At 40.0% G+C, this 72,089-nt stretch overlaps 1 protein-coding gene across 1 annotated transcript; it reads right to left on the bottom strand.

Annotated features, from left to right (window-relative positions):
* Window positions 1-22,874: 22,874 nt before the first annotated feature.
* On the bottom strand, window positions 22,875-34,630 carry Gja1 (gap junction protein alpha 1). Its single transcript, XM_070015345.1, has 2 exons — window positions 34,395-34,630; window positions 22,875-25,834 (listed from the first exon to the last, which is right to left on the bottom strand). Exon 2 carries the CDS (start codon window positions 25,816-25,818, stop codon window positions 24,670-24,672), a length of 1,149 nt encoding a protein of 382 aa, XP_069871446.1. The 5' UTR covers window positions 25,819-25,834; window positions 34,395-34,630; the 3' UTR covers window positions 22,875-24,669.
* Between the last annotated feature and the right edge of the window lie 37,459 nt (window positions 34,631-72,089).

The following is a 72,089-nucleotide window of genomic DNA, read 5'->3' as shown; positions in this document are numbered from 1 at the left end:
GGATCTGAGGCTTGAACTAGAGGCCTGCGTGTCGTCCTTGACCTTTTTTGTTTAAGGCTAGTGCCCTACCGCTTGAGCTGCAGCTCCACTTCCACAGTTTGTCTTTTCTGTTTTTTGTTTGTTTGTTTTTTGTTTTTGTTGGGCTTAACTGGAGAGAGAGTATAGTAGACTTTCCTGCTTACTCTGGCTTCAAACTATGGTCTTCAGATCTTGGCCTCCTGAATTAATAGGATTTCAGACATGAGTCACCTTATACCTGATGTATAAGGTTCTTGTTTTCTTATTCAACTTTCCTCCAATTTAGGCTTTGTCCTAAGTATTTCAGGTGAAATACCATAGTACAGTGGGGAAATAACAGTGGATCTTCAGTGAGAATGGTGAATGTTTTATTTATTTAGTCCCTTTTATTTATTTAGTGGCTTTTGAAGATTATTTAATCACTCAGCATCTCAGTTTTTTACTACATAAAAATATACTATTTGCCAAGAGTAGTGATGCACAACTCTAATCCCAGCACTTGGGAGGTAGAAGTAAGTGGATCACCTTTGAGGTCAGCCTTAGCTACATAGTGAGAGCTTGTTATATGTACACACGCGTGCGCGCACACACACACACACACACATACACACACATACACACATACACACATATATACACACAAAAGAGAGAGAGAAAAAGAGAAAGTTGGACAACATGAGTATGGTTTTAAGTCTGTTTTGTTGTTAATAACTGATCATTCTGTGATACGAGCTCATGATCAAAATTCTTTGAAACTTTAGAATCAGGGCATCAACTCCTGGAGCTAATAGTTAAATCACTTTCCTGTGTTACTGTAATGTTTTATAGCATTGGAAAGCATTTATCTATTGTCAAAGGCACATAGCATCCCTGCAGATTGCTAGGAGACAGTAAATGTTTTTACAAGCAAAAAGTCTTCACTTTTTCCTACTGCTATCTACTGGGGGATGGGGTAGGGAGGTTTCTATAGCCACTGGTCCAAAATGTAAGTCTTTTAGTGACTCAGGCCAATGGTAGACTTATGGAGAAAAGGAAAGGCTGCTTATCATCTAAACTCCCTCACTCAGAAAGGAGGGAGAGTGATTGTGTAGGCAAATCTCAAAATGAGAGAATGTCTGAGGCTGGGTGTGGTGGCTCATGCCTGTTATCCTGGCACTTAGAAGCTAAGGCAGGAGGATTGGGAGTTTCAGGACAACTCAGGCTACAGAGCAAGTTCCATGACACCTTGCTCTACATAGGGAGATCCTTTCTGAAAAGAAACAAGAATATCATTGAAGAGCTGCCAAAAGCAGTTTTTTGGTTGATTCCAATCTTCCAAACACAATGAGCTTTAAAAAGCAGGAAGAGAAAACTCTCTTCCAAGACAAGACCACACCTGAATACACCCACTCACTCTGAGGGATTTAAGTGCCTACCTCATTTTAAAAAAAAAAAAAAAAAGATTGCTTTATGCAAACTAAACAGCCAGATTGTCTCAGAGTTAATTCATATAATTAACACCTTCTCAATAGATTTACTTATCTCCTCCAACTGCCTTTTCCCCCTAGGCATCTGTAATCATAGCTCATAGCTTCTGCAAAGCCCCAAATCTATCTTACCCTTATTCCCACATTAGTTTCCAAGCTGAAATTATTCTGTTGCAAAAGCTAAAGAATGAGCCAGACAAAACTGTATCCTGGACAGAGAACTGGACAATCACTCTGATACCAGGAAAATACTTCTGAAGTTTATCAAGTTGCTATCTTGGGGGAAGAAAACTACTAAAACCCATTCTTTTGCTTGAGTTAAAAAGAAAGCAATTGGGGTTGGGAAGGTGGCTCAGTGGTAGAGTGCTTGCCTTGCATGCATGAGGCCCTGGGTTCGATTCCTCAGCACCACATAAGCAAAAAGAAAAAAGCCAGAAGTGGCGCTGTGGCTCAAGTGGTAGAGCGCTAGCCTTGAGCTGCAGAGCTGAGGGACAGTGCCTAGGCCCAGAGTTCAGGCCCCACAACCGGACCCAAAAAAAAAAAAAGGAAGCAATTGAAGAAAGAAAAGAGAGTTGAAGATAAAAATGTGTCAAAGTATTCAGCAATTTGCAATAGCTACTCTGCATATGATTTTTTACTAAAAGTAGCAGAATATACATATATATCCCAATGATTAGGTTCATAAAATCGACTATATATAAAAGTTGAATAAATAAATAATGTCTAAGGATACGGTTTTAAAACTAATAGAAAAATGCATTAATAAACATTTACGAGCCAGGCACTGGTGACTTATGCCTGAAATACTAGCTACTCAGGAGGCTGATCTGAGGATCATGGTTCAAAGCTATCCTGGTCAGGAAAGTCCATGACACTCTTCTCCAGTTAAGCACCAGAAAATTGAAAGTAGTCCTGGGATTCAACAGGATAAAGCCCTAGCCCTGAGCAAAAGATTTCCAGGATAGCACCCAGCCCCTGAGTTCAAGCCCTACAACCAACAACAACGACAACAGAATTAATTAATTAAAATATTTATAACTATTGCTCACATAAAGGAAAAGTTGTCTGCGTACTGGTGGCTCACACTTATAATCCTAGTTGCTCAGCAGGCTGAGATCTGAGGATTGTGGTTCAAAGCCAGCCCACACAGGAAAAGTCCATGGGACTCTTATCTCCTTAATCACCTGAAAACCAGAAGTGGCTCTGTGGCTCCAAGTAGTAGAGTGCTAGCCTTGAACAAAAGAGCTGAGGGAAAACACCCAAGCCCTGAGTCCAAGGTCCACAACCAACAAAAACAAAACAAAACAAAAGACAAAGGAACACTGCCTTCCTGTCAAATATGACAGAAATTTCATCTTTAGCAACAACATACTCTTCTTCTTGTTGATTAGTGGAGATAACTTCTAAAGCAAGATTATAAGAATTGTACACATGACCAATAGAAATAGAGTATAAAAATAATAAACACAGGAATGGTTTTGATATGAAGGTCATAGAAGCAGAAAAAAAATTAAGGAGTAAATCAAAATTTCAGCTTTCAGACCTTGGGAAATCAGTGATGAGAAATGTAAGATTAACTATGGATAGGAGTCACATAAGAGCTAAAGCAGAGGCTGTGTCTGACATTGTATGTTGGGTTTTTTTTTCTCATACTGTAATTCCTGTAGAATGATGAAATGACATAAAGTCACCATGCTAATTCACAGTGGTGGGGTAAAAAGACCTGGCATTATTTCCCTATGATACATAACAAATGCCAACTGTTTAAATATAGTTACTCCTAGTAACTATAGTTACTACTAGTGCCAGACACTAGTGGTTATAATCCTAGCTACTCAGGAGGCTGAGATCTGAGGATTAGTTTGATGCCAGACCAGGAAGACAAATGCAAGAGATTCCCATCTCCAATTAACCAGCCAAAAGCTGGAAACAGAGTCATCATCAAGTGGTAGAGTGCCAGCTGTAAGAAAAACAAAAACTGCAGTTAGAGCTTGAGACACTGAGTTCAAGCCCTCCTAGAATTAACAGAAATAATAGCAATACTAATAATAATAATGTAACATTTACTTGCAAACGTTTATTTCTAGGGCTGGGAAGGTAGCTCAGCGGTAGAGTGCATGCCTTGCAAACGTTTATTTCTAGAGTTGCCAACAAAATACTAGAAAAAAGGTTTATTGATTTTACAACCATGAGGATTTCTCAAATAAAAGGGGTCTTTCTATAAGAGGTTAGTGTTACCTCAATTACAGTTTTTATCATCTTTAAGTAGTTGTACAATGGAGATGACATTTAACAAAGTAATTTGTGAATACCATATATACTGATCTATGTTACCCCTTTCAACATTTTCACCCATCTCTCCCCTACCTACCCTTCCCCTCTTCTTAATTTTGTAGGATATAATTTGGATTCTTGAGGCTCAAGTGGTAAGATCACTAGCCTGGAGCAAATAAACTCAGGGACAAGTGGCCCAGGCTCTGAGTTCAAGCCCCAGGATGGGCACAAGAAGAATGTTTTTGGAAAAGTTACGTGTGTGTGTGTGTGTGTGTGTGTCTATGTCTGTGTGTGTGTGTGTCTATGTCTGTGTTTCTGTGTCTCTGTGTGTGTTTCTGTGTCTGTGTGTGTCTGTGTCTGTGTCTGTGTGTGCCATCTTGAAACTTGAACTCAGAGCCTGTAGCTCAAGGCTAGTGCTCTACCACTTGAGCCACCACTCCACTTCCAGTTGTTTGGTGGTTAATTGGAGATAAAAATCTCAGACTTTCTTGACCTCTCCTACCCAGCCTGGCATTGAGCCATGATCCTCAAATCTCAGCCTCCTGAATTGCTAGATTATAGGTGAGAGCCACAGGCACCCAGCCGCAATCACACTTTCATGTTCTAGCCTTCCTCTAGATATCAGAGAATTTAAAACTGAGAATGCTTAAATGACTGTATTCAGCCAACTCAAAAGACTGAGGTACACAACTTCAGTGCCAATCAATTTGTATACTTACTTTTTTTTGGAATCCATAAGGTCATGTAGACTTGTGCCCTTGGAAAGAAAACTCATAGCAGACTGCTGAATATAAAAGAGGAGTCAGTTGCGTATTAAAAATATTTAATAACACTGAATCCCAAGAGTCTGAGACCTGTATTTGGAGCTAAGGGATGAGTATGTACTCCAGACTTCCAAAGAGTCACATGTTTTTGACCCACAGCAATTTTGTTTTCTGTTTTGTACCTGAATCTTGCTTTTCAGTTTCTTTTAGCTCTACACTTTATAGTGGATTAGATGTTTTAGTTTACCAAACATTTCAATGAGATACTCAAAATGTTTTGTATTGCATTTTCTAATGTCCTGTCAGTCATGGGGCTTGAACTCAGGGCTTAGGCACTGTTTCTGAGCTCTTTTTACTCAACGCTAGTGCATTACCACTTTGAACCACAGCACCATTTCTAGTTTTCTGGTGGTTAATTGGAGATACAAGTCTTAAGGACTTTCCTACCTGGGTTGGCTTTGAACTGTGACCCTTCTGAGTAGCTAAGATTACAGGCTTGAGCCACCAGCACCTGACTAACAATTCTTTTTTTTTTTTTTTTTTTGGCCGTGGGGCCTGGGTGCTGTCCCTCAGCTCTTCAGCTCAAGGCTAGCACTCTACCACTTGAGCCACAGCGCCACTTCTGGCCTTTTCTGCTTATGTGGTGCTGAGGAATCGAACCCAGGGCCTCATGCATGCAAGGCAAGCACTCTACCACTGAGCCACCTTCCCAGCCCCTGACTAACAATTCTTATTCAAGATTGTGGATTTTATTAGTTTTATTCTCAATAGCTGGTTTTTTTTTGGTTTGTTTTTTAGTCTGAAAGATTATTTATTTATTTTTGCCAGTTGTGGGGCCTGAACTCTGAGCCTGGGCGCTGTCCCTCAGCTTTCAGTTCAAAGCTAGCACTCTACCACTTGAGCCACAGTGCCACTTCCAGCTTTTTCTGCTTATGTGGTGCTGAGGAATCAAACCCAGGGCCTCATCCATGCAAGGCAAGCCCTCTACCATTGAGCCACCTCCCAGCCCAATCTGAAAGATTTTATCTGAAGGAAATGTGGAAGACAATAGAAATAAGCTTTTGATTTTAATGGTGGAACAAAATCCATTAAAAAATATTTTCAAGTAGTTGTACAAAGGGGTTTCAGTTGAATGTCTCATTTTCTGAGTACAGACTATGGATTGATGGAGCTTGATCAGCGCTGTCCCTTCCCCTCAATGACTACCATAACTTCCTTAATAATCATGTGTTTGGCACAGCATCCATTCCTTCCAGGCATGACTTATAAACTTTATTTTTATGCCTGCAACAACCTCTCAAAGGGAATTTCATGAAAAAAATTATAAATGTTCTTTCATTTTAATCAGTAGAAATACACACTTTTGTATCCCCATACAATGCATGGTAAAATCATGACTTATTTTTTGAGACATGGTTTTACTATGTGGTTCTCACCAGTCTTGAACTTATGATCCTCTTGCTACTGCTACCTAATCAGATCTAGTTTTACAGGCCTGAATCAACAATACTCGGCATGAAAATCTAAGTAGTAAGTGCTAAAGTATACTCAACCTTTAGCTAGAAAGTGGTATCATTTATGAACTACAGAAATAGAGTTGGAGGAACCATGACTAGTTTGAAGTTTTGCTTCCTATAAGATATCCAAGTATTTTTCCAAGGGACAGTGCTGGCACAAAGGAGACAAGTGTTTATAATAACATGTGCTTCCTAAGGATAAAGTAAGCGGGGGGGGGGGGGGGGGGAAATTGTCCTTTAATAATCGCCCCTGACAGATTATGTGTGCGTGGTGCCCATGATGAGAAACAACTACCCTGTGGCAGGGGTACAGGTACCAGTGGCAGGGGTAGTTAGGTATGGTTAAACTGACCATACAGAACATTCTAGAAGTTTAGCTGTCAGCAGAAGGAAAGAGCCAATTTTGTTACGTGGCTGAAGCTGTGTTTTTAGTTTAGAGGCCTGGGCATGAAAAGAGCATAAAGAAAAGCAGTGGAAGTTGCGCATTGTGCTGTAAGCCTAGCATCCCAGGTACGAGAGAGGTTACCATTAGGAGGATTGTAGTTCCACGCCAAGTGAGGCACAAATATTCATGGGACCCCCCAACTCAACTGAAAAAAGCTGGGCCTGGTGCTCTGTGCTTGTTGTCCAGCTATGGTGAGAATCATGAACATGAGAATAGGGTCTAGGTTGGCCCAAGCAAAAAGCAAGAGCTTTAGTCAAAAATAAGCGGTCATTTGGCCTAGAAGTGTGGCTCAAGCAATACAACATCAGCTTAGTAAGTATGAGTTCCTGTGTTCAAGCTCTAGTATTGCCAAAAAGGAAAAAGAAAAAAGTTGATGATACTGTAGATATTGGGTGAAAATGTTAATATCATAAAGTAAATTGATATCTTGTGTGCATTGTCTGAATCTAAAACAAAATTATGTTTTCCTTGTCTTTTCATAATCAACAAGTCTAGAGGGAGACAGATTATAAAACAAAACAATACAAAACACAGCAAAGCAAAACAAAGGCAGAGCGGTGGGGCTGATAAACTTGCAATCAGGATGGAGGGTTTCTGTGGATGTTTCTGGAACCTGTAGGCTCAGGATGTTGGGGCCTGGCATTCAGGCAGGAAAATCAATTTATTTACCCAACTGCTGCCCCACTGTGCTTGGTGGAGAAGCATATTGGTCAAAGGGGTAACTCACACCCAGGCCAAGACTTATTTGATTGTTTGTGTAGGGTATATTAAATAGGTAGGCTTCACTAGGTAGCCCATGAGGAGAACAGCTGCATTTTCCTTTCAGTTTGACAAATGGGACAAGAGGGTTTCTCTCTACGCTGGGTAATTAATTACCCCAAATAGTGTTGGATATTCTAAACATAAAACAAAAACAAACAAACACACACACACGTCAAACTACTACTCTATTTTAAGCTCTAAGTTCAGACATCTGAAGCTGTTTATAGAGAACAGAACTCAAGAAGAACAAACTCCAAGTTAGATCATAATTTTACAAAGAGTAAGCATGCAAGAATTTTAAAAAGAAAAAGTTATTTTTTTAAAGAGAGACTTAATAATGCTCAGAACCTGAAAAGCCTTTGCTGAGCTTATAACTTTGGTTTTGTTATGTTTTTGTTTTTGAGACTGAATCTTACTACGTAACTCAGGCTGTCCTTCGCCTTAAAATACTCCAGGCTGTCCTTCGCCTTAAGATACTCCTTTATCTACTCCCAGATGCTAGGATTACAGGCATATATTACCATGCTTGGTGTGTGCGTGCATGCATGCGTGCATGCGTGCATGCGTGCGTGCGTGTGTGTGTGTGTGTGTGTGTGTGTGTGTGTGTGTGTGTGTGTGTGTTTGTGTGCTGGGCCTGGGGGCTGTCCCTGAGCTTCTTGGGCTCAAGGCTAGTGCTGTAGTGCTTTACTTGGGCCATAGCACCACTTCTAGCTTTTTCTTAGTTTATTGCAGATAAAAGTCACATAGACTTTTCTGCCCAGCTGGTTTTGAACCAGGACCCTCAGATCTCAGTCTCTTGAGTAGCTAAGATTATAGCCTAGGATTAAATTATAGATTATTAGATTATAGATTATAGCCTAGGATTGAGCCACCAGTGCCCTGCTTACTTTTTTTTAACTGTTAATTGTACTTGTTAATGGGACCCAATGTGTGATATTTTATACATACATAGCATATGCACTGATTAAATTCAGTTGCCTTTGTCCAGTCTTACCCTTTGGGTCTAATCTAATGATTGAAATCTAATTCAATGATTGAATTTCAGAATATGACAAGTGAATCTAGTTTATTACAAATGCCAGAAATAATGATTCTGTAGGAAGGAAGAAACAAAAAGAAGCTGACCCAAGTAATTCTGGAAAACAGTATTGTAAAGGGAGACAGCAAGACTGAATTCAAGAGTAGCCTGGTTCATACATAGGCTTCTCACTTCTGTGCAGTTTCAGAGTATGGAAAAGGTCTTACATCTATGTAAGGGATTAAGAAATGAGCTAAGAAAAGGTTGGTAGTGGAGGTCTCAGTTCTCACTTCACAAGAATTACAATCAAGTGGGGGAAGTCTACAAAGGATGACTGGCAGGTAAATAGAAATGTTAATGAACCCAAGCCTGTTTACTTGCTTGGGTTCATTAGTTAGGAAAGGGGCCCAAAAAAATCTAGGACAAGTTGTTGGGGAAAGAAAAAAAGTTTTATTCAGAAAGCCAGAAAATCGAGATGATGGCATGCTAGCACCTTAAAAAAAAAAATCTAAATTCAGTGTAAGTTTCAGGATGCTTTTATCTTTAAGCAAAGAGAAAGTCAGGAGTTGGGGAGGGAGATCTTAAATTAGGGAAAGAATAATTGGAAATATCTTTTCCCTTTTTCTGTCTAAATTTATTGTAAGTTTCAGGATTCTTTTATCTTTAGGCAAAGAGAGTCAGGGGTGAGGGAGAGATCTTAAATTAGGAAAAAAAAATAGTTGAAAAGATCCTTTTCCCTTTACTGCTTTTTTTCTTTTCCCCCTCTCTTTCTTGATCCCTTCCTTCCTTCCTTCCTTCCTTCCTTCCTTCCTTCCTTCCTTTCTTTCTTTTCCTCCTGTCCTTGCTTATTTGTTTTTGAGGCAGAATCTCCACACTTGCATTTGACTTAAACTGGCATGCCCATCAACCCCCTCAAAAAAGATAGACGATAAGGCAAAAATCACTGCTCCTGTGAAGTCCTCTGCAGAGTAGTTGAATCTCAAATGAAGCTATGTTGTAGGACATGAATGAGAAAAATCGCCACTTTCCTTCCTATATTTACTTCCTATACTGTTCCTCCTTGATGAGGCTTGCTAAACCAATACAAATATTTTACCTCTTACTTTAGTTTCATAGGCATTTTTAAAATATGTAAGTGGGCTTGATCTCAGGACCTGGGAGCTGACTCAGCTTTGTTTTTGCTCAAGGCTGGCATTTTGTTCCTTGAACTACAGCTCTACTTCTGGCTTTTTGGTGGTTAGTTGGAAATAAGAGTCTTAGAGTTGGGTGCTGGTGGCTCATGTCTGTAATCTTAGCTACTCAGGGGGTTGAGATTTCAGAATTGTAGTTCAAAGCCAGCCTGCGCAGGAAAATCTGTGAGACTCTGCCAAGAAAACCAGAAATGGAGCTGTGGCTCAAAGTGGTAGAACACTAGCCTTGAGCAGAAGAGCAGAGGTACAGCTCCTTGGCTCTGAGTTCAAGCCCCACGACCAAGAAAAAATAATTCTCACAGACTTTTCTGTTCCAGATGGTGTTGAACCATCATCCTCAGATCTCAGTCTCCTGAATAATTAGGATTACAGTCATGAGACACTAGTGCCTGCCTTTCATAAGCATTTTTACCTCTAGTTTTTCATTGTGTCACTTTCCCCCCTGACTCAGAAGCCAGAACAGAATAATTTCTTGACTACTATTCAATTCACAGGCACACCTCCTTTCCTGACTCTATGTCCAGGAGGTCCATTCACAAATACCCACTGACTTTGAATTAATTTAATGAAGGTACTGATTCTATTAGTTTTCTAGGTTTGTTTTCAGAAGGTTTTTTATACAGAGAAAGCTTGAAATGCATGACTAGAAGTCATTTCGTTTACCTATGTTTTCTTTTTAATGTCTGGTGGGAGCCAGACATTCAACCTTTGGATTTTGAAATAGCATTTTTCCCTCTTAACAGTTAAAGAGGAAAAGTAGCAGCAGGGGAAATAAATAAGAACATTTAGTAAAAATAGATTTTAAGAGAATAGATCGGGCTCTAAAATGTTCTTCTAGATAATAAAAGCCTATTCTGAAAACAAAAATGACTTTTATGAAGCCATTATACTACAATACCAGATACAGCCCAATAACATATATTTGATGGACTAGAACTGACTCTACATATGCAAATTATAATATAGGAACATCACAAGTCACTGAGAAACTGATAGAAGAAAGACAATGTCCAAGACAGGGTGGGAGAAAGTTGTATGGGCTAGGAGGAACAGAAGAAACAACATATGACTTTCATTTGGCTTGAGACACAAACAAGCCAAATTTAAGAAAACATCTCAAGCTAGCAGGAAAGTCTGAATACAGAACATTATTCCATATGAAGAAATTATTGTTAATTTTATGAGATTAGAAAACATGATAATTTTTTAAAGATATCTTTATCTGGAAATTCTGGGAAAAAAATAAAAGAGCTAGGCTCTGATGACTTACACTATATTCATAGCTACTCAGAAGGCTGAGATCTGAGAATCATGGTTCAAAGCTAGCCTGGGTAGGAAAGCCCATGAGATTCTTATCTCCATTAACCACCAAAAAGCCAGAAGCATAGCTATGGCTCGAGTGGTAGAGGGTTAGCTTAGAGCAAAAATGTTCTGGGACGGTGTTAAGGCTCCATTCAAGTTCTAGTACTGGCACTTGCTCATTCTCTCTCTCTCTCTCTCCTCTCTCTCTCTCTCTTTCTCTCTCTCTCTCTCTCCCCCCCCATTTCTCTCACACACTCATAAAGAATGGAGAGAAAGAAAGAAAGAAATGATCATTGGTAACATATTATTCTTGTTATTTTTTTTGGGGGGGGGGTTCAGTCGTGGGGCCTGAACTCTGGGCCTGGGCGCTGTCCCACAGCTCTTCAGCTCAAGGCTAGTGCTCTACCACTTGAGCCACAGCGCCACTTCCCGCTTTTTTTTTCTGCTTATGTGGTGCTGAGGAATGGAACCCAGGGCCTCAAGCATGCAAGGCAAGCACTCTACCACTGAGCCACCTTCTCAGCCCATTATTCTTGTTATTCTTGTTACTGTTTCATTCTTTTGAAAATTTTTGTAATGTTATTTTTCAAACAATAGACTAGCTAGGTGATGGTGGCTTCCACCTGTAATTCTACCTATTTAAGAGGCTGAGATCAAGTTTTCATCCGGTGGAAAAAAGGTGAGCGAACTAAACTTTGATTTTTCATTCTTCCCCAGGAAAGCTGGTACAGTATAGGGAGAATGACTTGCAAAGATTTTCCACCTCCTCCCCGGGCTGACCATTTTTCCATATACTATAAGGGTACACAAGTACTCACTGCCTGGAGCCCTTCACACCTCCCCATGAGGGATCTTCCTCTCACCTACCTTCTCTCCCTTCCTCCCTCCCTCTCCACTGACTTTATCCTTGTCTTTAGTCTTTGGTGCCTGATTACTTGGTAAACATGTTTGACAAATTGGCTTCATATGTGGAATATTTACATCTGCAGACACAGTCATTGTATCTGATAGATATTTGGGTTAAAGAATTTTGGGGGTTCCCCCTTCTTATTTTTCTTCATTTTTAAATTTGTTTCAAATCTTCATTCCTCTTATAATCTTGTAGGGGAATTTCATTACTCTTACAATGTTGTAGAATTTTATTTAGGGTGGAAGGCATAGTTCAGTGTCGAGCCTTTGCTTAGCACACTTGAAGTCATAGGTAGATAACCAACCAACCAAATAAATGAGTAGATAAATAAAGTATTTGGAAAAGAAGCTTGGCACTAGTGGCTTATGCCTAGAATTCTAGCTACTCAGGAGACAAGATCTGAGAGGATCATGGCTTCAAGCCATCCCTAGAAGAAACTCTATCTCCATGCATTTTTATTTCCAATAAACCAGCAAAATGCTAAACTGGCAGCATGACTCAAATGGCAGAGTGCCATCCATGAGCTAAAAAGCCAAGCAAAGCATGAAGCTCTGAGTTCAAGACCCAGTACTCTCCCCCCCCCCCCCCCACACACACACATGCTGTTACGTCTGCCTGGGGAAAAAGGCTCCTTCCTTTTGTTCTCTACTCATGTATTACTACACCAGGCCCTCCCCGAAGTCCCCACCCAGCACCTGTAACCTAAGTAACTGGTGGGGGGCTGGCAGCTGGAGGTCCCCAGGCTCTGAGGTCACTTCTGGATTTGCTGGGGCAATACCTCCTCCCTGCTCTCTCCCTGTATACCTCAATTCCCTCCATAAGTGTCATCCTTGTCCCCCATCCAGTCCCCACCTCTATCTCCTGGGGGCCGGTAGATCCATTCTGCTAATAAACTCTCTTCTGCCTGAACAACCACATGGAGGTCTTCTTTCTCCAACCTTTACACACACAAAAGGAAAGATAAATGTTCTACAGTGTGAACCACTAAGCCATATTAGGAAATAATGGTATGGGAGTTAAGCAATCTGGGCTATCCCTTCATCTTTATGCTGATACAACTTGTCCTGATGATGTTTATCTTTTCTTTTAATTATAGCCTTTTGTGTCACACAGCCAGCTAGGCAGAAAGTGAAAAGCAATTACTGATTAGAGCTGGATTAGAAGTCCCTGAAGATGCGTTTGATCCTCCCACTGTAGAGTTCTTGGAGATTATGAAAGATTAGCCTTCATATTACTCTGATCCACGAGTTGACACTCAAAATCTGATAGCTCTTAGTGGATTAGGACTTTTTCTATCTTGATCAAGTTTTTTTCTATCATAAGCCAAAGAGACCATCAATCATCTGAAATAACCCATGTTGTATGTGGAGCACATAAGTGAAATACATCCCATAGGGAAAGAGGCATTCAACTAACTAATGATCCTTTTTCAAAGTTTAAATGCTTTTCTAGGATAGTGGGTAGATATTTCAGTATTATTTGTAATAAATACACACTGGATAAAAAGTGAAATATCAGACAATAGAGGAATAACTCATGCAACAGTATATTCACTGTGTAGAATATTATGTAGCCATTACAATGAATTAAGTTCAAATATTTTGGCATAGAAGCCTATTATAAAGAGTTAACAGAGGCTAGTGGTATAGCTCAGTGGTAGAGCTCTTGGTCAGTAAAGTACAGGGCCCATAGGTTCAATTCCCAGCACTGAAGGGAAAAAAAAGGAAAAGGAAAGAGGAAATTGGAAACCATAGGTGATGACTCGTGCCTGTAATACTAGCACTTGAGGAGAATCTTAAGTGTGAGGACAGCTTGAGTTACAAAGAGCTAACCTGTTTCAACAAAATAAAACACAAAATATTTACCTAGCCTGACTATGTATAGTTTGGCTATGAAAAGGTGAGGAATAAAAGGTGTCTTAGCTGTAAAAATGTGTACACACACACACACACACACACACACACTTCTGCTTCTGTTTACATTTATGTAAAATCATTGCTTTTATGACTAAAAAGTAAAAGAAAATAGAAGAGGGAAGAAAGAAGAGGGAAGAAAAGGAAAAGTAAGGGAAGAGGAGGAGGAAGGAAAGCAGATTAAGAGAAGGAAGAAAAGAGGGAGAAACAAAGAAAGGGATAGAGGGAGAGAAGAAGGAAGGAAAGAAGGAAGGAAGGAAGAAAGGAAGGAAGGAAGGAAGGAAGGAAGGAAGGAAGGAAGGAAGGAAGGAAGGAAGGAAAGAAGGTAAGAAGGAAGGAAGGAAGGTAAGAAGGAAGGAAGGAGCCATGGCTGCTATATAGATAAGTGGTGATTTCGTAGAGTTGGTGACCTTCCTTGAGTATTCAACTTAAAAAAATCCCCTAGGACTATAAATGAAAGAGCAAAATTCTTAGAGAGACTCTCAACAAATAAAAATAGGAAAAAAATGAGGAAAAGGATTCTAGTTCTCAAACTTATAGCTTACAAGCAACAAAAGATGCAAACCTAATCATTGATGGAAAATACATGTTACCTGATATAATTGGCAATGTATGGTAAAAATAAAAGGAAGTCCACAAACCCATCCACACAGTGGTGCTCAGACATAGGATTGTGCTTATGATTTGGGAAGGAGATGCTAAAAATAGCAAGAAAATACACAAGATTGTTTGAAGTACAGTCTTCTAGAACTTAGTATGTCTAAGGACAAACATGAAAAAGTCTTATTTCATGTAACAATTTTTTTCAGTCACCCTTTGCCTGTAATTTTCTCTTCAATCTTGACTGGTACCATTTTTCACTTGAAATATCCTTTACCATAGTGTATATTCTATCAATTATCATAGTTTTAGGAATACTTTTGAAGAAGTAGCAGAGTTGATGTCTACAAATGTTAGAAATTCCCCTCAGGGAAGGGGAAAAACAAATCGTTTAAATAGGGATACAGGTGGACCCATTGCAACAATGAGAAGTACAAGTCATTATGTCGAAAACGAACTTTACAACTTTGGTGGGGGGGCAGGGAGGATTGGGGGGAGGGGGGGAAGGAAGAATTGGGGGGGGCGGGGGGGGGAGAATGGGAATGGATGGGAAGGGGAAACAAAGGAGGAGGCTACAATGTTTGATAAGAAATGTACTCATTATCTTGCCCATGTAATTGTAACCCCTCTGTACAGTATTTTCACAATAAAAAAAATTAAAATTAAAAAAGAAAAATTCCCCTCAGAAGTTCACTCTGCTGCTGCGGCTGCTGCTGATGATGATTTGGTATAACCTGAAGACATTCATGCTTTAATTCTTGACAAGCTTCTTAATGTAATGTGCCTTTTAATATAAAGCATGTGTTTTTCTTATAGGTCATCTTATATTTAGTCCCAAATTGAGAGAGTTGTTAATCTTTTTCTTATTTTCTCTACTTAGGTTTAAACTCAGGTCTCTGTACAGGCAGGCACTCTGTCACTTTAGCTATTACCCCAGTTTTGGTTTTTTTGTTTTTGTCCATCTGGCCAGCTCACTGTCCCTGAGCTTTTTCTTTTGCTCAAGGCTAGCACTCTACCACTTAGCCACAGAACCACTTCCAGCTTTTTCTGTTTTTGTAGAACTGAGGAATCAAACCCAAGGCTTCATGCATGCTAGGCGAGCACTCTGACACTAAGCCACATTCCCAGCCCATTCCCAGTCATAATCTTTTAAAGAAGACACTTACTAAAAAGTTGAAGTAATCACTATATTTCTTGTATTATAGATGTAGCACTGTGTAAAACTAATTCATAATAAATTCTCTTTCTCTCTCTTCCCCTTATTCTTTTCCTTCCTTTCTCCTTCCTTCCCTTTTTTGTATTGTAAGGGAGTTGAACTCAAGACTTAGAGCTAGCTCTCTTCAACTTGAACTAGGTTTTTTTCTTGTTTTGTTTTGCTTTTGATGGAGTCTTGTGGACTTTTGTGATGAGGGTGGCTTTGAACCATGATCTTCCCGATCTTAGCTTCCTAAGTAGCTAGAATTACAGGTATGAGCCTTTGGCACTTAGCCCTTCCTTCCTTGCTTCCTTCCTTCCCTTTTTTCCTCCTTCCCTCCTTTCTCTTTTTCCTTCTGTCTCTTGTTCCTTCCTTCTATTTTTCCCCTTTCTTTTTCTCCTTCTTTCTGTGGTGCTGCACTGAACTAAACTCTAAATCATTTTCCTTTCACTCACTGATTTGTTTCTAAGACAAAACTGGGCTACTGGCAAAACAAAGAAATATTTTTTTCTGATTTGATAACCAGCTAATTATATGTTTTAACATCAAATTTTCTTCAATCACTTTACAAGTTTAGAATACTTTTGTATGAACAAATTACTATAGTGAAATACTTCTCTATTTCAGTTTCTTTCTTTCACTTTTTTTTAAAAAAGATTTTTGTTGTGAAAATACTATACAGAAGGGTTTCAGTTACATGAGTAAGGTAATGAGTACATTTCCTAAAGGAGAGGGTAACAATGCTTTTTTTCTTTCTTTCTTTCTTTCTTTTTTTGCCAGTCCTGACACTTGAACTCAGGGCCTGGGCCTGCCCTTGAGCCTCTTTGTGTTCAAGGCTAGTGCTCTACCACTTGAATCATAACACCACTCCCAGCTTTTTTTCAAGTAGTTTATTAAGAGATAAGAGTCTCACAGACTTTCTTGTCCGGGCTGGCTTTGAACTGCAATCCTCAGATCTCAGCCTCCTGAGTAAGTAGGATTACAGGTGTGAGCCATCAGTGTCAGGCTCAGTTTTTAAGAATATGTTGTGCTTCACACTTGGTATCTAATTCTCATGAGAATTATCAGTTCAAAGGCAGAGCATCACCATATGACTGAGGAGAAATCACTGGTCCTATGCCAAGTGGCACCCTTGCTCCCACATTTGCTATGGCTGCAGCTTTAGATAACTATCACCTACAGTTCTCAGACTCTTTAATTATAAAACATTGCAAGTTCTCCAGACAAGTGAGGACCTGAATAAAGATCAAAATTAAACAAAATTTAATGGCTTCCAATGACACTCCTTAATTACAAAGGCTAAACATCTACTAGACAATTTCAAAGATAGTATGGAACCATTTTGTTTGGTACTCATTTGTTAAGAGGAAAATATTGCTGGGCACTGGTGGTTCACACCTGTAATCCTAACTACTTAGGAGGCTGAGATCTGAGGATCACAGTTTGAAGCCCAGCCTGGGCAAGAAAGTCAGTGAAACTCTTATCTCCAAATAATCACCAAAAAGCTGGATGACAGTGTCCAGACCCTGAATTTAAGCTCCAGTACTGGCATACACACACAAAGTACTAAATATTTAAGGGCCTAAGATGTTAAGGATTGAAACTTATGTATGGAACAAAGTGTTTGATAGTGGAAAGGAACAAAGTAGAGAATTCAACAACAACAAAAAAGTATTCCAGTGGTAAGCACAAAACTATTCTATGCCTGTAATCCTAGCTACTCAGGAGGCGATCTGAGGATCACTGTTCAAAGACAGCCTGAGCAGGAAAGGCCGTGAGACATCTCCAATTAACCACCAGAAAACCGGGAGTGGCGCTATGGCTCAAGTGGTAGAGCGCTCGCTTTGAGCTGAAGAGCTGAGGGATAGCGCCCAGGCCCAGAGTTCAAGCCCCACGATCAACAAGAAAACCCTGGAAACAACAAACACAAAACAAAACAACAACAAAAAACAATTCTAAACTATTCTAAAAAGACAATAAAGGTAGGTGGGACAAAGTTGGAAATGTGAAAGCTTTATTTCATCTGTACTACTTCTTAATTCCAGGTAGGGAACTAGTTATAGAAGAAAGTGTGAAAATATGAGCAACAGCCAGGAAATTTTAGTGTGGTTGTACTTAAGAAACTTGTGAAGATAATGATTGAAAGGTTGAAACTGAAAAAAGATCATGTCAATCATGTTTTAATTATTCATCTATTGTCATCGTATTTTATGTTATGAAAGTATATGTTATGAAATATTTCAAATATACAGAACAGGTCAATCTCATATATATGTATATATACATATGTATACACGAGTGTGTGTGTATATTGGGACTTGAACTTTGAGCCTTGTGCTCTTACTTGGCTCTTTTTGCTTCTACCACTTGAGCCATAGCTTTACTTTTCTGCCAGGTCTGGCTTCCAACTGAGATCCTTGGATCTCAGCATCCTAGAAGCTAGAATTACAGGCTTAAGCCACCAGGGCCAAGCAATCTCTTATAATTTTAATTTCCATTGAATTATAGATTACAAAATGCTGGATTTGTTTTAATGTCCAAAGTCTTTCTGAAATGTGACACTCCAAGCTTTTTTATATGACTTGTCTCCCAAAAGGAAGCCATTGATGAGCATAGTCAAATATATAAAATTCAATTATAAATTGAAATTGTCACTACCTTTAGTTTTTCAATAGGGCCTATCTTTAAGTAGACTTTTTTTTTTTTTTTGGGTCCGGTCGTGGGGCCTGAACTCTGGGCCTGGCACTGTCCCTCAGCTCTTCAGCTCAAGGCTTGAGCCACAGCGCTACTTCCGGCTTTTTTCTTTATGTGGTGCTGAGGAATCAAACCCAGGGCCTCATGCATGTAAGGCAAGCGCTTTATCACTGAGCCACCTTCCCAGCTTAAGTAGACTTTCTTGGGGGGAGTCAGTCATGGGGCTTGAACTCTGGGCCTGGGCACTGTTCCTGAGCTCTTCATTTCAAGATGAGCGCTCTACCACTTGAGCCACAGAGCCGCTTTCGGTTTTCTGGTGGGTAATTGGACTTTCTTGCCTGGGCTGGCTTTGAACTGTAATCCTCAGATCTCAGCCTCCTGAGTAGCTAGGATTACAGGCATGAGCCACCAGCGCTGGGCTTTAAGTAGATTTTTGTACAGTGAGAAATTTGAATGGTTAGAAGTACTAAAGTCAATTAATTCTACTTGTGCTACAAACTATATTAAAAAAAATTGTTCAAATGCCAGGGGCTGGTGGCTCACCTCTGTAATCCAATCTACTCAGGAGGCTGAGATCTGAAGATCGCGGTTCAAAGCCAGCTCAGGCATGAAAGTCCACCAGACTCTTATCTCCAAGTAATCATCAGAAACCCGGAAGTGGTAAACGCTAGTCCCAACCCCTGAATTCAAGCCTACAACTTACAAAAAATAAAAAAATTAAATAAAAATGTTCAAGGCAATGGCCATTCAGGCTTTGTGACTCTGGCTGGAGTTGAGATTTGAAGTCTCCTTGAATGGCCATTCAGGCTCTTTGACTGGCTGGAGTTGAGATTTGAAGTCTCCTTGAAAAAACCTGTCCTGGCGCTGGTGGCTCACGCCCTTAATCCTATTCAAGAGGCTCTGAGGATAGCCGTTCCAAGACAGCATAGCAGGAAAGTCTGTAACACTCATTTCCAATTAACCATCAAAATGTTAGGAGTGTGCCGGGCGCTGGTGGCTCAGTCTGTAATCCTAGCTACTTAGGAGGCTGAAATCTCAGAATCGCGGTGCGAAGCTAGTTCGGGCAGCAAAGTCCAGGAGACGCTTATCTCCAATTAGCCACTTCAAACCACAAGTGGAGCTGTGGCTCAAAGTGGTAGAGCGCTAGCCTTGAGCAAAAGAGCTCAGGCACAGTGCCCAGGTCTTGAGTTCAAGCCCTATGGCTGAAAACAAAACAAAACGAAAGTCAGAAGTGGAGATATGGCCTCAAGTGAGAGGAAGAAGTGTGGAATTCAAGCTCCAGTATGAGAACAAAAAAAGATCCTGAATTAAAAACAAACAGGCAAAAAATGCATGAAAGACAGAGCGGGCACTGTTTCCCGCATTCTGCACCGGGGCAGGTGGCTTAGAGTACTAAATTAACCTCGGACTTCCGGTTTGTCTTCTAAAGTGGGTGCCTCTCACAACAGGAAAGTGTGTGGGCATTGAAAATTGCACTCCACGTCACCGTCACAGCCCAAATTAGCATGTAGTCATCTGCAAGACACATCTGGGAAACAGACAAAATAACCCAACCTAAACCTTCAACACTTTTGAAGACCAGGATAAAAATGTTATTATTATTTTCTTAACCTCCTAAATCAGCTCTTTTCTACGCGATACGCTTCTAGTGCTGTTGAGGCAGGTTTCTTAGGTTTTTGTTCCATGAGTTGGAGTACTGGCAATTGCTAGGGGCAAATTCTGATTTAAGAGCTCAGCTCTGTTTGCCCCACCAAGAAAAGGTAAAAACAGAGCTGCTGAGCCCATAAAGATTATAAACATGCTTCTTACACTATTGCTGTGCTGCTGTTTATAGAGAGAACTCACTTTAAGACTTTAACAAGCCTCCAAACTTCATTATTTTGCTCTCTCCCTCCTAGAACAAAGCACAGCTGTTCTGGCATGTTGGGTTATGAAAATTTTTAGAAGCAGCAAAGTATGGGCAGGGAACAAGAACCTTAGGTAGGTGAAGTGGTTCTTCAATGTTCACAAAAGAAGGTAAAAAAATAGCTATAGATTTTTGAGTTTAATCAAAATTTCCCAGGGCTATGGTGAGAATAAACTAGAGCACTAGTTAGTGATACTGTGTCTCAATAAAAAAAATTTGTATGGAATTCTTTCTTTCTTTTGTGCCAGTCCTAGGGCTTGAACTCAGGGCCTTGGCACTGTCCCTGAGTTTTTCTGTTCATGACTAGAGCTCTACTATGTAAGTCACAGTTCCAGTTCCAGCTTTTTGGTGGTTAATTGGAAACAAGAGTCTAATGGACTTTCTTGTCCAGGCTAGTTTTAAACTATGATCCTCAGACTCTCAGATTTCCATATACATTTATATATATATATATGTATATATAAATATATATATATATGTATATATAAAATTATATATGTGTGTATATATAATATATATATATAATATATATATATATTACTTCTTATAGCAGTACTAGTACAACCTAGTCTGTAATTCTAGCACTTGGGATACTGAAGACTCATAACCTGAAGGCCAATATGGACTATGTAATATAGTAAGACGTTGTCTGGGTGAAAACAAGAAAAAATTAGCTGGGCAATGGTGGCTCATACCTGTAATCCTAGGGGATCTTAGTTTGAAGCCAGCCCCATCAAGGTCTTTGACTTCATTTCGTTTATTTTTTTTAATTGTAAAGATGATGTACAGAAGGGTTACAGTTACATGAGTAAGGCAATGAGGCCATTTCTTGTCAAGCACTGTTAGCCCCACCCTTGTTCACCCACTCTTAAGACTTTATTTCTAACCAGCAAAATTCTGGTCTGGGACGGTGGGTCAAGTTGTAGAGCACCAATCTTAAGAAGTCAAATGTGAGAGAAAAGCCTTGAATTCAAGTTCAGGGTGGGGGGAGATGGGTGGGGAGAGAGAGAAGATAGTTGAAAGATGCTCATGTAATGAATAGCAGAATCTAGTCCTTTTGGGGGGGAGGGGGTCAGTCATGAGCCAGAACTCAAGGCCTGGGCACTGTCCCTCTTTTGCTCAAGGCTAGCACTCTACCACTTTGAACCACTTGTCATCATGGGGCTTGAATTCTGGGCCTGGGTGCTGTCCCTGAGTTCTTTAGCTCAAGGCAAACGCTCTACCTCTTGAGCCACAGCACCACTTCTGGTTTTCTGGTGGTTAATTGGCAATAAGAGTTTCAAGGACTTTCCTGCCTGGGCTGGCTTTGAACTGCAACCCTCAGCTCTCCAGCCTCCTGAGTAGCTAGGATAACAGGCATGAGCCACCAGTGCCTTGCTTAATAGCAGGATTTTGACAAAACTATTTCTTTAGGGGTAAAGGATAAAAGGGGGAACAATCTTACTGTTTAGTTTCACTATTCTTTTCATCTTATTTTTAGTAGCTTTGTTTTTGAAATGATTTTCCTTAACTTTTTGCACTTCCTGGCAGAGAACTGATCCTCTTATCTGTCTCCTGCCTTGTATCTGAGTTTACAGACATATGCATCATACCTAATCTGCTGTGCTAATGCTGGTGATCTAACTCGTGCATGCTGATAAGTACACAATCACGATGGCACTGAGCTGTGTCCCAGTCCACAAACATCTATACACCTTCATAGACATATAGACATACTTCTGCAATATTGTGAGAACCTTGGGAAAGATTGAAAAATGTTTAGGTTGGTTCCTATGGCTTTCTAAAAGTTGAATTTACTCCCTTATGCAGACATTTGATAACCTCTTCCTTTCATTTTATTAAGTAATCACAATTTATGGTTTGTTATGATTCATACTTAAATCACCTTTCCATTCGAGATGTATACAGATACATAGAGTAGGAAAGAGAGACACTAATCTGTCCAAGAATAGACTGTAACACTACTCATTGTTCATTTAAAATTAAGAAGCAGCCAATTACCTGTGGCTCAAAGGAGCAGATATTGGGAGAATTTGGGTTTGAAGCCAACATAGCCAAGTTTTCAAGACCCAGTCTCAACTAATACCTGGGTGCATAGTACTTGTCTCAGTATAAAATATAAGCATAACTCTCCAAGCCAGCCTGGGCCAAAACCAAAACCAAAACAAGCACAAAAGGGCTAGAGTTTTATGTTAAGGTGGCAAAGTGCAGCAAGCACGAAGCCCTATGTTAAAACCTCATTATTGCCATGCATGTGACCTACACTAAACTACTTTGGAATTTCTTTAATATTTCTAATAACTGAACAGGTCTACATAGCACAAGCTGGTCTTGAACTCACAGTCATCTTGTTTCATTCTAAACGCTGGGTTGCAGAAGTGAGAAATATCTCAAGTGATTGAAATGATGACAATTTTAAACAATTGCCTAGAATTATTGTATTGATTGTTGGATCTTTTCCTTGAATGCTAAAATTTTTTAAATTACTGAGCCAGGCTTTGTGACACATGGTTGAAATGCCAGTATTTGGAATGTTTACAATGCTCCACAGAACATTATAAGAATCTCTTTTTTTTTTTTTGCCGGGGGCGGTCACAACTGTGTGACACTATCCCTGAGCTTTTTTGCTCAAGGCTAGTCTTTACCACTTGGAGCCAAGCTCCACTTCCAGTTTTCTGTGGTTAAGTGTCACAGATCTTCCTGCCTGAACCCCGGTCCTCAGATCTCAGCCTCCTGACTAGCTAGGATTATAGGTGGGAGCCACCAAGACCCCGGCAAAGAATCCTTTTAAAATCCCTGAAATTGTGAATCTTACTTGCACAAATTATTGTAGCCATGAGAAATAATCTGACAATTTTGAATAGATGTACCTAACAAAAAAAATAAGAATACAATATATATTTATACTAAATTAAAACTTTATTGAATAAAGAACACTCTCCAGAACACATGATCTGATGGACTAAGTCTACATTACATGCAATGAAGCTGAACCTGACAGTAGTTTAACATGGAATGTCAAACAAATTAGTATTTTTCATTGTACAAAACCATTTATGTAGCTGACGTGAAACGTATGATACTCAGCATTCCCCCAATCACCTGTGATGAGTTTTTAAAAAGGCATTTGAAGATCAACTAGATGTCTTTTAGCTCAGAGTTGAAATAAATTAGTTACATGTGTATGACTGAAATCTCTTTCAACCTCTCTTGCATTCCAAATAAAACCTTAGTGCAAACATCAAAGCTGCTGGTCATTCCAAACACCTGTCAAATCCAAATATGATTTCTGAATTAATGTGTATTAAGTAAGAAAAGAAAAAACAAAACCAAGAACATCAGTTACTGCAAAACTCATTTAGGAAAACTCTACAGTCCACACTACGCATTTCTCCTAAATCTCTCACATTAATGACTAAAGCCTGTTTACAGTACTAAAATTCTATCATTCAAGCATCAATGATTATATTTCAGAAGAGAAAAATCATTTGTTTCAGTAATAGCATTACTGCTACATTCTAAAAAAAAAAAAAAAGGAAAAAAACCATAATGAACAAACCCAGTACCCACAATAGGATACATGGAAGAAATCATTTTAAGGAAAAAAAAATGTGCTCTACTTGCACAGCAGGAATTATATAATGTAAACACCATATTGGCCCACACCACAAAATCCATGAGAAAGGCTTGACTTTGAACATTGTGTGTGCATTACTTTCAAATTTGTATTTGTGAGTTTATATTGCATTTCCTTGTACCAATACCTTGACAAATAGAAACACACTCTTTCTCATACAGACACATGCAAGTGATTTAACTATGGAGCATGGCTTGTTTCCCTGACACTAATGCAAATAATGGTAGATGACATCCCAGCTATTATAAAATAAAAAAAAAATGTATACAGAAAGCACTCGATGAATGTGAGTCCTGGTTGAGGAATGATGGGAAGGTGAAGGTAACATGATGATGAAGTGGATTAATTAAAGAATGGACACAGAACCGGCTGAGATGCACATGAATGGATAACCTTTTTCTGTGGGCCTTGTCTGAGTTTTAATTGATACCAAGAATTAAAATACATACGTATATATATAGTAGCGTTAAGTCCTTTGACACCTCTAGGGTCAGGCCTTCAATGTGCAAATTTTAACAATGGAATGTTTTGAGCAGGGACATAAGGACAACCATGTCTTTCTGGTTGAAAAATGGGATGTTTCAGGAAGTATTTATTATTCTTGAACAAAGTTCTTTCAGTTTCTTGGTAAAGCAAACATTTTAAAAGATCCGTAGTCATAACACATCACCCACACATTCACATACACAGAGCCACTCTTAAGGGTGTGTGTTGGGGGAAGTAGGGGGAGATAAAGCCCTCACGAATATGGCTCTTAGCATTGGAACGTCTTTGAATCCACTACATTAAATACCAACCAGCAGGTATCTCCTTCATCCCCCCTTCCGTTTCCACTCACCTCTACTAGATATCCCACCCACCCTAGTGTATTCTATGTCTTTGTGTTTTTGTGTGTGTGTGTGTGTGTTTGTTTGTTTGTTTCCGAGCCTTACTTCTAAGGCTTTGAGTACCACCTCCATTAGAACAAAAATGAACACCTAAGGTGCACACACTGACAGCACCTTTTTAATCTCTTCCACAAACTTGAGTGGAACCTTGATGCTCTCTCCAGCCTGCAACTAGATCTCCAGGTCATCAGGCCGGGGTCTGCTGCTGGTACGACTGCTGGGTCGGCTGGAAGGTCGCTGGTCTACAATGGCCAGGGGCTGCAGTTCCAGGGCAGCCGTAACTTTTTTAGAATTCTGGTTATCGTCGGGGAAATCGAAGGGCTGCGCGTGGGAGTTAGAGATGGTGCTTCCTGCCTGTCCCATCCGGTTTTGTTCTGCGCTGTAATTGGCCCAGTTTTGCTCGCTGGCTTGTTTGTTGTAATTGCGGCAAGAGGAATTGTTTCTGTCACCAGAAATCAGCTTGTAGCCGGGAGGAGACATAGGAGACAGAGGGGCGGTTGGGGAGGAGCAGCCATTAAAATAAGCGTATTTTGGAGATCCACAGTCCTTGGAGGGACTCAGCCTGCCGGCGTTAGGGTGGTAGGGGTCATTTCTTCCCTTCACCCGATCCTTGACCCCCTTGAAGAACACGTAGAAGAGCTCGATGATGTTCAGGGCAAGGGACACCAGGGACACCACCAACATGAAGATGATGAAGATGGTTTTCTCCGTGGGGCGCGAGAGGAAGCAGTCCACCTGATGTGGGCAGGGGTCTCTCTTGCAAGTGTAGACGGCACTCAAGCTGAAGCCATAGATGTACCACTGGATGAGCAGGAAGGCCACCTCGAAGACGGACTTGAAGAGGATGCTGATGATGTAGGTGCGCAGCAGGCCCCCGCGCATCTTCACTTTGCCGTGCTCTTCAATGCCGTACTTGAACTTCTTGATTTCAATCTGCTTCAAGTGCATCTCCACGTTCATGCCATCCGTTTGGGCCACTTTGAGCTCCTCTTCTTTCTTGTTCAGTTTCTCTTCTTTTCGCATCACATAGAACACATGAGCTAGGTACAGCAGGGTCGGTACAGACACGAATATGATCTGCAGGACCCAGAAGCGCACATGAGAGATAGGGAAAGACTTGTCGTAGCACACGTTCTCACAGCCAGGTTGTTGTGTGTTGCATCGAAAGGCAGATTGCTCGTCGCCCCAAGCTGACTCAACTGCTGTCCCCAGAAGCAGGATTCGGAAAATGAAGAGGACAGACAGCCACACCTTCCCTCCAGCCGTGGAGTAGGCTTGGACCTTGTCCAGAAGTTTCCCTAGGGCGCTCCAGTCACCCATGTTGCCTGGGCACCTCCTGAGAAAACACAGAAAGCCAACTTATTGAGCACAGATCGCAAGTCAGCAGTTTCTCTTGGCTGACAAGTCAAACTATGGCAATCATGCATTTTCTCCTTCCTTCCTTCCTTCCTTCCTTCCTTCCCTCCCTCCCTCCTCCCCCTGGAACCCCATCCCCCTCCAAGCCAACCTATCTAAAGGGTGAAAAGCAATCTTAGCTTGAAGACTGCTAAGTGTGTCCGAGGCATGCCTAAGCAAAACCCTGTTTGAGGTATTCACAACACAGAAGTCTCAATCAAGACAGGCATGACTATGCAGGAACAGATTACACACACCCTTACCTCACAAATGATGATTATCATTTCATTTCTAATTTTACTCTGAAATGTTGTTACCATGGTACAAAAGGTATATTTTGTGCATACTCTACATTATATTATTTCTACTTTTGTTTTTTCTTATCTCCCTCCTGTATCATTTCCTTTTATTTGAGACAGAATCTTCCTATGTAGCCCAGTCTGGCCATGAGTTCTGAAAGTAGCCCAAATGGACATCAAATTCTCAGTCCTGCCTTAATCTCTCAAATTCTGGGATTACAGTTGCCTTGATTTAAAAAAAAAAAAAAAAACAATTCCTGGCCTCTTTTGTCTTAAGCACTAATATTTATATTTCAACAGCTTGTACTCAAGTATGCCATTGAATACCATGTTCTCTGTATAGAACCTTCCTCTAAAATAAGCACTAAATATTTCAGTTCCCTTACTGGGCTTTGAGCCCTTGGCCTATTTATCCCAGTTAACTTCTTAAAACACTACATGTCTAGGACTCCATATTGAGGATGAGAAAAGAGGTCTGTAAGATTGACAGTGATCTCAAAAAAGTTATTAAGTGAGTTTAATTTATTCCCTAATGGCCATTCATCCTTTTAAATGATGGAGAGGGAGAAAGGGAGGGAGAGAGAAAGAGAGAGAGAGAGAAAGCTCAAAGACCAATTATTTTTGAAGCAAATCTTGGGATAGTGGTACATGCCTGTAATTCCAGCACTGGGAGGACGATGCAGGAGATGGGTTGCTGAAGTTCCATCTACATAATGAGCATCAGACCAGCTTGAGCTACACATCAACAACTGAACCCAAACAGACAAAGAGCCCAGGTGATTGTAGAGGCCAAGGCAAAGCTTGAAAGAAGTCAATTTTGTCTGAATGGATAGTTGGATGATGAGAGAATATATATAACAAAATAAAAACCCAGCTGAGCGCCAGTGGCTCACAACTGTAATCCCAGCTACTCTGGAGGCTGAGATCTGGGACTGTGGTTCAATGCCAGCCCCCAGCAGGAAATTCCATGACCTACCTCTAACTACCAGAAAACTGGAAGGGGAGCTCTGGTAGAACACTTAAGCACAGATATGCTCATGGACAGAGCTCTGGCCCTGAGTTCAAGCCCCAGAACCTCTGTGTGTGTGTGTGTGTGTGTGTGTGTGTGTGTGTGTGTGTGTGTGTGTGTGTGTGTGTGTGTGTGTGTGTGTGTGTGTGTGTGTGTGTGTGTGTGTGTGTGTGTGTGTGTGTGTGTGTGTGTGTGTGTGTGTGTATTCCTATAATTCAGGAAAAACTAGTCTGGGGATGAAGATGAATAGTCAACATCAAACAGTTTGAGTGATATCAACACTATTTAGATATGATGATGTGTAAATCACTCTCATTCTGTTTGTAAAGCATCCAATAATAGGCTGTTTGCATACATCTCATCACATTCATGCAATAGTAGATCTCAAGACAAATTAAACATATGATCAGACCCAACAGAAGCTGTCATTTAGTAAGGGCTTTCTTGTTTCTTAAAGTAAAAGATGATTGTGAAGATGCTTGTGGAGGTTCAATACTAAATGCGTCCCATTCTTGAAAATGAAATCGGACTTTCATGATTCCAAGAGTTTCCCATTCAATAGTGCCAGTGTGCAAAAACTGGGTCACTGGGAAGTTCTAAGTAGTATTTTTTAAAAACACACTGGCAATTTAATTGCAATCCCACGCAGTAGTTATTTGCATTAATGAGTTATAGCCTTTCATCTGGATAAAACAGGAATTATCCAATTGGACAGATACCCTGCATCCTGCAGCATGTAGACACCTGTCATTACCACTGTCATAGATAAATAACAGTGTCAAATGTGATGGTTCATCTTGCGGCTCAAGAAAACGCAACAAAAATTTCTTACTGCTAGCTGCTTGTTTACTTTGCCACGGACACCAAAAGTCCCAACAAGTGGTTCTTCTCTCCTCACATCCAGTTTAAAACTTTCATTCCTCGCTCCTCTGCCCATCTTAGTGGGGGAAACAATGGCCTTTCATATAAAGACAAGGAATCATGTTTTACAGAATCCCAGGCCTTGATTTATGGAGTACATATTGCATTCATATCCTTCACTTCTAGATTCCCAAAGGGGCCATGTGCAAACTTCTCACGCAGAGCAGATTTAACAGCGGCTGGGTTGCCCTTCAGTTACTCCTGCATACCAGGTCAAACCATTTTCCTTTGTTCTCCCAGTGTGACCTGGCTTAGCACTCTTGGTCCTTTCCAGGTTTTTTTAGGTACCTCACACTCAGTTCCTAGCATTTGCTAACACACATTCCTGGCCCTCCTCAGTCTCTATTTCTACAAGGTGGGGCCTGAGAAATAAGAGTTTTAATTTTTTTTTGGTTACTTGTTTAAAGAAAAATCCCAGGTGGTTCTGAAGTAAGGTTTTAGGTCAGCAGGCAAACACTTGATTCCTCAGCACTTTTGGTATTTTCCTGTTCCAAAGGCTTAGGAGTCCAGGAAATGTCAAGAGAGCAGAAAAGGCCAGAGCAGAGCATGTGAAAAGTCCACAAAGCTGAGCAAGAGCAGCTACTCTGGGCACAGGGCACAGGGCACAGGGCGCAGGGACCCTCTTCCCTGCCACTATAAGATCTCTGGAGTAAAGCTCCAAATCAGAAGAAATCTCTTTAGGAAAAAGATGGAGAAATGAAGGTTAAATGAAGGTAAAATTATTTTTGGAAACTAAAGAGAGATTCGGTTCCCCCATCTTTTTATAATGGAAATGAAAGCAAGCAAAATTATTGTTGGAAGGGCCTGGGAAGGTGGCTCAGTGGTAGAGCTCTTGCCTTGCATACATGAGGCCCTGGGTTTGATTCTTCAGCACCACATAAGCAAAAAGAAAAAAGCAGGAAGTGGTGCTGTGGCTCAAGTGGTAACACACTAGCCTTGAGCTAAAGAGCTGAGGGACAGCACCCAGGCCCAGAGTTCAGGCCCCATGACCGGAACCCCACCAAAAAAGTCAGAAATTATAGTGAGACATGGCCTCCCAATGTTTTATGATGGAAATTAGTTAAGACTTAAAGTCATTCATATCTGAAAGAATAAAACTATGCTTTCTAAAATGCCAACATCAGTGGCTCATGCCTATAATCCTACTACTCAGGAGGCTGAGATCTGAGGAACAAAGTTCAAAGCCAGTGTGGTCAAGAAAGTCTGTGGGACTCTTTCGCCTAACTAGCAAAAGGCTGGAAGTAGAGCTGAGGCTCAAGGGTCTGAGCTCTAGCTAGCCTTGATCAATCGTATAGTGCCCAGGCTCTGAATCCATGCCCCAGAATGGGCACAAGAGAAAGAAAGAGAGAAAAGGAGAGGGAAAAGAAGGAAAAAAGGAAGGAAAGAAGGAAGGAAGGAAGGAAGGAAGGAAGGAAGGAAGGAAGGAAGGAAGGAAGTAAATCAGACTATGACCCATTCCCGCCACCATCCTTGCTGTTGCCTGATTTCAGCCGTCATCACTATTTTGCTGCCCCAGTCCACTGGGCACCCAACTTGCTAACCTAGTTTTGAATCAGCTCTGTTCCTCCCACATGGCTCCTTCTCCCTCCACAAGTTTCAGGCCTCACTACTTTAGCCAACTTTCCTGACCACCATGTATAAAACAGCAACATCCTTTTACCGGTCCTGACACTTCTTATTTCCCCTTGTCCTACTTTTTAAAACAACTCTCAGAGCTTATGATTTATCTGCAGTCCACTAGGGCTTATTGCTTACTATCTTGCTTTCTTCAGTCAGAATGTGAGCTCTGTGAGGGAGTTAGTTCTGTCCACTAGGACTTAAACGAAGTAAGAAATGCTGTGTAAATACTTGCTGAATGGATTTGTAACTAAGACTGTAACATTTTCAGATGACAATTACTCTAAGAGAGCACTGATTGTTGAAACAACACTTGACATCATTCCTGACTAAGCAATAGGATTGAGTGAAGTAAAAACGCATTCAAGAAAAGGCTTTTGTCATTTCTAAGATGTGGTCCTGGTGCTGCTAATTTTTCTTGTCCTGCACATTCGGACTGTAACACGTTTATTGCAGCCAAGGACACGACTGCAGAAAAACAGTTTAAAACTGTGTCCTTCAAGGACAAACAAGATGAGAAAATGGAAAGAAGGAAAAAAGGGGGACAAAGGTGAAGGAGGAGAAGGAGAGCTGGTGTTAACCCCAGTTAATAGAACATCTCCACACAATGTATACCCACATACAGCAGGTAGCGATTTGAAACCTGGAGGGAAAAAAAACACCCAAAACATTCCCTCTTCATTAGATAACACCCAACCTTTGCTTCTTTCTGCCCAGAGAGCTGAAGCTCAGCCTAGGTCTGTGGTCTATCAAAGCTATTCTGCGTAAACATCTACTCTGTTTAAAGTCCTGCCTGATTAGTCTCAGATTCTGTGCTAAAGAGCTGACACACCTTTACATTCCTGAAGGTTTTTGATGAATTGCTGTTGTTGTTTTCTCTCTCTCTCTGTCTGTCTCACTTTTAGGGGATAAGAATTGGGAAGTAAGATCAAAACACAAAACTAGGACACAAGCAAGTTTTCCTTTTCCTGGATCTCCTCGGTCATCATATGTGTACACCATCAGTTTCCAAGGCCAAGAAGAGAGATATAGTGAAGGATGCTACTCCAAAAGGTGGTGACCGAAAGACAACTCAATTCCTCCACCAACCAAAGTTTGTTAGAGTAAACTTAGGGGTGCCACAGGAAAAACACTTAAGTCAGAAGCTGCAGACTAGAACATTTTTCATCAGTGACTGGGGTTAACTTCAAAAGCTCCCTTAACTTCTAGCTTCCATTTGCATAGTCCAGTCATTTGTAATCCTATAAACAAACACACCCAGTATGATGGTCAAACCCAAAGTGAATTGTTTAACAGTATTCTTCTCCTTAATGCGCTCTGATTAAGAGAACTCTTGTATGTTGAGTGCAACCAAGTTCAGCTAAGATCTATGGAAGTCAGGCATCAGTAGCTCACAACTGTTAACACTAGCTACTCAGGACACTGAGATCTATCCGAGGATCAAAGTTTAAAGCCAGTGTAGTAGGCAGGAAAGCCCATGAGACTCTTATCTCTTTAATTTACCACCAAACGGCCAGAAGAAGAGCTGTGATTCTAGGGGGTAGATCACCAGCCTTGAGTGAAAAAGCTAAGGGACGGCACCCAGGCACAGATCTCCAGCCTCACTATGGGTACAAATAAATTTGTGAGGGAGGGGGAATCTACCTCATTTATTTAACATATCTTTTCTTTACCAAAACAGCAAGTGAAATGACTTAAAAACCCATTTAAACCAAGCAAAGGATGCTTGATATAAACCCAGCTAGATGGTGAATTTAGTAGACAGTCAAGTAAAGTGGATAGTTTAAGCAGTTGAGACTAACTTCTTATATAATCAAGGCGGCCTTGAACTATGTGACATTCTTCAATTCCAGCTTCTTTTTGGCTAGGATTAGAGGAGTATACCACCAGGCCTGACAGGGTTGTTTTTCTTAACCTGTACTATCCTTATTGAAGGTTGTTGATATCCTTTCCCCTTTCCAGAGCTCAACCGGGTTCGCTTCCAACACTGGCAATTCAAAGAGAATCTTGAAGGGAAGTCAAAATAACAGGTTTTAATCACTAGTGACTTTCCTTTATCATTCTCTTCCCTCAGGCATATAGTTTCTCAGTTTCTCACCAAGCTAAGTTACACTGTGGTAACCCACAAAATAGACTATCAGGAGCTCTCCTCTTTGTCAAGGTAGGAATTGCAAACACTCAAGCAGCAAAGTGACCTTGGATGTCTAGATACTTGCTACAGGGTGTATTTCCTGAGGGAGAGTCACAATGGAAAGAGGGTGAAACTCTGTGGTGATAAACCTAAAATTTTGGGACATTTGAAATCTGTTTAGACAATGGTAGACAAAGGACAGGTGGCCCCTGTATGCGATTGTGAAGCACAAAACATTTTACCATCCGGGAACTACATTCCAACAATGCAGAATTCAACACAACACCAGGACAGAATGTGCCTGTGGTGACTGGTATAATGGTTTTTTAATTCAATTTGACCTGCCCCAAAGCACTAATTAATCTATCCCAATGGGTATTTTTCATGGAATTGGCAGGCTTCATCCTTGGGAGTGCATACCTCTCATGAGATATCCCTTTGCAAGACTTTATAGGCTTTTATTTTCAGCAGTTCTTGCATAAAAGTAAATAAATAAATAAGCAATAAAAATCAAGCTTCTTCCCGGGAAATTCTGACAGTTTTAAAAGTGTTTCAGCAGGAGAGATTCAGCGTCTTTCTCGGTATTACTAACTTGGTTTGGGCGCAAAGGAAATTAACTCCCATCTCTGAATAAAGCCAAGGGTTCCCCCTCCCAGTACCTTAGTTCTCTTCTGACCCCACTTTTTGTACAATTGTGGGAGGGGGGTGGTAAACGTTAGCCCTTCTAGGGGAGGGAAACTGAGTCTGACACGGGTCAAGGAGAGATCGTCGCAGAACGTGATCCACCCGCAGCCCGGCCTGCGTGCGGTGGATCCCAGGACCCAGGGCGCCGAGTCGCAGCCAGGAATTCCGGGTCTGAGTTTTCCAGTCGTGCACGGATTCGCTCCAGGACACGTTTCAGGGTCTTCCTTCCTCCTCCACCCCCGCCTCGTCTCATTCTTCGGACGTTTTAAGAACTTCCAGAAGTGTTACAAGTGCAATCTAGCAGCAAGCACCACAACTCCCAAAGGTGTTCAGAATCCCTTCCCCGGGGTCCCGCAGGGCGATCGGGAAGAAAATGAGCCAAGAAAGCACGAAGGCGAGAGGGGAGAGGGACCGGGCCGGGGGGTGGGGGAGATTGACAGCTTTAGTTAGGTCCCTCACGGTAGGTCCCACCGTTTGGCCTCGCCCCTGCCGGCTTCCCTGCGGAGGCCAGTCGGGGACCGGTGCGGATTTGGAGATGGGGGGCGGGGGAGCTAGGCAGCTGCAGCCCTCGAGGCGGGGGCCGCCCGGGGCCCGGGAGGAGGTGGCTAAGATGGCAGGAGGCGCCCCGTCGAGCTTTCATTTTAATTCTCCTGCTAGAGTTCTCGGGGTGCCGAGCCTTCCGGCTCCGGGGGGAGGAGGGGGGGGTCACAGCAAGCAATCCAGTCCGCGGAGAGAGACCCGATTTCTACCGGACCCTGGTCGTGCACGGCTGCGCGGGTGGTTCACACCATCAGTGGCCACCCCCCTCCCCAAACAAACCAAAACGCAACCAAGATCCCCTAACAAAAGCGAACCTTTCTTAAACAGCACAGACTAGTGGAAAAATCCTCGAACGAGCCGTCCTGCCCCCGGGCGCGCCGAGCCCGGCGCAGTGTGCTACAGGTTCGGACGGCCCGGCCAGTTGGATGGGGTGGGGGGGTGGGGGAGATGGTCGCGGCTTAAGCTTGGCGCACATTTCTTTTCCCTCTCCTTTCTAGGAGCTGGCCTTTTAGGAGATGGTTTGGGGGGGGCGCATCCTAAACGCCTGCTCTTTCCCCCCATCCCCCGCCCCAGCACCCCCAAGTAACCACCCACCACCCGCCCGGGCTCCCTGCCCCCAGGCTGCCCAACGTGGACTCCCAAGCCCGACTGCGGAGGCTCGGAACCGGGAGCCCCCTCCGCGCTCCCGGGGAGGGAGACGGGCGGAGAAGGGGACCACGTGGACGTCAGCGAGCCGCACGCTGTAACAAAGCGCTCGCTTACAAAAGAAGTTTGCTGTTCAAGGCTGCGGACATCCATCAAGTTTTCCGCGAGAGAAAGCACCGAGGGTCTAACACGAGAGGAAAGCACGCTAGGCAGATTTGCACTTGGAAGTCTTTCTCTTTTCTTCTTCTGTAAAGTCAATCAGACCCCCAAGCCAGGTCCCCACATTCCTCCCTCGCACCCCACACCCCCGGCCCACCCCAACCGTGAGGACCACCGACCCTCATTCCTGCTCCCCAGGAGGTAAGCACAATCACGCTCCAAGACCAAGAACCCAAACCCCACAGCGGAGTCTCTTCTGAGAATCGGCAAGGTTAGAACCTTTTACCTGTTGCATCACCACCAAAAACACTTAAAAAGAAATCAAAATGGAAATTCCAATCTTCCCCTGGAACCCCCAGAGCCCCCAAAGTTCGCCGCCTGTACACTCAAAAGCCCAAGTTAACGTGGAGTTACACGTGTATTAAAGCCAAGGAGAGAAAAGTTGGAACTTGAAGAAAAAGAAATGAGTAGGTAAAGGAGGGTTTAAAACACTTACTCTCTCACTTAAAAGGAGTGAAGCGGGCGCGCCAAGCCGTGGAACTCCTGGGTGGATGAGATACCAGAGGAAAGGCAAGTTCAGACACTCGGACCTGTCTATTTAAAGTTTAAAAGTCTGCTGCCGTTTGGTGCTTTCCTCACGCCTTCCCCCTAATGAAAGAAAAGTGCTGATACCTCGTAAAAAAAAAAAAAAAAAGTTTTTTTCTAACTTGGAGCACTGAGCTTTTAAAAGTTTCAAGCCACTGACTCAAGTGGAAGGAGGGGCTAGGAGAAAGGGGAGGGAAGAAGGCGAGGCGGGGAGGAGGCCGGGGAGCCAGGGGCGGGAGAGGAGGCCAGAGCTGAGCAACCAGGTCACCATAAAGCAGTTTCAATTTGCTGGGAGAAATAGATACACATATACATAGATGTTTACATATACGCATATATATATGTATAGATACGTAGCATTAGAAACATGGACAGCCCTACCGATTCAAACCTGCTAGTTTTAGTCTGGCCAAAAGACCAAGACAAAACTATGTATTTTAGACGAGTATGTTTGCTTACATTTAATACATTAAAAATGGAGGAGAATAGCCAGGAGGAAGTTATTCCAGGAGCAGGGGGTGTGAAGGTTGAGGTGGGTGACAGGCTGGACAAATATCAAAGGCCTGAAGTGCCTTCAAAGACACACGTGTGGGGGGGTAGATCGCTACCCAAGCCAGCCTCCTATTTCTTGACTTGTTTGCCTTTTTGACTCTTTCTGGTTAACAAAAAGGACCTCAATAGGATAGACTATGTGTCTTCTATTACAGATATCCTCTGTGTAATGTTTTGACTAGGAAGTGTGGGCCTGTACAAAATCTATTGGGAACTGAGAATTTATATATCTCAGCCTGGCTCGTCTGGCTCAGCACCCTAACATTTCAATCTGCAGCGAGATGTCAAGCTTTTAAAAAAGGAAATCAAATGCAGACCTTACTGGTCAACTTATGTGGAGGTGGAATTAAGTGAGACTCAAAACCCTTCCCCCTCCTTAACATCTCCCCCACCCCTAGCTCCTGGCTAGAGTTCTGGGGAAAGGCATTGTAAGCTTCCCTGACCCTGTCTCCAGGACTCTGCATTAGGGTTTAGAATGGCTGAGTCCTGTGGCCTGTTTTTAGAATGGGCAGCTTGTTTGCAGACTCCAGGTCACCCCTGCAAAAAAGTCTGAGGCTGGACCACTCCCCAATAATCTTACTGAATTGAGGACATTGTTCTCTAAAACCAAAGCAAACTCATCTGGACTTAAAATGACTTGCTCTCACTCATACTAATATCAGAAAAAAAAGAATGGCAAACATTTCCTAGTAATATTTTCCCTAAATATAGGGAAATATATAAATATAAAAATATAAATATAGGGAAATAACTAGTAGGTCATCTTTCAAATGTACCTTTGAGGCACAACCTTACTCTTATTTTGGGTTATCTGTACTCCCAAGGGTATGTTTCTCTTTCTGTTAAGGAAGGAGAAAAACAATGTGATACAATGTTATAAATTGTAATCTACTAAGTCTGACAGGATAAGCAACCCACTGTTTTAGACTTGTATTTATGTTGTCTTTACTTCAAATTAATCTGTTATTTGGTCTTTACTATAAATTATTTCATACAATTCGGAAGCCATTCCTGAGAAACAGGATTTTTACTATAAGAAAATATTCTCTTCATTTTTTTTAATATTATTTTATTTTATTTGAGAACATACTGTACAGAGGGGCTACAATTACATGGGCAGGATAATGCATACATTTCTTACCAAGCATTGCAGCCTCCTCCTTTGTTTACCCTTCACCTCCCTTCCCAGCCTCCCCCCTCCCTATTCTCTTCATTTTTAACATAAAATTATCTTTCTTTTTGGCAGTAAAAAAGGAAAAAATGAAAAAAAAGGTTGTTTATAGCATCATTCAAAAATTCAATAAAAGGAGGCAAAGAATCAATACCCTAAATGCTATAAAACTCTGTGTGTGTGTGTGTGTGTGTGTGTGTGTGTGTGTGTGTGTGTGTGTGTGTGTGTTGTTAGTCCTAGGGCTTGAGCTCAGGGCCTGGCTTAGGCACTGCCCCTGAGCTTCATTTGCTCAAGGCTTACCACTTCCACCTTTTGCTGTTTCTGTGGTACTGAGGAATCAAATCAATCAAGCATGCAAAGCAAGCACTCTACCACAAAGCCACATCCCCAGCCCTATGAAACAATCTTGATAGAACTTAAAGATCTACATAAATAGAAAGATAACATTTTGAAGAATTCATTGTTATTAAGGTACTAGTATTCCCACATCCACCTATATATCTGCATAATACCAATGAAATTTTCAAAAAGACTATATTTGGAGATATGTATGTATATATATATATATATATATATATATATACATATGTGTATATGTTTTAAAAATATTCAACATAATCTTTCTTAGGAAGCTTGTCTCCAGAGGAACATTCTACAGTTGTGCGATGAACTTTAAAAAAATGTGTTTTCTCATCATCTCAGAAATGTGAATACTTACCCTATCATTCCTTATGATAAATATTGACTTTACAGACAGCACCTTCTCTGTGCCAGGCCTTGACTAGGAAAGTTTGCTTTGAGGAAGGAGGGACGGTCATTTACAGCCTCCTACAGGTCTTCCTGAGAATCCATCAGGGTCAGGCCTTCATCTCTTTTATCCATATTGTTAAGTACTTTGAGCAATGCACAAAGAATAGATTGCTTTTCAAAATTCTGAGCACTAATAGAAACCTAGTTGAATTAAACCAAAATAAAATCCCCTGTGTTTCAAAATTCCAGAAGTTGGATGCTTGTAGTTATATTTAAAGATATTAAATTCCTACTTTACCTGCAAGAGTGAGTATTCTTTTTTCAATGAATAATATAAATACTTTAAAAAATGGTGTCAAAAGGGGTACAATGGTGTATGCCTGTGGTCTGGGTTACTTGGGAGTTGAGACAGAAGCATCATTTGAGTCCAGCTGTTTGCAGCCAGCCTGGGAAATTGTAGTGAGGTCTTAAAAGAAAAAGAGATTGTAGATTAGTGGATGGAAAAAAGACTGTTGTAATGGAAGAAAAGGGAGGGGTATTCAATTGAGTTAGAAGGCTAGCAGGAAGGAAAGAAAAGTAGAATGACCAGCCAGCACTTGATGACAGGCTGAATGGGCAGATGAGAACAAAGAGGATGTGGAAACTGGAATTTTAACTGGCAAAATACACTGACACACACAGAAAAAGGAAGTTAGAGGAAGGAATAATCTGCTGAATGAATAGAATGATTTCAGCTTGATTTTCTTGGATTGAAGAACAGAAATATCTAGGTAAAGCTACCTGACTTGCATTTAAATCACAGACCGTGGACTTCGGGTTAAAACAAAGGAGGAGGCAACAATGCTTGATAAGAAATGTACTCATTATCTAGCCCTTGTAACTCCTTTGTATGGCATTTTCGCAATAAAAAAAAAACCTGAAGATTTATGACACAACTCAGATAATGATTGTTAAAGCTATAGGTACAAATAAGATTACTGAAGAAAAGAGGCGGAGCAGGGTGCCCCAAAGACAAAACCCTGAGTTTATTGGATTGCCTTATTTCACCAGGCAAAGAGAAAGAATGCCGAAAGAGGGAAGGCGATGTCCAGAAAGGGAAGGGAGTGTATCATGATGAGAAAGAAGTCTGATTTATAAGAAAACCATCACTTGTTCTAAGGAGCAATGGCCAGTTAACTCTGAAAGGAGAGTTAGGTCTCTTTCAAAGCAGAGTAATTGGGGTCTGTGAAGAAAATGAAGCATTGGTCTGGAGTAGAAGGAAACTACCGTTTGGGGGTAGTTTCTCCTAGTGGTTGAGCTCATCATGTGATAGAGAAGAATTGAAGCTAAGCAAAACTACAGTTTGGAGGTAGATTCTCCTAGTGGTTGAGCTGTCATGTGATAGAGAAGAATTGAGGCTATGCAGTATCTCGGGGAGTTGGGGGCGGGGGGGCAAGGGATTCAAACGGAACTGTGGAAGAATAGAAAAATTATCGTAGATCTCAGGTCCAGCTTGATTTTATAAATAGATAAGATGGAATTATTTTTTTTCTTTTGAGACTGAGTCTCTGCCTTGTACTTCAAGCTAGCCTAGAACTCAGGATCTTGAGATTCCAGCCTGCGGGGGTGGGGGGGGTGCGTGGTAGTGGTGGTGGTAAGGGTCGGCTACCAGTCCTCTCTGTTAGCATCAGAATGATTCCTTCTGGGAGCAAATTTCAATTTTAACTAGTACTTATTGATCAGTCAAGAAGGAGTAATGAAAGTGAGCTTGGAGCTCAATTAATGTGGAAGTTTTGATGGGTTTTACCTAAGTTGGTCAGACCAGCAGAAGTGTTTCACTTTTACTGTTGGTCTTTGGCTGGCCACAGTTCTTTCAGAACAGTTAAGAATTCCCCTGCTATTGCAAACTATTATGACAATGTGTTTTCAACTCAGATGAAGTCTAATTTTCTTCTTGAAAGTAATTTGAGGATCAATGCTTGACTTCACCTGGGGAAAATCTTAACAAACTTTTATACCCTGTATTTATCTCCAAGGGACACTCCATGAAAAATTATACAGCAAAAGCAACAACAACATGCGCTTGTAAAGGAAAACACTTAATTTTGCTTTCCTGGACTTTGTTTTGTTGGATGGGAATGAACCTGCCTGGGGATATGTGGATAAATATGTCTTTGGCTCCACCTTCTGGACGGAGTGAAAATAAGCATTGTGAAAAGAAGTAAAAATAAATGACTATTTCATCTCTTTATGTGAAGTTTCCTTAATTTTTGTTATGGTCACTTGTGAATGGTTACATTTATTTATATTCTTCATATCTCAGGAATTATGTTAGCTACAAATAAGGACATTTTTGTTATCTAGTGGAAAATCAGTATTGGGGTTGACTTTGATTTTGAACTTACAGATTTTAACAGAATTTTGAGAGAAAACTTGTTTTTAAGACATGGCATATGCTCTTTTTCTCTATGATTCCACAGTGGGGCACTGTTATGAAGAATCCAGTGAGTTAGTCTGCCATAGAGACAGAGATAAAGGTTTGGAATCTGAAACTCTTCATTTTATACAATTTTTAATTTTGATTATATAAAGAGAAACAGCCACTGAAGACCTTGACCTGATCATGACAACTTTGTATTTATGTATTGAAATGTCACACTGTACCCCCCGAAGTCTGTGCAGCTACAAGGTGTCAATTAAGAATCTTCAAGAAGGCTGGAATGTGACTTAGTGGTAAAGTGCTCGCTTAGCATGCATGAAGCCTGGGTTCGATTCCTCAGTAGCACATAAACACAAAAAGCCAGAAGTGGCACTAGGAAAAAAAAAAGTGGTATGAGGCTCAAGTGGTAGAGTGTTATCCTTGATCACAGAGAGGCTAAAAGATATAGTGCCCAGGCCCTGAGTTCAAGCTCTAGGACAGGCGGGGGGGAAAAATAAAGAACCTTAAAGAAAATATTTTAAAAAGAATGATACAATGTTTGTACCCATTGATGGTCTAACTAAAGTCTGGCTAGCCAAGTATTTTATATCTGCTGAGAATCATCTTGACACATGAGAAAATATATAATATTTTATTTTAGAGCTGATAAAATAAGCATTATTAAGTTATTTAAAAATCATTCAGTATGATAGCATTATCATCTTTAGGTTTGTCATTGTCTCAATTGTCATTGAGAACACCCTGAAAGTGGAAAGGATTCCTTATGTGCAGAATTTCTACAAACAATCAGAAATGAGAGCAAATGTATTGTTAAAATAACAGATGCAATTCTGTACATATTTATTTCATTGGAGCCAAGATCAGCCTTCTCCTTGCTTCAAAAGTCAGCTGAGATAAAAATTCCCTGAATGAAATATTTACAATGCTAGGTTATAGTACCACTTAGCAAAGTCGTTAAAATGCCCTCCTGTTGTATGTCTAAGTCTGCTTTGCTGTGCAGGAAGAGGAACCTATGGAGAGCTTTACACAGTACATACTCTTGATGAGCATCGCTCAATTTAATAGAGTTTTCATGTTGGGGAGCATAAAACAGCACAAGTATCTTTAAGAAATCATGTCTCATAGTCACTGTAAATTGCATATGCATTTTTTTTTAAATGTCAGCTTCGGCAAGAGATGTAGCTTAGCAATAGAGATCCTACTACCTAGCAAGGGCAAGGTCCTAAGTGTAAACCCAGTAATACAACACACACACACACACACACACACACAGCCATATGAATAAGAAAAATCTATAACTTTATACTGCCTTAAGCAAGCCTTCAGATTTTTCACTGTTAGCAGCAGGAAATAAATGAGTAATGTCTTAATATCAGAGCATCATTGGTAAAAATGAGGTCCATGATTATCATAGCAGGTGTCCTGTGCTGAAAGCTTTTTGTAATTTTTTTAAATTTCTTGGAGATTCATGTAGTCAGTTACAACGAATTACTTGGACCATGGTCAGCCCAGTATGAAGGCAGAACAGCATTATGCATGATTTATAATTTCAAGACTTCTGAAGCTTCTTCAGACCTAAAGCATCTTCCATGGTTGATTGAATCTGTATTTCTCCATGATTAGAGTTCCTGATTTGGATTAAGAAGATATTGTCATCATTTTTTATAGTGGTGAGTGTGTGAGTGGGGTTAGAATACTACATTTTTTAGATAGGTACTCTTCAACTTCAGCTCTTTTTGCTTACTTGCTTTTGCTTATGCCTTGTTTTGTTTTATAGTTGTTTTTTTAGAGGGCGTCCTGCAAGGGCTGGCCTCTTGACTGTAATCATCTTTCTTGTACCTCAGGCTTTGCTGAGATGTCAAGTATGCACTACCACATCCAGTTGATTGGTTGAGAAGGGAATCTCATCTCAACTTTTTGCCTGGGCTACTATCAAAATATAGTCTTCCAGATCTCCACTTCCCAGGTAGCTGGGATTACAGATAGGAACCAACAGATCTGATCCAGACATTGTAAACTTCTAAAAATAGAAGAAGTCAAAAGGAAATAGAAGTGTAACCTTGAAAAAGGCAAAAATCTAACAAAAATTAATTACTGTGGCTTACAAAGAGAGTTTCAATGACTGGCATATAATTTCTAATGGAATCATGGAGAAAAACTGAGAGGAGACTATAAAATAACTGAGGCCAATTTGGTGTACCATTTATATGTTCTTTTCAGCACTGAGAAGTCAAGTTGTAGTCTAGCTACTCAGGAGGCTGAGATCTGAGGATGACAGTTCAAAGCCAGCCTGGGCAGAAAAGCTCATGAGACTCTTATCTCCAATTAACCATCAGAAAACTGGAAGTGGCACTGTGGCTCAAGTGACAGAGCACTAGCCTTGAGCTGAAGAGCTCAGGGATAGTGCTTAGGCCCAGAGTTCAAGCCCTACTAAAACAAAACAAAACAGTTGTTATGTGAAAACTGTTCCTTCCTGACATCAATATCAGCTTGAATAAAATAAATCTTATTTATGGTTTGGATGCTATAATAGGCTTTCCCAAGAAACAGAGTTAGTAGAGGTAGCAGCAGCAAAGCAGCAGCAGGAGTAGTAGTAGTAGTTGTTGTTTTGTGTGTGTATGTGTGCGTGAGTGTGCACATGTGCATGTGTGCACACATGTGCATGTGTGTGTTTATAAACCAAGAAGTCCCATAACCTTCTATCTGCAAGCTGGAGCCCGGGAAAGCCAGGGGTATAATCCAGTCAGAGCCTCACAAGTGAGAGCCACAGGAACCAATGGTACAAATCCTAGTCTGAGTCCCCAAGAAGATGAAATGCTTCAGCCCAGCAGACCTACAAAAAGCAGAAGGGGAAAATCTGTTCAGGCTCTCAGCGGATGGAACATTCCTACCAACACTCGAGGTGACAAATCGTTGAGTTCAAATTCTGATCTCATCCAGAAACACTATGTTGGCCACCACCACAAATGATGTTTAATCTGGGCAGTCTATGGCCAGTCAGGTTGATACAGTTAACAGTCTTAGGAACTTATTTAACAATCATTTATTAACCATCTTTTTTTTTTTTTTTGAGTCCGGTCATGGGGCTTGAACTCTGGGCCTGGGGGCTGTCCCTCAGCTCTTCAGTTCAAGGCTAGCGCTCTACTACTTAGGCCACAGAGCCACTTCCGGCATTTTTTTACCTGCTTATGTGGTGCTGAGGAATTGAACCCAGGGCCTCATGCATGCAAGGCAAGTGCTCTACCACTGAGCCACCTTCCCAGCCCTTATTAACCATCTTGAACTAACCACTTTGCCAAACTTATTTGGTACTCATAATGGAGTGTTGACTCAGTTCTTAGGTGATAAGATCACCTTTTATGAAAACTTCCCTATTTTTCTTCTTTTTGTCTTTTCCTTCCTTTCTTCTTATTATTTGTACATTAGTTTTATTATCTTCTTTTTCCAATCCTGGGGCTTGAACTAAGGGCATGGGCACTGTCCCTGAGCTTCTTTTTGCTCATAGCTAGCATTTGAGCCACTGTTTTTTCTGTTTATGTGGTACTGAGGAATCAAACCTAGAGCTTCATGCATGCTTAGCAATCGATCTACCACTGAGCCACCTTCCCAGCCCTAGTTTAATTTTCTTTAAGTAGTTGTACAAAGGGGTTTCAGTTCAACAAGTCAGTTTGTGAGTACAATGCGTCATAATCAATGTCACCCCTTCCATGCTCTCCCCTGCTCTCTCAACCCCACTCATTCCTCAGGTTACCTTTTATTTTTTCTTCTCGTTTTTAATAGAGTATATTACTATGAAAGCAGAATTATACCTTAAGAGAAAGAGTGGGCAGTTCAGGTAAGAACTGAGTTCTTAAAGACCGTTCTTGAAGTGAGTGGGCAATTCAAGTTAAAAATGATTGCTTGGACAAATCGTTTAAACAGGGATACAGGTGGACCCATTGCAACAATGAGATGTAGGAGTCCTTATGTCGAAAAACGAACTTTACAACTTGGGGGTGGGGGGATTGAGGGGGGATGATGGGAAGGGGAAACAAAGGAGGAGGCAACAATGCTTGGTAAGAAATGTACTCATTACCTTGCCCATGTAACCCCTCCGCACGGTATTTTCACGATAAAAAAAAAAAAAAAAGATTGCTTGGGATCTACCAACTTTTGTGGTTTTATCTAACAGGGTGGAGTTGCTGTGGGACTGGAAACTGCCCATCCTCCCCAAGTGGTCACTGCCTAGAGGCAGTTGGGTTCTAGGAAGCATACACAGAGCATTTGATCCTCCCGGTTCTCCCCCTGACTCACCTTCCCTTTCTTGGTTTAACCTTGACTGCGGAGTAAACAGTCTCCATCAGGAAAGGGTGGCCCTTGCGTTAATTGTGAGTCCTGGGCGTGGGCGTGTATTGGAGAGGATAGGTGTTTTGAAGCCGGGGGTGCTTCCTCATTCCTGATTTTGACTTACCAGCTCGGTATCATTTCTCCCTCGGGAGCTCAGAACTGAACTAATTCCCGAGGCAAGGTCAATCTGGACGCCTCCTGCGGTGGGTGGTTGAGTGGGTCTTCTGGGTCCAAGTAAGAGTTGTTCCCATTGTCTCAGGACAAGGACGTTCTGTAACCCTTCTGCAGATCCATGTCCTGACACCAAAATGTTGCTTGTGTTTGGGGTGCTGAAGATCTTACTCAGTTTTGGGGCACAGGGCTAGCATACCACCCCAAGTGCAATGAAAGGGATATCTTTTTGTTTGTTGCGATGAGCCCTCACTATATGGTCCTGGCAGGTCTGGGATGAGATCTTCCTGCCTCAGCCTCCAAAATGCTGGGATTATAGTCGTGTCGACCTGCACCTGGTCGCAGAAACTTCTTCTTTTTAATTTTTTTTTTTTGGGGGGGGGTCCAGTCGTGGGGCCTGAACTCTGGGCCTGGGCACTGTCCCAGGCTCTTCAGCTCAAGGCTAGCACTCTACCACTTGAACCACAGTGCCACTTCCGGCTTTTTTTCTTTTTGCTTATGTGGTGCTGAGGAAATCGAACCCAGGGCCTAATGCATGCAAGGCAAGCCACTGAGCCACCTTCCCAGCCCCCGCAGAAACTTCTTTTGTGACAGAAATAATGTTATTCCATTGGTATTTGTGTTACAACACAAATAGATAACCTCAGCCGACAGATAATCCCTATACCTGTGTTTGCATGTGCATCCATTTAGGAGTCAATGATCACTCTAGTTTCTTAAATGTATTTAAGGAAAGTTTTGTTGTTGTTGCTAGTCATGGGGCTTGAACTTGGGGCCTAGGCACTGTCCCTGAGTTCTTTTTCTCAAGGGTAGCGCTCTACCACTTTGAGCTACAGCACCACTTCTGATTTTTTGGAGGTTAATTGGAGATAGGAGTCTCACAGACTTTCCTACCTGGGCTGGCTTTGAACTGCAATCCTCAAATGTCAATCTCCTGAGTAGCTAGGATTACAGGCGTGAGCCACCAGTGCCTAGCCAAGGTCTTGTAATTATAGCTATTCTATAAATGCTGATTATCAATAATGTCAGCCAAGTATAACTGCTTTCTAAACTCATTATGGTGGTTAGCAAACGGATAGTTTTACAGACTTGGATGCAAAAGCACTTGTAGTCTTCCCTGAGGTACCAGTGTGTACCCCAAATGTATTTGGTTATAGAATCCAGCTATTCTATATGAAGCTTAATCTACCTATTTATTGTCACTGGAGTGTGGAAGAGGGCTTCCCTCAGCTTCTCGATTTCCACACAAAATCAAAGGTCCTGGTCATCCACTAATAGAAAACTTTTCAGAATGTCTCACAGGCGAGTGTCAGAGTCAGGCATTGGTGGCTCACACCTGTCATCCTAGCTACTAGATGGCTGAGATGTGAGGATGGCGGTTCTAAGCCAGTCCAGGCAGGAAAGTTTGTGACTCTTATCTCCAATTAGCAATCAAATAGCCAGAAGTGGAGTGTGTCTCAAGTGGTAAAGGTGCTAGCCTTGAACACAAAAGCCCAAGAATAACATCCAGGTTATGGGTTCAAACACCAGGACTAGCAACAAAAAAAAAAAGAAAGAAAGAAAGAAAAAAAGAAAGAAAAAGAAAAAAAAAAAAGGACAGTCTGACAAGGTGAAACTTTTAGTGAGGACTTATTTTAATATAACAGGAGTAAAATAGGGAGAAACAGAGAATGAGAAAAAAAATTTCCTTTCCATGTAGGAAAGAAGAGTTAAGGATTCAAAATGGTGGGTCCTATATGTAGCTTTTCTACTTTTTTTTGTTGTTAGGGATCCTGGGGCTTGAACTCAGGGCCTGGATGCTTATCGTGAACTCTTTTGCTCAGGACTAGCACTCTGCCACTTAAGCCACAGGGTCACTACCAGCTTTTTCTGGAGGTTAATTGGAGATAAGTGTCTCATGGTCTTTCCTGCCCTGGCTGGCTTCAAACTACAATCCTCAGATCTCAGCCCCTTGAGTAGCTAGGATTACAGGTGTGAGCCACCTGCACCTGGCTGCTTTTTTACTTTTTGACATGGGCAAGTACATGTGGTATAGTTTTGGGTTGGGAGAATAGGTGAGGCCTATATATATATATATATATAGTCAGAGTCTTCTCATCTATCCTGTTTCATTTATAGTATTATGTCTTTGCAGAAATACTTTACAGATGTCATAACACAAGGAAATGAAGCCCTGGTTACACACTGAAATTTGTACACTAAAAAATAAATGATCCATGCTATATGTGTGTGCTGGTGGCTCATGCCTGTAATCCTAGCTAGTCAGGAGACTGAGATCTGAGGATCATGGTTCAAAGCCAGACCAGGCAGGAAAGTCCATGAGACTCTTAACTCCAATTAACCACTAGAAAATTGGACATCTTGATTATACTTATCTACAAAATGTCAGCATATTATGCGCGCAAACTATATTCTGAAATGTATCCAGCTTTAACAGACATTTTAATGAAGTTACCATTAAGCTAGTTAGGACATAAAATCAATCTTCATTTTGGACTTTAATTAGGAGATGGAAACTGCAGTTTTGGGTTTAAATTCAAGAAACTATTATTTCTTTCAGTATTTCTATGGCTTTATTTATAAGCAATACTGATGAACTTACCTCAGAGAGGTTAAGTTAAACTATTTTGATTTTTGAGTGGTGGACAATTTCTAATTTAAAAATAAACAAATGTGGGATTGGAGGCATGGCTCAGGTGTTAAAGTTTCATATAGAGAGTTCAAGCCCTGGTTTCAGATGGAAAAAATAAAGACAGAAATGCTAAATCCTATTTATAGTAAATACTTAACAAGTTTAACTTAAAAAAAAATCTCCATAAAAAGCTGGGTCCCAGTGGCTCACACCTGTAATCCTAGCTAGTCAGGAGGCTGAAAAGACTCTAATCTCTAATTAACCACCAGAAAAACCTGACTATGGCTCAAAGTGGTAGCATGCTAGCCTTGAGAAAAAAGAGCTCAGGGATAGAGCCCAAGCCCTGAGTTTAAGCTCCACAACTGACAAAAAGAGAAAAAGAAAAAAAGAAAAGAAAAACTCTATAAAGCTATATAATTTATAAAAAATATATAAACATATTTTGTTGTCCTTGCTCTGTGTGTGGTGTGTGTGTGTGTGTGTGTGTGTGTGTGTGTGTGTGTGTTGGTTCTGAGGCTTGAATTTGGGAACTAGGCCCTATCCCTTAGCTTTTTTGCTCAAAGTTGGCACTTTGCAATTTGAATCACAGTTCCACTTCCAGCTTATTTTTACTAATTGATTACAGAGCCTCAAGGACTCTTCTTCCTGGGATATTTTTTAACTTTGATCCTCAGATCTCAGTTTCTTGCGTAGCTATGACGACAAGTGTGAACCACTAGTTGTCAGCTTTGCCTGTATTCCTTAAGAGTATTTTCACTCGATTGACTAGCTAACAGTTTACTTTCCCTATTTCTATTTGGTTATTTGAGACTGGGTCTTGTTATGTAGCTCAGGCTGATCTCAAACTCAAGATCCCTCTACCTCAACCTCCTATGCTGGAAAACTTCCTTTAAGCTATCTTCAAATTAGTTTACTTTGTTATTCTGTTATCTCCATTGTTCTCTGTTGGTAGCTCCAGAATTCCTGTTTGGTCACACATATTTTTTTAAATTTTCTTTCTTTTTTCTTTTTTTTGCCAGTCCTGGGGCTTGAACTCAGGGCCCTAGGCCCTTTCTCTGAGCTTCTTTTACTCAAGGCTAGCACTCTACCACTTGAGCCACAGTACTACTTCCACCTTTTACTGTGTATGTGGTACTAAGGAATTGGACCCAGGGCTTCATGCATGCGAGACAAGCACTCTACCCCTATCCCAGCCATATCCATTGGTTTTGGATCACTTTATTTCTCTGATGAGGTATTTCCTATCATATAATTGTGAGCATATTTAATTTTACTTTGTGGACATGAATTAAAATAACCACTGGAAACTCCAAGACTTTTAGTTCCCACTGCATCCTATCTCAGGGTTATTCTGAATGAATTTCTTTTCTGTTGACAATTTGCCACATCCAGTAGCCTTTCATATGGCAAGCCAATGTTTGAATTGTGTTCTAGAAATATGGAATTGTTGATATTGTGGATTTTGTTATTTTTCTCTATGTATGGTGTTTTTAGCAGGAAATTCCCCCTCTCAAATTCAAATCACATAGAGTTAGTCTGTAGTTGGGCTGGAACAATTTTATGTTTATCTCCAGGTACATCTGGAAGCCTGGCATGTGTCTTGGCCAAGATAAGGACAACGTAGTGATGATTTGTAATGGACTTTTTTAAGTTCAAGACTGCCCGGAAAGTACCCAAGGCTGGTTTGTATATTCACAAATGACACCTGGCATGACCAGCTTAAATTTTCTGGCTTGACTTTTATATCCAGAAGGGCAGAAAAGAACTTCCCAGAAACTTTTGGGTATCTCTCCCGCAGCCAAGATTTGTCATAGAAGTTCTTGGCCATTCTGTCATGAGCTGAAACCCATATTCTTTGTGCAGATGACAGCTTGGGGGAGCTATGCTTGAAGGTTCCCAGACTTCAGTATTTACCCATACTCTCCTTCTCCTGCATACCACGTTGTTTACCTTTAATAAAAGTTTTACGTGGATGTGTTTGTGAGGTTTAGAATTCCTTTTAATAAACAAATGTATTGTAATCCTTGAAAAAATTTAATTGTGAACTGTTTCTTGGAGACAGCTTTGGCCTCCTTTCAGATCCCTTATTATACTTTCTATACCCATATATGGCTAAGGGGTCAGTTATCTGTAAATGGTAGCTAAATGGCCTAATGGCATACAGTTTTGGCATCATTAAGTATTGACGAGTAGATGATCATGACAAGTAGAAAGAAAGCTCGTTGTATACAATACCTGAACATTTAATACCTTCTTCCTTTTACTAAGCAAATACATGATTTTGTGTAAGGGTAATTTTAATAATCTTATGAATATATTATTGTGAAATATACATATGCTTATATATGTACACACATACATATATATGTATTGGTGTTGGTAGTGGTGCTTGAACTCAGAGTCTTCCACTCTGGCTTGGAATTTCTGCTCATAGCTGAATTTCAGGTGCCTATGTAGCTAGGTATAAGGCATTGTATGTAGTCTGAACTGGCCTTGAATTCATGAACCTCTTGCCTCAGCCCCCTGAATGCTGGGATTATAGGTATACACCAATATGCCCAGTTTATGAATCTATGTAACTGATCAAGAAACATGTTTTGGGTAACTAAATCACAAAATGATAGGATAAGACCTAGGCCATTTTATTCCTAAACCACAGCTGTTAATTACATGTCCATGTACTACCTGTTTGTCAGCTGTTGACATCTATAAAAATATATGTGGATGTGTCTGTGCTTTGTAAATGCATTCTTAGTGTATTTTCAATGAGTGAAAGTCCTTACAGACAGGAAATCATTATTGTTGAAAAGTGCACTGCTAAATGTCAATTATAGAAAAGTTTCTCAACTACACTACTATTATTCAGGAATCAATATACTTATATGAGGAATATAAACATGTTTATATTAAACTATAATTAGTTAATTTTCTTGTGCATATTTAAAAATCATTACATTTTATAGTTAATACTGCCAGAAACTTGAATAGCAGTCCTTAGTAATATAAAGTTAGATCTGCAAAGCAAAACTTGACAAAATTAATCCACAAGCCAAATCCTTATTAATCCACAAGCCAAATCCTTCCTGCCTCCTACTGTCAAATTTTATTCTTGCAAGTTCTTTATTTCTATTTTTCTATTCTACCCCATTCATTTCTTTCTTCTCTATTATATTCCTTTATTTATTTATTTATTTATTTATTTATATATTTATTTATTTATTTTACTTTAATTTTGGGTGTGCGTGCCAGTACTGGGGTTTAAACTTGGGGCCTGAGCACTATCCTGGAGCTTTTTTGTTCAAGGCTGCCTTTCCACTACTTGAGCCACAGCTCCACTTGTGGCTTTTTGATGGTTAGTTGGAGAAAAGAATCTCATGAGTTGGCTTTAAAACACAATTCTCATATCCCAGCCTCCTCAGGAGCTAGGATTATAGGCAGGCGTCAACAGTGCCTGATGATTCTTTTCTGTTTTATAATAATCTCTGCTGTTATTGGAATGTAGCCATGATCATTTAGGAAAGCCTCAGCCCAGAAGACCATGCAGACACCAAGTCATATACAGTGAAGTTTATTGTCAGCAAGCTGACAAGCTGACCCTCTTGGGCAGGGATAACACTTGTCTTTGACCCAGAGAGTTTATATAGCTAGGGATCTGGGGATGGAGAATTTCACTAGGGGCGGGGGCTACTTTGCAGACTGGTTTGTGTGAGACATGAAGTTTGTGAGGTGCTTGAAAGCAGGGGATTTTGTTGTGGTGTGAGTAAGGTTTATGGTTGCAGCTGCCTGTGTCACCCAATAAGGCCTGAGTCAGCTAATTTCAGGAAAGGGCTTACTTATGTCGCCAGATTTTGGGGAAAGGCCATGCTTTACAGCAGGGCCTAAGATAGCAGAGTGGCTCCTAAGGTGGAGGAGGTTAGGCTAACAATTGGTGTTTAGAACATCCATGACTGCCTTTGACCTATATTGCTAAAGTTGAGTTCTTTCAACCAAGACAGCATGTTTCTTGAGCTTCAATGATTCATTTTATGGCCCTTGATAAAGAAAGCTTGCAGATTACTATCTTTGCATATCCTTGAGATTGTGATTTGTCTGTCATTCTATTCTACTTTTCACTTTTTCATTTTACTAACAAGTTACTTGAGATACAGTGAGGCCTGGTGAATTACATAAACCAATTGTACATTCAGGACTAAAACCCAGGTCTCTTATCTCTACTTAGCATTTCACATTAAGTCTTCTTCATATTCCTTCCTCTTAATATCACTTCTATAGAAAGGATTGGATCTCTCAGTAGATTTTGTTTCAATTTCTAAATCTTCTTCCACATGGTAAATTAGGTTAATAAATTAGGACAATAGTTTCTTCAACTTCTCAAACACAAAATCAAGTAACAATGGAACTAATGGAACTAATTTCCAAGGGCTACATTTTTACCCACATAATACATGATTTAGTAAGCTATCATTTAGAAAACTTTAGTCACTGGATAGTAAGAATTGGTTCTTTCTTACTGGCTTTTCTCAAGATACATAATTTCATATTTGCTGAACATTTCAGAAGGGTTATTTGACCTACAGGTGGTGGTAGTTGTCATGTTAATTTCAAAGCTTTACAATTTATAACAACATGTTTCAGAAGGTTAATGTTGTTTAGAAAGAAAAATCCTTTCATGGTAAATATTCTCTCACAACATCATATGAATTTGTTCTTTATATTTTTAGGTGTAAAGTTCTTTTTTGTTGTTTTCGTTGGTCTTGGGACTTGAATTTAGGCCCAGGGCACTCTCCCTGAGTTTTTGTGCTCAAGTGCTTTACCACTTTGAGCCACAGCTCTACTTTCAGTTTTTAGGTGATTAATCGGAAAGAAGAGTCTCAGGGCCTTTCTTGTCTAGACTAACTTGAACTGAGATCCTCAGATCTCAGTCTCCTGAGCAGCTAGAATTACAGGCATGAGGCACCAGTGCTTGACATTCAGGGTGTCAGTTCTTATCCTTAACACTGATTCCTCTAGAAAACAAATCAGGATAAACACAGAAGACATTCAAGCCCAATTTTACTTGCTTATAATTCATAGATAGGCATTGAAGATGGTGATGGGAGACTAGGAAGATTTTCTTATTAAAATTTTGTGTATTGTACTGGGGATTGAACTCAGGGTGTCACAGTTGTTAGGCAGATACTTTACCACCTGAGCCAGTCCCTTATTGAATTTGTTATTTTCAAAATAGGGTCTTGATTTCTGTCCAGGTCATCCTGGGCTTAGATCCTCCTAGTTATGCATCCCTGTATTATGAGTGATGACAGGAATTCACTACTGCACATAGCCACTGGTAGAGATGGAGGAGTTTCATGAACTTTTATGTGCCTTGGAACTACAACCCCCTAATCTTGACCTCACAACTAGCTAAGATTACAGGCTGGAGCCACAGCACCCCCTACCTCTTAAAGAAAAAACAAAACAAAACTGAAGGCTCAGGGCCTCATATTTGCTAGCCTGGCATGATACCTCTATGCCATATCTCCAGACCTGCCATTAAGATTTTGACTTATGCTTATAACCCTTGTAATCCCAGTTCCTTGAAGTCTTGAGGGTCTAAGGTAGTTGAGTTGCAAGTTCAAGTCCAGACTGAGCTACATAGTACATGTGAGGCCAGTCTAGGAAATTGGCCTGAGTCAAAATAAAATAAAGAAGGCCTGGAGACATAGCTCTGTGTTAGAGCACTTTTGAGTGTGAGCAAGGCTCACTCAATCACTAGTTCTACCAAAATGTTTTTGTAAGGTAAATTAAATAGGTAGGTTTCATTAGGTAGCCGATGAAGAGAACACCACACACTATTCAGGCAGGAAAAGAAGTTTATTTACCGAACTGCTGCCCCTGCCATGCCTGGTGGAGAAGCATGGCTAAAAAGGAATGGGGGGGAGGGGTGGAGGGGAAGGCGATAACCCACCTCTGGGCCAGGACTTATCTAGGGACAGGAAGAGGTGTGGCCAGGTGGGGAAAAGGCGTGGCCACACTGGATCCTGCTGTGACCTCAGGGTCTGGGACCCTCCTAAGGTCAGATGGGAGGCATGTAACCAGAGGTGGCCCAGGATGTGACCTAGCAGAAGGGGAAGGTGCCAGTTACCTAGGTAACAGATACTGGGTGGAAACTTAGCCAAGAAGGAGGTGTCCCTGTTCAGACCTTACAGTTTTCTTATTTGTTCACACAATATTTACAAAAGGCTTTTACTTACATTATTACATCAATGGAGTCTTAACTTTTTAGTAGGCAAACTACTCTGGAATAGTAATGTCAAATTTACAGACTATGATGTATAATTGGTATGCTTATTTTAAATGTAATAGACTATTCTGAATCTGAACCTTGGGGTAAAGATATTTATTTCTAACAGATCTATAGGGAATTCTGCATCATGTCAAAGTTCTTCTGGTGTTGAACAGGGTATTTTGACATGACAGTCTGGAAAACTGATCTATTCTTGAATATTTTGTTAAACTGCTGCAGAGACTTGCACTTAAAGAGCAAAAAAGACAGAGAGTTGAGGATTCAAAGCCACTGCTTTGCTCCAAAGCTGTTCCATTTATTTCATTTTCTCATTTGTCATCAAGGAGTGAGAATAATACAGATATAGTATGCAGGTCAGGTTTGTTAAAAGAAGTGAGATATTGTAGATGAAGGTTTTAATGTACAGCTATCCCACAAGAAGAACTCAATCATAACTATTCTCTTAGATTTTACTGTTATTAATAACCATTATGTATTAGGATGAATGCCAAAATGACATAGATCTATAATTAGGTATAATGGACATACAATTTTCTCTACAAATTTAAGAGCTGGCCTTACTCAATTGCTAAATCACTTACACATTCATTAAAATAAATAATTAGTGCTGCCTAGCACAGTCCCATGCTACACTGAGCTGAAACAATGTTGAATACTGTAGAGTCTCTAACTTTAAGAGAACTATAAGTCAGTGGAAAACAAAGAACCCAACCCAACTTAGTGTTCCTATACTTTTAAGTCCAAGCACCTCACTGATGACAACAGAAACTGACCATGCTACAGGTTTTTCTAGAATCTTGTTCTTTTCTCATGTGCCCCAGAGGGTTGCTCACTCTCAAGGAAGGCAGGAAAGGAGGGCTCTTTCTAACAATTCAGCATCATCAGTATTGTCATAAAACTTAACATCTACTTTATTGAGAAACGTAATATTTACAGCCAAATAAACTGCTGCTTTCCAAAAGGAGAGCCACAAGAGTTTGCTGAACCTACCTACACACCCACCTGTACAAAGATGATAATGATTTCTACTGGGTGGTTTAATTTCCTTTCTTGTATAGTGTGCATACACATAGAGACAAGATGGCATTTTGAGAGAACTTACTGCTGTAGGAGTAGTGCAGATAATGGACTGAGTGGGTTCAATTAAACTCCTTTCAGTCTGATAGAACTCATTGTCCTGGACCTTCATAATCCTATTGCTATAATTTTAAAGATGTAATAAAAATAATGTTAATAGCCTTTTCGTTATTTAAACGTCTTCCTTTGAGATTCCATTATTGCTTCTGATAAGCTCCTTCTAGAAAGTGAATGAGGAATGGAAATATTTATATTATCATAGACATATGTTTATTTGATTAGAAATTACATTAAGGACACATAAAAGTTTTGCTAGCAATGCTTAGTGTTCTATAAAGTAAGAGTATATTTTCTATGAAGTAAATTGAACAAGAATATAGATAAAATACACTGTCTTTTTTTCATATCAGATTTCTTTCTTCATTTTGAACTGGAGATATTTCCCTAGGGGGAAAGTAGGTCTTACATACAGAGAAGTCAATCAGTAAAAACACTTAATACATACAGGAAAAAGATAATCTGAGCAAAAACTAACATTGAGATTGCACAAAACACAACTAAATACTAACAATGTACAAGTGGGCAAACTATTTGAATAACAAGATCAATGTGGCTATCTTTAAAAATTATTACCACTATAATTTTTTGACATATGCTTTTAACTTATTTTAATATTGAAAAAGTAATTTATATCTTTTTTCCTAAAACATAGAATGCGTCATCTCTTCCTTGCCATACATATTCAATTCCTAGACTTTTCTCATTGGTGCATATGAGAGTTTACATAGTATACATAAATTGAATCTAAATGTTAAAACTTTAGAAAAAATACAGTTGAAAACTTTCACAAACATACCCATGTAATATGAAAGCAAAACTGCTTTTGTGTGTTCACCATTAGTATTTAATAAATAAGGTTTAAATACTGGAGATGTAGTTTAGTGATACAATTCTTGCATCCTGTGTGAGTCTTTAGGTTCAATACCTAGAACCACATACAAAAATTTTGCTGAAATAGCAATTTTCTATAAAAATTAGTGAAGAGTTTCTAATAGTAATGTAACACTGTAACACTGATAAGGGGTGATGATTATACATTCATTGCTAATGAATACAAATTATACATATATAGTTATTATAAAGGTGCTATGCAGAGAGGTTATGTTACATAAGTTAAGTAATGAATATATTTCTTTTTGAGCAACGTCACCCCTTCCCTCTCTCTCCCCCAGTTTACCCCTCCTATCCCCTCCCTCCACAAGCGGTATCATACATTTTCAACATAGTGTCTAGTGAGAATCACTGCTGCATCTGTTCCCCCTCTGTCCCTCCATTTTTGTACCCCCTCCCACAAGGGCAGAAAATGAACAAACAAGACAAAAAGAAAAGAAAACAAAAATGATAACAGAGATAAAAGCATTGTATTTACTTTTCCTGGAGTTCCTTTCAATAAATATATGATCAGATGCACATAGACATTGCACCTTTGTATTCCCCACCCAACAGTATCCTCCTTTGAGTTGGTGGTGCTTTGACAGGTGTGACCTCTGTAGTGGTTCCCTTCCCTTTAGCTCTGCAAGTTCACCTTTGCCTCAGATTCAGAAGTAAATTGTAATCTTTGGTTCTCAGTTTTGAATGGACACATTGGAGCCTGGGCTGAAGTGTTGCTGAGTCACACGTGCCGTGCCCTGTCTGGTGAGACCTGAATTCCAGGCAGTGTGTAGTAGGAGGTCAAGAGTCAGCTATGGAGTGGTCAAATTAATCAATGTATGTTGGTAGTTGAATTTAGCATAGAAGTAGATCTAAGCATGCCCATGTCTTTATTTTTATGAAAAGAGCTGTAACTAGAATATATGTCTATAGGATTCATAATGGTTTCCAAAGACCATTTTTAAAAGAACTAAGTGAGCATGAATTAACTCTTCAATATAAGCCATGAGGTAATTGTTCGTTGTAAATTATAATAGCACCACCCTCTGTGATTTAAGGCTCTTTGCTTCTAGTAGAAGCCCTTATTTTCAAGGGCTAAAGCTGGCAAAAGTCTCAGCTTAGGAAGGTAGATTTTCTTTTCCTTTTTTTTTTTTTTAATTACAAAAATCTTAAGTATTTTGGCTCTTTGCTTTGGAGGGGTGGATGAAATTTTAAGTACTTAAGAGTATTCAGAAGATGCAAGCCCTGTATTATGAATAATGATTGGTAGGTTGATCTTTCATAGTAATTGACTCTAAGGATTTTTATTAAAAAATAGCTGAAAGATTCAATGCTGAATGAAGTCTGGGGGAAAGAAATGGCGGTTATGCAGAGGCATTGTGTTTTAGAATAATAATGAAATTCTACCTACAACACAGAACTGAGAGTACGGGTGGTAGGGGGATGGAGGCTGCTTAGAGGAAGGACTTGCGACCACCAGTAAGCCAGACTACCATAGCAGAGTAGCTTTAGCTGAGTGGGGAGGGTGGGAAGGTGGGAGTGGGCTTTGGAGAGTTCGTGGGACAAGGATAAAACTTGATGAACGTCTTTCTCTTCAGTAGAGATTTACCCTGCATCTTGCTGTCCCTAAAGGCAATTGTTCCTAAAATTTCAGTCTCTCTGATAGACCCACAAAGACTTCTTCTCCCTTGCCACATTTGCCCGGTTATAGCTCAACTCAACGAGGGTACAGCTTTCTGTACCCAGGCAGCCTGTGGATCTCTCTCTCTCTCTCTCTCTCTCTCTCTCTCTCTCTCTCTCTCTCTCTCTCTCTCTCTCTCTCTCTCTCTGTTTGCATGCAGGCAGGCTTCTTTGTGTGCCCTGGTTAATGCCTCTTGCTTGTACTGGGTAGCATGGTTATTCTTATATTTCTGTTGCAATAAACCAATTTTATAATCTTTAAACCATACTGTGTGTGAATGTCCAAAGTCCTGTATAATTTATCATGTCCCAGTGTAATTCAAATCTACCTTCCACATATGTGAGAAACCATGTGCCATATGTCTCTCTGAGCTTGGCTTACCTCACTTCACATGATTTGCTCTAGGTCCATCCATATCCTTGCAAATGACATATTATTATTCTTTCTAATGGCTGTGTAAAATACTATTGTGTATAGATACCTCATTTTTTTGGGTCCACTCATCTATCACAGGGCATCTGGGTTGTTAGTTTGGCAATAGTGAGTAGGCAGCCATCAGCATGGATGTGCAAGTGTGTTTTTATGGTATCCTGGCTTGTGATGTTCTGGGTAGATGCACAGGAGTGGAATGACTGGTTGTAGGGAATGTCCATTATGTTTAGTTTCTCAAGGAACCTCCAGTGTGCTATCCAGAGTAGCTGTAATGGTTTACATTCCCACTAACAGTGAAATGGGACTCCTTTTTTCCCCACATCCTCATCAGCATTTGCTGTTGTTTGAATTCATGATGTTGGCCAGTCTAACTGGGCTGAGATGGAATCTCAGAATTGTTTTGATTTGCATTTCCTTTATGGCCAGGGATGTTGAACACTTCCTTGTGTGTTTCTTTGCCATTCTTACCTCTTCTGAGAAGTCTTTCCTTAGCTCCTTTGCCCATTTAGTAATTGCTTTATTAGCTTTGGGAGGGGTTAATTTCTTGAGCTCCTAGTATATTTTGGATATTAGGCCTTCGTTGCATGTATTGCTGGTAAAGTTCTTCTCACAGTCTGTTGTTTACTTTTCTAGTTTAGTAACAGATAGTATTTTTGAAAGAAATTTAGTAATAAGTCATTATTCCATAAACATGCAATCCAACAACCCAATCACCATATTTTGTTCCCCTGACTTCTTCCACTGGTCTCACTCTCCCCATATTAATACTTCTACTTGCATGTTTTTTTTTCTTTAATCCAGACTCTCTATTTGACAGAATATAGGCACATTTATCTGTCTTGCTTAACATAATTCTCTCTAGTTCCATCCATTATTTACTCCTTTGTTCTTACCATATTTATTTATCCATTCACTTGATGGTACCAAGGCTAATTCTGTAATTTAGCTATTGTAATTAATGTTGTAATAAACATGGTTGTTCAGGCCTCTCTGTTGTATGCTGATTTTGATTTATTGGGTAATATATCCAGGAGTGATAGAGCACATGGTAGTTTAGTTTTTTGAGAAACTTTCAGACTGATTTCAGAAGCATCTAGAATAGTTAGCATTCCTACTCATAGAGCATGATTTTTTTTTCCACATCCAGACTAGTATTTGCTTTTTTCATTTTCTTGATTTTAGCCATTATAACTATGACTAGGATAAAATAGAATTTCATTGTGTTGGTTATTGATTAATTCATTTATATTTTTGAAACAAGGTTTGTTGTATTGGCATTTTTTTTCTTTTTTTTCCTGGGTCCGGTCATGGGGCCTGAACTCTGGGCCTGGGCGCTGTCCTTCAGCTCTTCAGCTCAAGGCTAGCGCTCTACCGCTTGAGCCACAGCGCCACTTCCGGCTTTTTTCTTTTTGCTTAAGTGGTGCTGAGGAATCGAACTCAGGGCTTCAGGCATGCAAGGCAAGTGCTCTACCACTGAGCCACCTTCCCAGCCCCTTGGCATTTTTTTCTATAATGCAACAAAGAGATATTTGTCTCTCATCTTTTTGACAAATGTCAAAAACCAAGTCTTGAGTTTTCAGTGAGGGATTGGAAAATTGAATAGAATTTCCCCTTCTATCAGGGAAATCTCTTTTCTGACCCCCTCCCTCCAAGAGATATATCTCTCATTTCTTTAAACTTCATAGCCTTCCTTCTCTTCATAGTCACCACTACTTCTCAGAGGAAAGCTGACAGTAGTAACAACAACAAAAGAGTTAAAAACCCATCTATATAATATATATTAAAGGAAACATGAACAACATCCTAATAAGGAACTGGGATGCTTATAGATAAACTAAGCATTTAAAATCATTAAAGCTAATGGCATTGAATTGGGTAATAAATCACAGGTTATGCATAAAGGAAAAAAGAGCAGAGACGGAAGATAAATCCATGAAGTTATAGAAACAATGATGAGAACATAATGATAAGCATAGAGAAAGTAAGCAACAATAATAATAAAGCCCAGTCAAATTCCCCTCCTCACTGAGGAAAGGAGAAAAGATTCCTTCTAGCTCATCCTCCAAGCTTGTCTTTTGAGTTGGCTATTTTTTTTGAAAACAGCTGTTTTGAAAGTGCAAACAACTTAAGACCAGAAAGACTGCAGGCTGAGCCCCATTCCTTTTTGCCAGCTGTGCTCAAGTAGTCCCTGGTTGCCTCTCCACCCCAGGGGTGTTCTGCATTTGTGGGTTTGGCGTGGGAAATTCCTGAGCATCTGCTGCTATTTTGCCCACTTCTTTCCCATCCTCTGAGAGTGTACAAAGCCATCAATGGTGGGTGGTCAAGGGCTAGGGCTCTGATTGCTTCTGTGTGCAATTTGTTCTAGACCTTCCCAGAACACAGCTGCTCTCTTCTCTTACCAGAATTCCAGCTGGAGCTCCAGATGTGTTTACTCCCATCTTCTTTCTTCAGTGTGGCCTGAATTTCCCAAGCAAGTAGATGTGTATCTGTGAATGTAAACTCAAGTTGTGACTGGTGTCATGGATCTACACTGATTCACCTCTTGGCTGCTCACTTAGCTAGTGGAGCAGGGGAGGCTTTTGATGTTGGAAGTTACAAAATGCAGTTTTCTGTTCTACCTGGTTGAAAAGTTTGACTGTAAAATGTCTCCAATAATGATTCCCCTCAGTAGCACCAGTGAGCAAGCTACGAAGTCCAGGGCCATTTCTTTGGTGTGCTTACTACACAGTTCTCAGCCAACATTTTATCTTGTAGTATGTTATCCTGCACATGTAAAGGGGCTTTCTGGAGCTTTCCTTTCTCTTTTGCTTGTCGCCTTACTGGCAAGTTGGGTACTCTCTTTCTTTTGCTTTGCTGTATGTTAGAACCCTTTCATTGTTGATTTTTTTGGTCGTTGTGTTAGTTTTTTGTTCGATTTTGAGACAAGGTCTTAGTGTTGCCTAGACTGACCTCAAACTTGTTATCCTCCTACTTCACCCTCCCAAGTGCTTCAATCACAGCCGTTCATCACTATTTGCAGGTCCTGTTATTGCTTTATAAATCTCAAGTTCACTTGTGTCTACTTTTCATCGCCTATTGTTGTCTTCTGTTGCCATCCTTTACCTGTCCATGTCACTTACCATGTCATCTCCCTGCAGCAATACGTCTGATGTCTTGTTTCCAATTTGTGGAGATGCAGGACTGTCTGTAACTCAATTACCTACCTTTCCTCTGATGTGTTTGTGTGTGCATGTGCGTGCGTGCACATGTACTCAGATATTGGGGCTTGAACTAAGGGCCTTGTGTTCTTGCATAGCTTTTTTGCTCAAGGCTGGCACCCCACCATTTGAGCCACACCTCAGCTTCTAGCTTTTTTTTTCTGGTTAATTGGAGATAAGAGTTTCTCAAATGTGTCTACCTCAGGCTGATTTTGATCCTCAGATCTCAGCCTCCTGAGTAGTTAAGATTACAGATTTGAGCCACCAGTACCTGACTTCTGTACAAATATTTTAAATCAATCTGTTCTCTGAAAGGTTACAAGTGATAGAAATCTCCATTCTAAGCCAAAAAGGGTGTTATGTACCATAATTTCAGAATGCATTCTGTTACTGAAATTTTATTTATTTTTTTGTTTTCTTTTTGGTCGGTCGTTGGGCTTGATCTCTTGGCTTGGGCGCTATCCCTCAGCTCTTCAGCTCAAGGTGAGCGCTCTACTGCTTGAGCCATAGCAACACTTCCGGTTTTCTAGTGGTTTATTGGAGATAAGAGTCTCACGGACTTTGCTGCCCCGGCTGGCTTTGAACTGTGATCCTCAGATCTCAGCCTCCTGAGTAGCTAGGATTACAGGCGTGAGCCACCGATGCCCAGCTTGTTACTGAAATTATATTATAAGAAATCTGCTTCATTTCATAGGTTGCCTCTCTTCCTCTGTTTCCAGAGTGAAGCATTAACACCATAAGAAAGAAAAATGAAGTAGAGTGAGAAAAAGTCAACTTATATTTGCTCAGCAGTTTCACCATTTAATAATTGTCCTGTAAATCAATATTAAGAAATAGTAAATGTAAACATTTATTTCCAATTGCTTTAGCTGTGGCGCTTAAAAATTATTCAAACAAAAAAAAATGAAACAAAACAAGAACTTGCCCCCAAACGGGGAGAATTGTAAACTAAGGGATATAAAATGTTTGAATGAGCTATTAAAACTGTGTTTACAAGAAGTTTTTACTGTTTATGAGCAAAGAATATTTAATACTATAAAAGCCATAATGTCAGAGAACAAAATAATACATATAGTATATAATATATATAAAATATATATGTAAAATATGCAGAAAAACAAAGCTACAAAAATCTATTCAAATACTAGGCTCCTCTAAGAACAATTGAAATTTCCTATTATAGAATGAATATTTGGGGGAGTACTTATTTTATGGCAGGAATTTTTACTCAGAATATTATTTTCATAGTAATTCCTACATTTTTACATATGTTACAGTAAGCAGTTGAGAAGTGCCTTGAATTTAGATTGAAATTCTAACTTCACTTAAACATCATTTTAAAGGGCCATTGGGGCCCACTGTCTCCTTTAATACATCTCTTATGTAGTCAGTTGTCAGTTCTACTTGTTCTATGAATGTTTTATTTTTCCATAGGAGACATAGATACAATCAGATTGACAAGAGTGATTCATTCCATCATTCATCCAACCACCTCTGAAATGTTGTAGGGATTAAAAAATAACCCCTAGAGGAATTTCCTAAAATGTGGAAGGTAAGAAAGCTTGTAAATCATGATGGGTCAGTAAGGAGGCTTCTACAGTGAATGCAATATGTAAATCATTCTTTGTTTTAAGTAAGTGAAGACCTAAATAAATGTCAGTAATTTTGGCATAATCATTGTATGTGCAGAGGATGGGTTCATGTATAGTAGATTCAACTGCAATAATAAAAATAATTTATAAAAACAGTCTATCTGAAAAAAATTAAAGGAGGGCTGTATCTTTTCAATGTTTAAATATATCACTAGTTTTAAAAATAATATTTATGCAGTAAAGAGAGACAAGTTCTTTTTTTATCCATTCATTCATGAATGATTTTCATTCTCCCTTTGGCTCAGGTAAAGTAAAAAGTTATAAACCTGCCGGGCGCCGGTGGCTCACGCCTGTAATCCTAGCTACTCAGGAGGCTGAGATCTGAGAATTGCGGTTCAAAACCAGCCCGGGCAGGAAAGACCGTGAGACTCCTATCTCCAATAAACCACTAGAAAACCGGAAGTGGCGCTGTAGCTCAAGTGGTAGAGCGCTAGCCTTGAGCTGAAGAGCTGAGGGACAGCGCCCAGGCCCAGAGTTCAAGCCCCATGACCGACAAAAAAAAAAAAAAAAAAAAAAAGTTATAAACCTCTTTTTTGGTGGGCCAGACACCAGTGGCTCATGCCTGTAATTTTAGCTACTTAAGAGATTGGGACCTGAGGATTGCGATTAGAAGCCAACCTGGGGGGAAGAAAGTTCATAAGACTCTTATCCTCAGTTAACTATCAAAAAGCCAGAAGTAGAGTTGTGGTTCAAATGGTAGAGCACTATCCTTGAGCACTAAAGCTCAGGAACAGTGCCAAGGACCTGAGTTCAAGCCCCAGTACTGGCTTACACACAATTATTTTTGGTGAAAAATGGGAAATTATGCTAAGAATTTGTTGCTGCCACTCTCTTATTTTATTTGAACATTCTATTATTTATTATTATTTTACCTTTAAGTAGTCCTACAAATGGAGTTCAATTCAACATGTCCTTTTTCTTCTTTCTTTTTTTCTTTTCTTTCTTTTTTTCCTTTCTTTCTTTCTTTCTTTCTTTCTTTCTTTCTTTCTTTCTTTCTTTCTTTCTTTCTTTCTTTCTTTCTTTCTTTCTTTCTCTTTCTTCCTTTTTTTTTTTTTTTTTTTTGCCAGTACTAGGGCTTGAACTCTGGGCCTAAGCACTGTCCTTGAGCTTCTTTTGCTCAATGCTAGTGCTCTACCACTTGAGCCACATTCCCAGTCCATCCACACCTACCATCCCTCCCCCACCACGCTGCCTTAACCCAGCAACTACAATCCCACACATCTTAAGCTACCTGGTTCATGACTGTATTTACCTACTATTCATTTTTCCATTTGTCTGCCTCCTTTACCTCCCTGCTATCCTTAAGCTCCATCCCTGTAAACAAGACATGTTTCAGCTTCCTGGTATTTATTCTTGATATATTGTTCTTCAAGACCACATCCTTCCTGAGCTTTAGTTCTTCCCACTTCACATCTCTCACATTACTCTTAGTCTCCTAAGAGCCTCTCCCCATAAATCATTTGAACAAATGTGGCTGTGCTTCCAAGGAACCTTGTCTGAGGCAATCATCAACTGCATCCTTGTAGCAATCATTACCATATCTCAATATTGGTGTTCATTCCAAACTTCTCTGAAAAGAAAAGGCCAGAGAGGCGGGGAATGACCAATGCAGACAACTTTCTCTTATTTATCTTGAAGTCAGTACTACATTGTACATTATTTATTTGTTTATTCATTTATTTATTGTACACATTTTAAATTAAAATTAATTTTATTAAAAAATGCTTATTTTAAAATTAATTATGTATTTTTTTCTTTTTGGTTGGTCATGGGGCTTGAACTCTGGGTAGTTATTTATTTCAAGACAGGAGCTCACTGTATAGCCCAAGAGAGCTTCAACCTTATAATCCTCCTGTCTCAGTCTTCTGAGTGCTGATGTTGCAGATCTTTGCCACTATGCCAAGCTCACCTCATTTTACACTTTGTTTTAAATACAATGAGGTGATTCTGTTAGTAAGTCAATGTGATGTGGACACTAAAATGAGGTTTTGCTTTGGGGAAAGAGATTGAACTCAACACCCAATATTTTATTTTATTTTATTTTTCCAATATATCTTACTCTTTGTTTTACAAAGATGTATATTATGAAGCAAAACTCAATAACAACAACAACAAACCTTGAAAGGAACAGTGATAACCTTTGGAAGCAATATGCACTGTGTGTAGAAGTCTTTAAAAATTCACCATCTAAATGTTTTAAAATACTTTCAGTAAAATGTCATTTATATTTCACATCTATTAAAATCCTTTATTTTTCTTAAAGTAATAAATGAAATTATTTTGAAATGTTCTCATCTGTACTTATAATAGTGGTAAATAATTTATTTCCTAAAACACTTTTTCCCCCCGCTGTGGATTAGCAGTGCTAGGGTATGCCTGGCTGTGCAATGCAATAGGAAATATTAGATTTCAGACCCGTGGAGAAAATTTTCTGCCCCTGCATGGTGAATAAAAATACATGATATTACTTACATGTATTATATTTCTTTTTGTACCACTTGGGAAAACAAAGGCTATATTAAGTATATATTGTTAGCAGTGGAGTCCTTGCTTATTGACCTTTACAGAGCATACCGTATTAACTTGAAACTTAATTGTCCTGTGTCACATCTGTTCACATCAGTCAGGTTATATTATTTCTTCACAATGTATTCTTTGAGGTTTTCTGATTGATATGACTAAATGGGATGGATCAAAAAGTCTGCCAGGCAGTACAAAAAATTTAGAATTCCAGACCTTCAGGCCACTGTGTCTGCATAATTTCGTATGGAGTTAAATTTAGAAGGGCAATACAGTTCACCAGATTAAGGATTTTTGACAGTGATTCTTGACAAACTACTTTTGGATGATAAAGAAAATATATGAGTAATTTGTTGGGGGCAGAGTTAAGGTTACAGAGTCATTGCCCTGCTGCAAATCAGATAAATTCAAGAAGGAATCCAAGTGGAAAAGGATTTGTTGTCTGAAAACTACGTTTTGAATCCCAGCTCCTCATGTTCCAGTAATGTGACCTTGCAGAAATCATCATAATTCTCAGAACCACAGCTTCTCTATATCATCTATCACACCAAGTATTGAGAGAATGCCAGGAAAGAATACATCTAAAGGAAAGTTATATATTACCTAGGATTAAAATAAGGCTCCACAGTTTTGTTGAGGGCCTACAAGGAAATGGGAGTCCTAATAATTTTTTTTTAAGGAAATCTGTTGTTAAGATCCTGGTTTTAAGAGAAACAGTGAGTTTGCTGTAACTGTTCATATGAACCAGGACATGTTCATTGACATATCATTCATTCCCTGACATACACTATTAGCAATCTTAACAAATTAAATGGTCCCCTTATTTTCAAAATAATATCTGTTCACCATGGAGAGGACATTTATTCATAACAGGTAGAGTGAGAATCCAGTAGGTTCAAAGTTTTTATTTTCCCTTCAACATAACCCTTAAATTCTCCTCTTTCCTTTGTGTCCTATCATTGCATTTCCCTTAGTTCAACTTCTTTCATGGGTTGACTATCTCCTTAAACATCTCACTGAAAGGGTGAGAGTTAAATTCTTACTTGACCAAGTACAAAAAAAAAACCCTTCCAAATACAATGCAAAAATATGTAATTTCAGACTTTTTGATAGCTATGTTAAAAAGCTGGTGAAACAGTGAAAAACTTTGTTGATGGTAGTGAGGTTTGAACTCAGGGCCTTGTGTTTGGTAGGCAGGTGCTCTGCCACATAAGTTATGCCTCCAGTCCATTGAAATTAATTATAACTTGTATTTATATAACCCAATAGATCCAAATATGACCATTTCAACATGTTAATCAGAAGTAATAAAATGCAATCATTTTTGGTTCTGAGTCTTAGAAAAAACTCTTCCTTTTCTTAGGAAATATAAAAAAAAAATCAAAGAAGGAGGCAACAATGCTGGATAAGAAATGTACTCATTACCTTGCTCATGTAACTGTAACCTCTCTGTACTGTATTTTTTACAATAAAAAACTCAATTAAAAAGTCTGTTTGTGAAAGAGGTTTTTCAAAATATGAAGTTCTTGATACAGCAGCATAAAGCCCTTAGTTCCATCGAAAGAGAGAGAGAGAGAGACAGAGAGAGAGAGAGAGGAGAGAGAGAGAGAGGAGGGGGAAGGAAGGAAAGAAAGAGAAAGAAAGAGGGAAAGAAAGAGGGAAAGAGAGAAAGAGAAAGAAAGAAAAACAATAGATAGAGGGAAAGAGATAGGAGGAGAAGGAGGAGGGAAAAAAGGAAGGGAGGAAGGAAGGAAGGGAGGGAGGGAGGGAAAAAAGGAAGGAAGGAAGGAAGGAAGGAAAGGAGAGAGGCCTGAGGTGCGGGGGGTGGGGAGGAGGAAGGGAAATTTAGAAATCAAAATCCATTCTCATCTTCACCTTTTTGTTTGGGTCCAGTTTGCATTCTTCAAGAGTTGTAGAATCCTCTTTTCTCCAGTGTTGTGGAATTTCAAATGATGCACCCCTAAATTGAGCAGTTAAGGGACCCTTCTAATTTAGAGATTCTTCAGTTTAGGGACTTTTCTGGAATTTTGTGGAACACCTTTTTATTGTTGCTGTTGTTGTTGTTGGTGGTGGTGGTCATGGGTCCTGAACTCTGGACTGGGTGCTGTCCCTCAGCTCTTTAGCTCAAGGCTAGTGCTCTACCACTTGAGCCACAGAACCACTTCCGGTTTTCTGGTGGTTAATTGGAGGTAAGAGTCTCATGGACTTTCTTGCCTGGGCTGGCTTTGAACTATGATCCTCAGATCTTGGCCTTCTGAGATCTGTAATCTAGGATTACAGGTATGAGCCACCAGTGCCCCACTCTCCTATTTTTAAAACTTCTTTTCTCTTCTTTGTCTCTTTTGTATTTGGTTTTTGTTCTACTTTCTGGAGAGAGCTTCAATATTTCATTCCAGCTCTCCAGATGAGGTTTTCATTTTTACTATTAGATTTCTCATTCCCCAAAGCCCTTCTTTTTGTCTTATTTTGTTTATAATAGATTTCTTGCTTTATTGTGTGTCTGAAATATTCATTTTTGTTTTTCCTCAGAGGAGATTTATGATAGTATTTTGGAAAGAGATTTTTTTCCTCTGTCTACTTGCTATAAACTGAAATTTCATGTTTTGAGGTCTTTCCTACTGAGGCTTTCTTCAGAAGTCTGCAGAATAAAAAAAATGCAGGCTTGAAAGGGCTGGCATAGCAATCCCCTAATTGCTCTGAGTTTAATCCCTAGTACCACCACCAAAAAAAAAAAAAAAACAATTAAAAAAGAAAAGCAAAAAGGAGGAGAAAGATCATGAGCTGGGTGTGGTAGCCTATGCTTACTTGGAGGTGGGATTAGAAGAATCATGGTTTGAGGCCAGAACAGGCCAAAAACTAGTGAGAGTATTGTTTCAACAGTAAGTTGGGCATTGTAGTTCACATTTGTGATCTCAGCTACACAGGAGGTGTAAGTAGGGTGATCTTAGTCTGAGGTCAGTTCTGAGGGCAAAAATGTGAGACTCTACTCGAAAAAAATAACCCATGGCAGTCAGGATGCAAAGAGATAAAGAAAAAGATCCAAGGATAAGATACACCTTTAGTTACTATTGCCTCCCAATGACACAATTTAAAAATCTATCCATGGATTAACCTATTGATTATTGCAGAGCCCTCATGATCCAGTAACATCCATGAAGTCCCGTCTCTCAACATTGCATTGGGGTCAAGCCATCAATATTTGAGTTCAGAGGGAACATTTTATATGCAAAGTATAATGAGAGTTTTTGTGGTGGCGGTTGCTATTGTTGTTTTGTTTTGTTTCTTGGTGGGGAAACTCTCTTTCCCAGAAAAGGATGCTTATTCCTTTTATGGAAGTTGAGGATCTGAGTTTTCTCCAGTTGGTGGCTAAGTGGAGAAGATAAATGGCCTCAGTCTAGAATGTGCCTATGTTCATGTAAACTTTTGATTTGAAAATATTTTTCCTGCCTCAAAATTATTTCCTAGTTTAGAATCCTCACTCTGCTACTTCAGAGACCATATTTCCATGTTTTGTTTTTCACTCGTTTGTAACTGGAATTGTCCCAATTAAAAGAGAATCTGAGGTATCTAGTCCCCGAACATTTTGACAATTTGTGAGTTAAGTCAGCTTAGGGCTTGGCTTTTCTCTCTGCTAGTTTGAATTTAATTCTTCCTCTTTTGCTGAGTAATTTGCTGTTTACCCATTTGCTTTCTAGCTTATAAAACTTTATAGCTATTCTGCATCTTTTATACTCCTTTTTATTAGTTTAAGTTCTTAAAAATCATTAATTGTTATTTTAGTGTGGCTTTTACAAAGTAAACAGACTTATATGCATGTGTTCAATAGGCTATCTTTGCCCAGGCACCTTTTTATTCCTTTCTAAATAAAAGTGAGTGGATTTAAAAAACTGTTCATGTGGCCCATATTGGGAGTGTTCAGACAGAAAATGACTTGAGCATGTATCTTAGATTTTCTTTCACTCACTACTCTCTGAAATAATAAAACAGATAGATCTGCAAGCTGGCAAAGTCAAGGAGTTGCATTTGAGGAACAAATTGTGTGAGAATCTCATTTATTTCTTCATTCTATTGGTATATTGTAAGCATCTGGTTTAGGTGTTAGGGGATATAGTTGGAAATAGAAAAATCTGTCCATGTAGAGTTTACATTCTAGCAGAAAATGCATGATAGGAAAAATAAGATGAGTGCAGCAAAGCTACTAGTATTTGAGGGAAAATTGTGGCACTGAAGAAGTGATCTTCAAGTGGCCATCCAGTTGGGTGGAGCAAATAAACGGCTTGATGAATCTATAAGGATTCAGAAAGAAAAACAACACTATACTTGTCTAACAATAAATCTAGTAGAACTGCGGTGGCACATGAAATCTGAATATCAATCAGGCTTTATATCAAGAGAAAGACAGATGAAGCAAATGATCAAGAAGCAGGGAATGTTATACAAGAGGGCTGAAAAAATGTTAAAAGATTTGTAATAGAATTAAGACATAAAGAGTACAAACAAGATTAACATTTTAAGGGAAACACCAATAGTAGCACTGGAAGCTTAAATTATGGTAGACATAAATGAAGTTGTAGGTGGGTGAGATGATGAGTAGAGAATGAAATATGATCAATGGTTTTACTGGGAATGGATACAGCAGAAATAATCATAATATAACTTTTAAAATTAATATTGTTAGCCAGGTCCCAGTGGCTCATGCCTGTAATCTTAGCTACTTATGAGTTTGAGATCTGAAAATCATGGTTCCAAGCCAGTTCAGGTCATACCCCCTATTAACTACACCAAGAAGCTATGATTCAAGTGGCAGAGTGCTAGCTTTGAGCAAAAAGTTCAAGGACAGTAACCAGGACCTCAGTTCAAGCCCCAGGAGCAGCTCATGCACACGCGCACACACACACACACACACACACACACACACACACACAAACACACACACACACACACACACACACACACACACACACACACGGAAATTAATACTCTAGATGAAAAGTAAATAGAAACTATTTACAGAAAGGACCAGTTAAATAAGAAGCTCACCTGAGTATATTTAGATGGAAATCTCCTTACTCAGTAGGAATTATACATTCTAATCTTAGATATATGGAATATTGTGCACTTCATGAAGAAATTAAAATATATTTAGAAATATATTTGTAGACTACGTTTTCTACTTCTAATTATCAAAATCTTAGCTCTCTTAAAAAATTCTCCAAGACAAAATACACAACATCCTTGGCCATAAAGGAAATGCAAATCAAGACAGTTCTGAGATTCTATCTCATCCCAGTTATATTGGCCAACATCATAAATTTGAACAACAAATGTGGGCAGGGAAGTGGGGAAAAAGAAACCCTACTGCACTGTTGGTGGAAAAATTAAATAGTACAATCACTCTGGACAGCAGTCTGGAGGTTCCTCAAAAAACAAAACATAGACCTTTCCTATGAGCCAGCCATACTGCTCATGGGCATTTATCCAGAATATCATAAGCCAGGAACCCTACAGACACTTTCACATCCATGTTTATTGTTGCACTATTTACAATAGCCAAGTAATGGAAACAGCCCAGATGACCTACAATAGAGGAGTGGATGAAAAAAAAAAGTGTTATCTATACACCATGGAATTTTACTCAGCCATTAGAAAGAATAATATGTCATTTGCAAGGAAATAGATGAACCTAGAACAAATCATGTGAAGTAAAGTAAGCCAAGGTCAGAGAGACAAAAGGCACATGTTTTCTCTCATATGTAGAAGCTAGATCTGAAATACACTAGGACATGATAAATTATATAGGACTCTAGGCATTCACACACAGTGAGACCAAAGGAGGATACTGTTAGAGTCTAAATACAAAGGCACAATATCTGATCCTATAAAATAGTACTTATAAAAATGAACTTGAGGAAATGGAAACAAGAGGTTTTTTTCTTTGTTGTTCTTTTTTGTTCTTTTTGTCATTTGTTCATTTGTATGTCTTTGGGAGGGTAATTGGGAGCACAGAAATGCAGGGACAATGGATAGTCAAATGCAGCAATACTACTCACCAGACCTATGTGGAAAATGAGCTGTACAACTTGTGGGTGGGGATGGGAGGTAAAAACTGGGAGAGAGGGAGAGAAGGGGTGACATTGCCCCCAAAGAAATGTACTCAGGGCTGGGAAGGTGGTCCAGTGGTAGAGTGCTTGCCTTGCATGCATGAGGCCCTGGGTTCGATTCCTCAGCACCACATAAGCAAAAAGCCGGAAGTGGTGCTGTGGCTCAAGTGGTAGAGCGCTAGCCTTGAGCTGAAGAGCTGAGGGACAGCCCCCAGGCCCAGAGTTCAGGCCCCACAACCGGACCCCCCAAAAAAAAAAAAAAGAAATGTACTCATTACCTGGTTTATGTAACTGTAATTCCTCTGCATATCACCTTTATAATAACAATAGAATAGATCAAAGAAACAAACAAAAAATGTACTTATTACCTGACTTATAAACTGTAACCCCTCTGTACATCAACTTTATAATGACAATAAAAGATAAAGAATTAAGCCGGGCACTGGTGGCTCATGCCCGTAATCCTAACTACTCAGGAGGCTGAGATCTGAGGACTGCGGTTCAAAGCCAGCCTGGGCAGAAAAGTCTGTGGAACTCTTATCTCCAATAAACCACCAGAATTGGTGTTGTGGCTCAAGTGGTAGAGTGCTACCCTTGAGCTAAAGAGCTGAGGGACATCACCCAGGTCCAGAGTTCAAGCCCCATGACTGACAAAAAACAAAACAAAAAACACCTCAGCCCCCCCCCCCAAAAAAAAAAACCTCTCTAAGACAGACATTGGTAACTCAAGCCTGTAATCCTAGCTACTCCAGCAGGCTGAGATCTGAGGATCAGAGTTCAAAGCCAGTTGGAGTAGGAAAGACCATGAGACTCTTATATCCAATTAACTAGCAAAATGCTGGAAGTGGAGCTGTGGCTCAAGTGGTAGAGAGCTACCCTGGACCAAACCATCTAAGGGACGGCATCTAGGTCTTGAGTTCAATCCCCATTACTGACATACACAAATAAAATTCTCTAGCATATCTGATAAAAAAATATCAGGGATTACCATTACCAATTGTGCATGCAGAAATTATTGAGAGTATACTTTATAGTAGGTAAGGCTTCTTTCATGGAATATCAAACAGAAATTTTTTTTTCTTATAATAAATCATCTTAATTTGTATTATCTCAAAAATCAGAGATGAGCCAAGCACTGGTGGCTCAGACCTGTAATCCTATCTATTCAGGAGGCTGAGAGTTGAGGATCTTGGTTCAAAGCCAGCTCCAGAAAGCCCATGAGACTCTTATCTCCAATAAACTACTTAGAAAAATCCAGAAATGGTGCTGTGGCTCAAGTGATAGAGAACTAGCCTTGAGCACAAAGAGGCTCAGGGACAGTGCCCAGACCTTCAAACCCCGGGACTGGCAAAAAAAAAAAAAAAAAAGAGATGAGACTTGTCATGAGGAGAGAGCAATGCAGCAGTGTGGAGACACAAGGAAGTGTGGAGACATAAGGAAGACTAAGAGGCTTTTGTGAGGGATGGCACTCAAGTCTACCAGGGCCTCCTAATAGGCATGCAGAAACCATTGCTTCCTTCCCCAGAATTCACCTCATGAAAGAAACATATATATTTAAATTTGAAGTGAAAGAATAAATACTCAGAAGTAAACAGTGCAAATGTGAAAAGGAACAAGATTTGGGCAAACTTGGTATATTTATCAGTATGTCTAATTATATTCTTAATATTGGTCTTACTTCACCAGATGAATTTTATTCATTCATAATT

Source organism: Dipodomys merriami, unplaced genomic scaffold (genome assembly GCF_024711535.1).
Source record: "Dipodomys merriami isolate MVZ:Mamm:240054 unplaced genomic scaffold, mDipMer1.0.p SCAF_112, whole genome shotgun sequence".
NCBI lineage: Eukaryota > Metazoa > Chordata > Mammalia > Rodentia > Heteromyidae > Dipodomys > Dipodomys merriami.
This window is presented reverse-complemented; position numbering and strand designations above follow the sequence as displayed.

What these genes read in the sequence shown, in the direction of transcription:
- Gja1 (XM_070015345.1), bottom strand. Translation starts at nt 25,818, where the DNA reads ATGGGTGACTGGAGCGCCCTAGGGAAACTTCTGGACAAGGTCCAAGCC.